General features: G+C 39.9%; 2 protein-coding genes and 1 long non-coding RNA gene across 3 annotated transcripts; 2 read left to right on the plus strand and 1 right to left on the minus strand.

The window, feature by feature from the left end:
* Window positions 1-31,060: 31,060 nt before the first annotated feature.
* On the minus strand, window positions 31,061-60,454 carry LOC134223154 (protein dispatched-like). Its single transcript, XM_062702297.1, has 9 exons — window positions 59,711-60,454; window positions 58,944-59,587; window positions 58,452-58,864; window positions 58,299-58,390; window positions 35,241-35,518; window positions 34,662-34,932; window positions 34,371-34,603; window positions 34,156-34,310; window positions 31,061-33,146 (listed from the first exon to the last, which is right to left on the minus strand). The coding sequence occupies exons 2-9, from the start codon at window positions 59,557-59,559 to the stop codon at window positions 31,683-31,685; spliced, it is 3,522 nt and encodes a 1,173-aa protein (XP_062558281.1). The 5' UTR covers window positions 59,560-59,587; window positions 59,711-60,454; the 3' UTR covers window positions 31,061-31,682.
* Window positions 35,381-58,419, plus strand: LOC134223194 (uncharacterized). The gene is made up of 2 exons (XM_062702338.1): window positions 35,381-36,021; window positions 58,203-58,419. Exons 1-2 carry the CDS (start codon window positions 35,545-35,547, stop codon window positions 58,275-58,277), a joined length of 552 nt encoding a protein of 183 aa, XP_062558322.1. The 5' UTR covers window positions 35,381-35,544; the 3' UTR covers window positions 58,278-58,419.
* On the plus strand, window positions 43,942-44,563 carry LOC134208203 (uncharacterized). The gene is made up of 3 exons (XR_009978544.1): window positions 43,942-44,090; window positions 44,169-44,236; window positions 44,325-44,563. It is a non-coding gene; the product is annotated as an uncharacterized LOC134208203 (long non-coding RNA).
* Window positions 60,455-61,541: the final 1,087 nt, after the last annotated feature.

The raw sequence follows: 61,541 nt of genomic DNA on the forward strand, positions 1-61,541 counted from the left end.
CAATCGGCGAATTGTTCGTTCACCGAATACACCATTCCTTCAGAAACTAAACTTGTAACAGGAAATTTGGTTGTGTTAAAACAAGTCAAATCGATGGAAGTAAACTCTTCTTGTGGTATATCTAGCCGAAATTAAACAGTATCATACCTCGTAGAATTTCATAATTGCTCAGTTTATCTAAATGGATCTAAATTCGAGAATATCGAAATGGTTGAAGCAGAATCTCCTATTATACTACCCCTTGACGGCCTTTCCATAACAGAAAGTAGCTTCGAGCCAGTTCTACGTCTCGAAGAAGTCAACATTAAAAACAAAAACAGGAAACTTTTGGAGGATTTTACCGCAACTCACCAGTTGAAGACATACTCATCCTTCACAATGTCTATCATAAGCCTCATATTCGCAATTAGCATAATAGCTTTCACAGCCTGGCGAAAGTTTTCCCGTAAACTTCGTTCATGCATCCAAGGATCCAGGAAACCGGCCAAGTCAAATCATTCGACGAATCGAGACGATTCTCTTCAAAAGGAGGGAGTAGTTATTGACCACAATCTAGATTCAACCATAGATCTAAAGCCATCGAACATCTAAGTGAAGACGATTACCATAAGCCATAATTATCCTTCATCATCAGCGGATTGCATCCCAACTTCCAGAAGCACGGCACTTAGCAACAAGTTACACAGCCGAATCTGCTGATAGCGCAACATGTGGCAACGATAGCGCAACATGTGGTATGCTGTAGGGACTTTGATTCATTTCAATTTAGCAACAATAAATCATTCCGTTCCGATCGTTCGAGGTAGTTAGTTCTTTCATTGAAATTCCCTTGTCTTTTTTTTAAAACCCTTTTTGAAAGGTAAAAGTAATAATTTACTCATTCTGGAAGGCCATTCGAAAACGGGCGCAGCCGGATCGGATAATGAAATTGATGTGTTTCAAATCCATAAAAGGACATCGGGGGAGTCGCAGAAACAGCCCTTAGTAGCATCAGCCATTTAAAATGCAAGAACATCCCGGGAATCCACGGAATACGAAGGAACATCGACAGCAGGATCGCAAGTAGCAAGTTGCTCGACAACATCTGCAGATGGCAATCGACGGAGTTCGAGAGCGGCTGGAATAAAACTAAAAAAACTTTTTTTATTACCCTTATCACTAGAAGTGATATAAAGAACATAGCTAGCAAATGCTGTTGGAGAAAGTAAAGTTTTTATTGGTGACAAAATATTTTTTAAATAAAATGATTCATTTTGACGTAGCTTGCAATATCTAATATTCATTTATCCCAAAAAATGTGAGTCACACTTGAATACCAGATCATCCATTTACGTTTCAATAACCCTACGAACAAATATGTGATAACAATTCGTAGCAGACCACTCCAGCAGTCAATTACCCCGCAGAGACAAATCCCACGTAAATAAAACGCATGAATCAGTTCGAAGGCATCAAACACTATATGCAATAATGGCCATTTGCCTAGCTCAAATTGCAATGCAACCCAAGCGCACTTTCGTACTGTTACCAGGGCACATCAAATTTGCCTTCTCCTGTCATTTTTTCCTACCACTTTCGAACTGACTTCAAGTGCTTCCCGTAGGTGAACTGTAGCTTGAGAATCGATCAATGAAAGTATTCTAATTTCAACCTTCAAACTGAGCGCGTCGTACTGGTAAGAAAGAACGACTGTGTTGAGATGTAAAGATCATCATTCCGTATGGCGACCGTGACAAAGAGTTGATAATACCAACCAAAGTGGAAATACTAACCAAAGTGAAAGGTTAAGATGAAAGTTCCACTCAAGGATGGGAAAAACGAGCTCGAAATCTGTGCAAAATTCAGGAGTCGGAAGCTGAAGAATCGTAATTTATTTGCCATTAATCACCATCGAACCAATTATGGAAAATTTGGCCCATTAAATCGTATGATGGCTCTCACGACAAACTAAAACGAATACTTAAATCTGTACGGTATAATAGATTATATATTAAAATGTACATATGTAGTCTACGAACGATTGACGAAATAAATAAATAAATAAATGCATCGTGAACACCAGAATCAACTCTCAGTGTGTCTTAATTGTGATGTAAATTCCCAAAGGATATACGAGTATCATAAATGGCGACCGTGACAGAAAGGAAAGAAACGATGCATATGACCGATGGTGAGGTGAATGAAATTGGAGCTACGAGTACGACGGAACGAGATTGAGGGTGCGCGTAAAGAATCAGCATTGGACACCACAGCCTAAGCCAATGGATGGAGAATGTATATTATTTGGGTAATGTACTACTATTGAATGAATGCTCAAATCTGATTTATATGTTTTAGAATGCTCAAATCAGATTTATATTATAAAGATCTCAAATTCGAATTCATATGTTTTAATCCAATTACTTTACAATGATTTAAGATTATTATAATTTTTTTTCAATGAACGAATATGAGAATTGAAATTATTGCATAAATACGTGAAAAAATCGATCATTACTTCTTAAAAGAAAGTACTAGAAAAAAAACGAGAAAAGACAGTGCGATGATTAGATGAAGCCTTAGAGTTAAAATTTTGATCAGAATTGTGGTTGATGCACCCCCTAACTACAACTGTTTGAAGCAGTAAGTAGGAATCGAACTCGAACGACAATTGTTATGCTTATTAAGCATAACAACTGAAGTTGGAGCGATAAACTATGAACTGCATACGCAGCGGAAAAGTGTGTATCGCGCCGCACGATAAGCTTAAGAAATGACGGAATTAAGAGAACTGTTTTAACCACCAACGCGACCGCGTCGACTGTTAATTAACGGGAACGCTCCCCGTCTATCAACCTATAATAGAATATTGACCAGATCTCTGTGAAAAAATGCTTCTTGTCAGATCTCCGTGGCGTGCACACGCACCAACGGAGAGCTACTGTCATCGCATTTCACTCCGGCCATTTGGGGCTACAAATTTTAGCGATCCCAGCAGGTTATTTTTTGGGTCCTGACGCTGTTTACAAAAGATGAGTTGAATTCAAGTGGTTAATGTGCTAATGTGTCAAAATATTGGACAAGACAAGACAAGGTTGGTTTGTATTGCAACAAAGCGCGTCTGAAAGACCGCTGGAAAATGGATTGTGGTTTGAAAAATCGCAAAGTGCGTCTGAAAGACCGCTGGAAAATGGATTGTGGTTATCGTGAGGTTTATTTCGGAATTCACTGACTGAGTAGTCATAGCAGAATTACTAGTTGGATCAGATATCCGAAATACACGAAGCTATTAGTCGGAGTTATTGGCTAATAGTAATAGTTAACATAAGTCTAAAATTTAAGTATGATATTTCTGCGAAACTTTGAGAAACATGTGTAAAAGAAAATATTGTGGTTAGCAATCCTGAGTAGAATTACAGCAATCATAAGACCGCAAAAGTTAAAGTGTTTAATCTAACTGAAGAGAATATCACAGCCAGTACGCGTTTCAAGAACAAACAATTTTCCATTCAGTAGTTACGAACACATATGACAGTGAATGAAATATAAGTAGTCCAATCTCAACGCTACGTGTCAGCAGCGAACACGATATAAATCGACTTTAGACCTAAACAAAAAAGAGAAGTGAATAAATTTGGACTAACACTGCAAATTGTTCCTGTCAATTGAAAGGAAGAACCAGTGCTAATGAAAAATTGAATAAACAAGTGACTCAAGTATGCAGTTCCACTGTTGGAGAGGTCTATATATTAACAAGAAGACTGGAACCAATTGGCACTGTTAGCAGCACTTCAGCGGAACAAAGAGGGTTTGAGTGTGTATAATCAAAGAAGAAACATGTTTGTTTACACCAAATGACAGCTATCTCTTTGTTTACGCCATATCAGTACTTTCTCGGAAGCCATATAGATTGCCAAAACGCAGAATATTATCAGAATAAACATAAACATCCGATTGATCCCTCTTATCAGCTCCGTAAATCGTAATATAATCTTAATCATAATCGTCATTAAAGAAGGAGTAGGCTTCAATAAAATAGTTTTTTAGTTAACCCTAAGTTAGATTTTTTTAAATGGCGCCCAAATAGGTACCTTTGTTTGCAAGTATGGAATGTTCAAAGTGGAGACAACTAGTTAGATTACAACGTTCAAGCATAGTAACGTCTAGTGTTAAGTAAACAGTAATGAAACGTTAAAGTTATTCTCTCGTGATGCACTATTTGAACAATTCAAAACCAACGCTATACCGCGAACAAGCAGCTATGTGGAGTATCCCCGAGTACGGAACGACCGAGGCGGACTCAAACCAATAAGGACAACGTCACCACACCGGGACCGTTTGGAAGACACACCAGGTTCCAAACGAGCTATATGTACTGCACCCAACAGAGGAAGTAACAGGATTTCACATCAATGAACACGCTATCCGGAATCTTCAACATCCTCCCGATAAAGGTTCTGGAGTTGAGATACCAAATACCACAATGGAACGGCATACCAGTACGATGTTCGTGATCTATATGTAAGTACTAATCGAGAAAATTACAGGTGAAAAATAAAAATCAACCAAAGCAAACAAAATTAGTTATAAATGACTAATCTAAAAATACAAAGAAAATCAGAATATATCAAACACATAAAAAGAGATAAAATAAAAGTGATAAGAAAATCAGAATATGTAAAACACATAAAAAGAAATAAGAAAAAAGAGATCCCAGTGAATTGAACATTTGGATTCGCGACGCAGAAAGTCTATTAAAACTTTATGCACCACTTCAGAATAGTTAGATAGAAACAGAAATAAGTTCCATGTAATTTGTGGAACAATCAGAAGGGACTTTCGTGGTGAAGCAAATAATACACTAGTTGCATGAAACGAGAGCATCAACTAACAGCTAATAAAGAAGACCATCGCTACCCATTATGAAGAAAAGAGATTATGAACTTTCCAGTGGTATGACCTTTCAGAAGGGAAGATCATCCATTAAAAGATTTCTACGATGAAATCAACAAAAATCCTTCAAATCGGGTATCTACGGATGAGTTATTCGCACATCCTGAAGCCGCCAAATCTATTTGTTCCCTATACAACAGAAAGCCAATCGACGCATTTGTACAAATTTAAAAAACCGGTATATTTTATCTTATAATCGCTGTATCAATCCTCTTCCACGCAGCAAGCAGAGGGCCATAATGAGTGAGTTACAAGAAACAATACAAGTAGTAAACGGGATCATATCATATAACGGTTATAGGCAGTGTGCCATAAGAAATAATGGCATCAAGCTAGAAAGTGATACTGGGGCATTCACAGGGCGCCACTATGGCTTGATAGAGTATGTATGTGACAATACAACAGACCAATTAATTAGTAAGTTATCATGTAAGAACTGTGGCATTTACTGCCATGAAAATGATCTCATGCCAACAGCCAGTACTCCCAACTATTCTCGGCGGGCACAGTGCACCACACTAGAGGAAGTATCTACGCTTACAGCCCCATTAGAAAAACAGCACCCAAAGCCCATGCTTCATGGTGATAATATCTTTTCACAGCTTGGCCTGGAACTGCATCCCATAGTAGTTATTGCACTCGTTGGGCTGGCCATACTGACGCCGGCAATGGCATGTGACAACACTTCGTACATATCTTCAACTGGACAGGTCTGTGAGCTGAATCGGTGTTATGAGACTAAGATGCATGAGATAACGCTGGCTTATGGCTCTAAACTTTGCTTCAAGGATATTAGTGGTGAAAATATGTAGATCACAATAACAGCAGCTTTTAACGTCTTGATGTCAAACTTTGTCTACTTCACCTCTAAATACCAAATCAGTACAGCTGAACATTCCGTGTGTAAGGGGTCAGTATATGAAGAGTGTTGGAATGGAGCATGTAAACAGACACTGACACCTTGGGATGTGACCACTGGTGCTGGCATCAAACCTCTTGACCACCACATTTTACAGGTGTAAAATGTAACTCAAATATTGCTAGAATTGTAAATCACTAATGTATCATGTAGAAGTGAGACCCTTACCCCTGAGAATGTCTCAAATAAAGTTAAGTTCGATGTTTTACTCCTGATTCTTTAATTAGAATTCAACTCCCTGCTTGGCACAAAAATGTCTTTCCGTAAAGGAGAAACAAGTAGTACCAAAAAGGACCTTTTGGTTTGGTTCCTTGGACAACCCGGTTCCATGGATCGAAAAAGTCTCTCCCTAACAGGAGAAACAAGTAGTTTCGAGGAATCACAAAGCCGGAGTGCATCTGCGAATAACGTCTCCTCACTCGGAGAAATAAGTAGCTCTTACACCCGAAACTCCAGTGACGACTGCGTCGACTTCGTCACATTTTGGTGGCTCCAGAGAGGACCTCGGAGGGCGATTCATCGTCAGGAATGGAGTGCTTCCAGTTAGTCGGAATCTAACTGTGAAAACCGCGGTGGGTCAGTCAGGGCCAGAAGTCGTTTAACAGTGTACTGATCGCCAAACGAATCAGTAGTGAACCGCGGTAGGCCAGTGAGCCAAGTGTAGGCCTTTGTGCCAAGTGTGGGTTTCTTACCAAAGAAAGGTGTGCTGATCGCCGAAAGAATCCCTAACAGCACACATGTTCCATATAGGCTACTGCAACTTATATGTGACCAGATTCAGTCACAATCAAGTTGCTGCAACCATTTTTAACTAACTTGTGCTGCTCGGGATCAGTAGTGAACCGCGGTAGGCCAGTGGGCCAAGTGTGGGCCTTGGTGCCAATTGAAGTGAAAGACGTTAAGTCAATTGTGGGCCCTTGCGCCACGTGCCTTTGAAAAGGCAGATTCAATCAAGAAAGGATAGGCGTTAGGCCTATTGTGGACTGATAGGCTTCATACCAATTGTGGGCCTCTGTGCCATTTGAAGTGAAAGACGATAAGTCAATTGTGGGCCTTTGTGCCAAGAAGCACGTCTGCTAAAGATCGTCAAGTGAGTCTTGTAAGAAAAACTCCAGCACACCAAAGATGGATGCTGGTACCGTTGTCAGCAGAAGTTCTGAGTGAGACAAGAACATACACCATTACATTGTGGCCCGAGACAACCGAAGAAAGGACACATCAGCAGAACATCACCAAGTATAAACCCCTTCGCTGTGCTAGAAGGTGAACAACAGTACAGCAGTTGGAACGAAGTCACAGGAGGAGTACGCCTTCGGGATCCATCGGGAACCGCATCCGTGACGATACCTCAGGTGTCTTATCGTAACCTTTTTAAAAACGGTCTTTCATTGAGAAAGCCCTTAATTGGCGCAGTTGGTAAGATTTTCTTTGCGCTTAGTTTCGGTAGTGTTTGCCATCGGCGAGTGAATTTCGCGGATTCGTGGACAAGTGTCTCGAAAATTCGGGAACCGAATCCCAAAAGTAGAACTGTTTCGCGAGAGACCAAGTGTGTTTTCCGCCTTATTGGCAACTGTGAACGAACATCATAATTTTGTGGTAACAACTGTATAACAAACGGAGCGGATCTGAAACTATCTTCCCCATCGGTCACCGGACAAGAAATCGAGTGAAGATCGATTCAAAGGTGAGTGATCAATTTTCTCTCCTAAAAATCTATTCTATCTTCTACTACCTACATTACCTCCGTAACCATAGTGCTTAATATTATAAATTTTATAGTGAAGTGAATCTATAGTGACAGTTTATCGAAATCATACAGTAACAAAATGCCAGAAACTAGGCATCAACGACTGAATCAAATTAGTGAAGAAAGTGAAGATTTCGAAACGGGTGCAACCGCTGGTCCATCCCGCAACGAACAAATTGTACACTTAGAGCAAGAGATGGCACGCATCTCTGCTCAATTAAACAGGCTATGTGTGAACACACCAGCATCAAATAATGTTAGAGTGCTTTCGGTCGAAGAGGAAGTGCATAAGCCTCCAAGTACCAGCCTCACTAAGAGACCTTGTGCCGTTCGAGGGGAACCCCCTTAAATTGCATCAGTTCATTAAATCCGTTGATCGCATCATGCCGATAATGGAAAAAGTGGGTAACACCCCAACATTCGAAGTGTGGCTTCAAGCCATTCGTTCTAAAATTATTGGCGAAGCCGATACTATGTTGGAACTATATGGAACCGAGCTAGATTGGGATGAAATTCAAAACAATTTAATTTCACATTATAGCGATAAACGTGACGAAGTCTCGCTCACCCGAGACCTGTTCAAGTTATATCAAACAGGAAACGTGCAAGACTTTTACGAAAAAGTTACGCACCTAATATCACTTCTCATTAATCATCTGATGATTAACGAGAGGGATGCATATGTTAAAAGAGCAAAGCAACAATATTATCAAGAAATAGGACTAAAGGTATTTGTCGCCGGACTACGCGCACCTCTTAGACCTATTATTAGGGCACAGCAGCCCAAAACCTTGAAAGATGCGACATTGACCAGGATCTTGCAGGAAGAAGGAAATTAAATCGAGTGTTCGGCAATATTAGCGCCGAAATACAAGTTCGGAGAGAAGTGGTACACCATCGATGGGAAAGGGTGCTGTAACAAAATCAAGTTGAAGTACTAGAATATACAAGAAACCAAATTCAATGTAAACTATAAAACGATTTGATCAATAAAGAAGAGTATCCAGTCTCAACCAGTCTTGGCCAGTCTTATGTCGGGTGTGACTTAACTCACGTCAAGGAAAAATACTGTGATTAGTAATTATCACAAGTCCCTAAGAGTAGTGAATCCAACACCAAAAGCGATCTTGGCAAAGGGGTGAAACCCCGAGAGTGTAAATGGCGACCGACGATAAAAAAAAAACATGCAGAGTCAAAGAGTGAGATATCAAGTGAAAGTGCATTGAACAAATATTAGTGAGCCACCAAACTCCAATTAATTCAATCAGAAAAATGGGCAATGAAAATAAAAAACTAAAACCACCGGTGGCGAACGAAGATGTGTTGCATATCGTAAATGCAAATGTGGAACAAACCGCGGACGCAACAACAAACGTGTCAGAAACCTACAACCAAATCCCTTACTTTTCAAACATGCAGTCAGTAACGAAACCTTTTCCTTATTTCCATAACCTTCTTAAAGTGCTTCCATATACGCGCATTAAATAACACGCATATGCAAGACCCAAACAGTTTACCAAACAATGCTAGCGCGTCGTTATTTCATTATTGTTTTAAACCATCAGCCTTCTTCCTATTTTCTGTTATGTTCAAACTTACTTCTTAAGTTCCAAATGAAAATAAAGTCATTCCTATTCACAACCCTAGATCGAGTAGTCGCTCCGTTAATCGTTAATTAATCGTTAATATCCGAGTCCGAGAGTCCGAGATGCCTCATGGCGACCGTGACGAGGTATAAGTTTTAAAAAAAGTGCCCCGCGTTCAAAAGCAGTGACAAAGTGCAATTTTATTCAACTATGGGGAACGAATCGTCAACCCCGAAGCCAGTGACTCACGAGCAGATCGTGAGCATCATAAATGCCAGCAACGCAAAGGAAAGTGTGCATAGTGAAAAAACCGCGACTTCGATAGAGTTTATTGCGTACATGCTGCTAACGGTGATATGTGTAGCCACCTTGTTCGTGGTGTATCGACTCATCACCAAGTACGAGCGCATGAGAAACAAAACGATCTTGAATCGGGCAATAAGCCTGAACAATGTGACATCGGCCACAACTGTGTGACAGTGCTAGTACATTGAACGTTTGAAGTGTGAAACTTCTGAACTTTGAAATCAAAGAAGAACAATAAACTAGTGAAAATGAACACGTCGAACAGTCTGAAAAGTTGATCAAAATGAGTGAAAAAATGAAGTTATGGCTCACTGTAGCAATTTTGCTTTCAGCATTGGTAGAGGGATACGTGCTGTGGCTATCCCTGAAAGAAGTGTTCAGTGACATTCAACTACTACGTTGAAAAGCCATTCATCAGAACAAATGAACCAGACAATAATAGTGCAAAGTGTGTGCGAAACTAACATCGATCAGAGCATAATGCAGTGCAAAGTACGTGGAATCGTAGATCGTGATCGATTGTAGAAACGACTAACTTCAATTGTGCGTGATGTCAACCGTAGCTGCCGTACACCCAACACCAGAACCAGCGCATGCAGCAAAAAACACAGTGACTATGGATTCAGCGAATAATAAACGATAAGTAGAAAAAAAAAACAAATTTATTACAAATGTAATGCCAAGGCAAGTTATTAAGGCAAGTTAAAAAGTAGGGAACCTCCAGAAGATAGAACAACATTTTAGAAAGTCAATAAACCAAAATATTTCAAGTAACACTTTGGAAACCCATTTCAATAAGGCCGTTAGTTTATTTGTCGAAATAGAAGAACTTTTGTTGAAATATCAAGACGAAATTCCAGATAAAGATTTTTTTACTTTTATCAAACAAGCTAGAAACGCCCTAGAATATATTAAAGAATGTGTCCGAGTTTGGAGAGGTACCAAATTTTGTAATTCAAATCAAGTAAAAATGGCCACCGAAAGTCCATTTGATGCCACGCTAGCTGCATCGGTTTTAATGCCATTCGACGGCGACGCCGAAAAGTTGGCAGCATTCATTGACGGTGTCAAATTTTTGAAAAATATTTCATCTCAATCACAACACAACACATTAAAACTATTCCTTTTGACGAGAATTTCAGGTAAAGCACGAGATGCATTACCTCAAGATATCGAAAATCTTAACATCGATGCGATGATTAATCTCATCAAATCTGCCTGTGAGAGCAAAATCACAGCTGAACAAATTTTGGCTAAAATCAAATCAGTCAAACGTGGACTGCCGAAAACACAATATTGCCAAGAGGTGGAAATCCTCTGCAATAAGCTTACAAATGTTTACGTGAGGGAGAACATTCCTCACGTAACTGCTAAAAAACTAGCCACCAAAGCAGGATTGGATACCTTGATTAACAGTGCTTCCAATGAGACTGAGAAAATAATTTTACAAGCAGGATCATTTTCAACAATTGAAGAGGCGATCCAGAAAGTGAATGAGCTACCGGATACTGTCGAGTCTAATAGTAACATGAATCGCATTTTTCATGTCCATGGAAACAAAAAAATCATGCAGAATCGACAAGGTCAGAACCGAGGGAACACAAATTTTTCTCCTCGTGGTTCCTATCAAAGTAATCAGCGTTATGGATCATACCCAATACGGTTGTATACTATTTCGCCGAAAAACATTCCGCGGAATTTTTTTTCGCGGTACGACATTCCGCGGAATGTATCAACTCTCCGAAACACATTTCGAGGAATGCACCTTTTTTCCGAAAGACATTTCGCGGAATGTATCTTTTCACCGAAAATCATTCCGCGGAATGCCATTTGGCCGAATTCAGTTAGAATAATTATCATTCAAATATTTACCGATTTCTGCTTTAATTGCATGCAATCCGGGCATTTTTTTTATTTAATGCAAACCTGACCCGTTCCCGAGAATTCCCTGATATAAGGCGAAAGGAGTTGATAATGCCTTCTTTAAAAGAACGCGTCTGCCCGGTATAAGGCGAAGGGAGAGGTAACGCATTCTTTAAATGGATGCATCTACCCGGTATAAGGCGAAAGGAGTTGATAATGCCTTCTTTGAAAGAATGCGTCTGTCCGGTATAAGGCGAAGGGAGGGGTAATGCCTTCTTTATATGGATGTATCTGACCGGTATAAGGCGAAGGGAGGGGTAACGCCTTCTTTAAATGGATGCATCTGCCTGATATAAGGCGAAAGGAGTTGATATTGCCTTCTTTAAAAGAACGCGTCTGCCCGGTATAAGGCGAAGGGAAAAGTAACGCATATTTTAAATGGATGCATCTGCCCGGTATAAGGCGAAAGGAATTGATAATGCCTTCTTCAAAAGAATGCGTCTGTCCGGTATAAGGCGAAGGGAGGGGTAATGCCTTCTTTAAATGGATGTATCTGCCCGGTATAAGGCGAAGGGAGGGGTAACGCCTTCTTTAAATGGATGCATCTGCCCGATATAAGGCGAAAGGAGTTGATAATGCCCTCTTTAAAAGAACGCGTCTGCCCGGTATAAGGCGAAGGGAGAGGTAACGCATTCTTTAAATGGATGCATCTACCCGGTATAAGGCGAAAGGAGTTGATAATGCCTTCTTTGAAAGAACGCGTCTGCCCGGTATAAGGCGAAGGGAGGGGTAATGCCTTCTTTAAATGAATGCATCTGCCCGGTATAAGGCGAAAGGAGTTGATAATGTCCTCTTTAAAAGAATGCGTCTGCCCGGTATAAGGCGAAGGGTGAGGTAACGCCTTATTTAAATGGATGCATCTGCCTGGTGTAAGGCGAAAGGAGTTGATAATGCCTTCTTCAAATGAATGCGTCTGCCCGGTATAAGGCGAATAGATTTGATAATGCCTTCTTTAAATGGATGTATCTGCCCGGTATGAGGGGCAATTGAAATTTTGAAAACTACTTCTACATATTCTGGGAGTCCTTCCTTAGCGGGAAGATGCAAGGCTGCCAAGCAAGACTGTGCTGAAGAAGACTGGGTTCAACTTCTGAGCTGGTCTAGGAAACTCATCAAAATAAAAAATTTCGACTTTTTAGGTACAAAAGTTTCAAAGTGTTAATATCGTGTTAAACTAATGTAAACAAAATGGTAACATGGCTTAGAAATCTCGCAGATAATAATTCTGGAAATGCTGAATGGACAAAGGCTATTATTAATAATATTCCACGAAATAGTGCATTCCGCGAAATGGTACATTCCGCCAAAAGTCATTCGGCGAAAAGGTACAAACCGCCAAATGTCGTACCGCGAAAAGTTACAAACCGCCAAATGTTATTCCGCGAAATGTTCAACCGCGAAAAGGAATTCCGCGAAATAGTTTTCGGTGAAATGTTATACAATCACCCAATACGTTTTAACAACCATCATAGTAGATCATTTCCAAATAACGGTAACTACCGTAACTACAAAACAAACAATCGTGGGCATGCTCGTGGTTATCCACGACAATTCAACAGAATATACTATGCTGACAGTCAATCAAGCTCACCAATGCAAAACGTTTTTCCCAATCCGCCACCTGGCGTGCAAAATCAAGGTCAGCATTTCGCAAACGTAAATACAGTTCATCCACCGAATATGTTCCAATCGAACAAACCTTTTTTAGGATCAGTAGAACAGTATACACAATTAATGTAGCTGCCTCTAATTTTATTAGTGTACCAATAAGCGTATCAAATAAAATCTGTTCGTTCCTGGTAGACTCAGGAGCAGACATTTCACTTTTGAAGACACGATGTCTTTCGCGTCCAGTTTCAATTAATCAAAATAATACTTGTGTTTTATGTGGAATAACACCCAGCGAAACCGCATGCAAAGGAACTACTAATTGCCTTTCTTATATACAAAATACGGCTGTGAATAGCCTGTTTCACTTGATTGAAGACGATTTCCCGATACTCACTGATGGTATACTGGGAAGAGATTTTCTCACTACATATCGTTGTGAAATTAACTACGATACGTGGATTTTAACCGCATATGTAAATAACATTCGACTTGAAATCCCAATTCACAATAATTTAAATGGATTAACATGGATTCCAGCTAGATCTGAGGTATTTAGGGCAATACATAATTTGAATGCAAATGAAGACGTTATAATTAATTCAGCTGAACTTGCACCAGGCGTTTTTTGTGCCAACGCCATTGTAAATTATGCTAAAATTATTAACACAAATGAATATCCTGTACAAATTTCAAATTTTAATGTTAAAACTTCTAATCTTAATGATTTTTACATAGCTAAAATTGATAGTAATAATATAGACAGAATCAAAAAGTTGAATGCAGAACTAAATTTGAATGACATACCTGCATCTGCCAAACAATCTTTACAACAGTTATGTAATGAGTATAATGATATATTCCGTTTAAAAGATGATTTATTAACGTGTAACAATTTTTATCAACAAAAAATTAATTTATCAGATAAAACGCCAGTATATATTGTGGGGAATAAAGTGAGTCTGAAAAATGCATTTGCATTTGTTGGTTACATTGATGGATAAAGTGGAACGTATTTCTTAATTCATGACAAAAATAATGAAATAAACTAAAATATTTTAAAATGACATTAATAGAAAAAATGATAACGAATTTGAAATTCAATCGTAGTTGGCATTAGAAATGCCAGCATACTAAGAAGCTAATGAGAAGAAATTTGAAATTCAATCTCAGTAGGCTGACAGGAATTCTAGATGATTCGAACGGTGAAAATAAACGATGATTCAGTGTTATGTTTTTGAGGCGTGGACATGCGAATTGTGAACATGAAGCATGTGAACATGCTTGTTTTCGTTGGTAAAAGGCAAATCGGAAGACGGATTTGCTTGGCTACGACAATGACGTAGTCGTTGCTCCCTACAAGGTAAGAAAGGTCAGCAGTAGAAGAAAAGCTGAATGAGGCAAAAAAATATGGTAAGCCTCCGACGTGAAAAATATGGCAAAAAAAATGATAAGCTATGATTGGTGAAGGGTAAAAAAAGGTAAACCCTAGACGAGATATGGCAAAAAATAGTGGTAAGCCTCAGTCTGAAAAAATGGCAGAAAATAATGGTAAGCCTAAGTTGGAAAAAAGAACGGCAAAAAAAAAGATTGAATTTGGATTGAATTTGGATTGGATTTGGATTTGATTTGGATTGAATTTGGATTGAATTTGGATTGGATTTGGATTGGATTTGGATTGGAATTGGATTTGGATTGGATTTGGATTGGATTTGGATTGGATTTGGATTGAATTGGATTGGATTGGATTTGGATTGGATTTGGATTGGATTTGGATTGGATTTGGATTGGATTTGGATTGGATTTGGATTGGATTCGGATTGGATTGAATTTAAATCAGATTTGGATTGGATTTAATTGGATTTGGATTGGATTTGGATTGGATTTGGATTGGATTTGGATTGGATTTGGATTGGATTTGGATTGGAATTGGATTTGGATTGGATTTGGATTGGATTTGGATTGGATTTGGATTGGAATTGGATTTGGATTGGATTTGGATTGGATTTGGATTGGATTTGGATTGGATTTGGATTGGATTTGGATTGGATTTGGATTTGGATTGGATTTGGATTGGATTTGTTTTAGATTTGGTTGGATTTGGATTGGATTTGGATTGGATTTGAATTAGATTTGGATTGGATTTGGATTGGATTTGGATTGGATTTGGATTGGATTTGGATTGGATTTGGATTGGATTTGGATTGGATTTGGATTGGATTTGGATTGGTTTGGATTGGTTTGGATTGGTTTGGATTGGTTTGGATTGGTTTGGATTGGTTTGGATTGGATTTGGATTGGATTTGGATTGGATTTGGATTGGATTTGGATTGGATTTGGATTGGATTTGGATTGGATTTGGATTGGATTTGGATTGGATTTGGATTGGATTTGGATTGGATTTGGATTGGATTTGGGTTGGATTTGGATTGGATGTGGATACGACATATATTAAAAACTATCGGAATGCACAATGCCACAGGGAAGAAATGTGTCGTCAAGTAGATGATTTAATTGCAAATGATATAATTGAACCTTCTGTATCCAGTTACAACTCACCACTATTACTTGTTCCCAAGAAGTCGACTACTACCGAGAAGAAATGGAGATTGGTAGTTGATTTCCGGCAGTTAAATAAAAAACTGCTTGCCGATAAATTTCCTCTTCCAAGGATCTCTCGATATTCTCTGATATTCTCGATCAGCTTGGTAGAGCTAAATATTTTTCGACACTAGATCTCATGTCGGGTTTTCACCAGATTGAGATCGAGAAAAATTCCAGAGAGTTTACTGCGTTCTCTTTGCAGGAACGTGGACATTTTCAATACAAGAGATTACCGTTTGGTCTAAATATAAGCCCGAACAGCTTCCAGCGAATGATGTCTATTGCACTCAGTGGCTTGAGTCCCGAGTGTGCATTTTTATACATCGACGATGTAATCGTCGTAGGTTGTTCAGTTGAACATCACTTGAAAAATTTAAGAAAAGTTTTTGAATGTTTCAGACGAAGAAACCTGAAACTAAATCCTTCTAAGTGCAATTTCTTTAAAACAGAAGTTACATTTCTAGGTCATAAGATCACTGATAAAGGGATCTTGCCTGATAATTCAAGATTTGATATAATAAAAAAATACCCACAACCACAAAATGCAGACCAAGTCAGAAGCTTCGTTGCCATGTGTAATTATTATAGGAGATTTATTCCTAATTTTGCAAACATTTGTTGTTCGTTGAACAAGTTACTAAGAAAAAAATACACCTTTTATTTGGTCAAAGGAATGTCAGTCTGCATTTGAAACACTTAAATCTATGTTACTTTCACCGAGAATATTGCAATATCCAAATTATCAAAAAATATTTATTTTAACTACAGACGCATCAGATTTCGCTTGCGGTGCAGTTTTGTCCCAAATACATGGAACCAATGATCTACCTGTTTCTTTCGCCAGTCGCGCGTTTACAAAAGGCGAAGCAAATAAGCACATCATTGAGAAAGAATTAGCTGCCATTCATTGGGCTATTATGCATTACCAACCGTATTTATTAGGTCGTAAATTTTTAGTGCGTACTGACCACCGACCGTTAGTTTACCTCTTTGGAATGAAGAACCCTTCTTCAAAGTTGACTCGAATGAGAATCGATCTCGAAGAATTCGACTTTGAAGTAGAGTTTGTACCAGGTAAAACTAACGTCGTGGCCGACGCATTGTCTAGAATTAACATTACATCAGATAAATTAAAGTCAATGCATATTTTTCAAGTACAGACCAGGTCAATGCTACGCAAACCCTGTCTAGTCAAAAATAACACACATAGCAGATTGCCGGAGCCTGATCAACTCCACGTATATGAAGCAATTTGCAACGCACAAATGCATAAACTTAGAAAATTGCAATTTTCATTATATCAACACAAAAATGAACCAACTATGGCAATTAATATTCTTGAGAAAAATTACAAAACGAGACTAACTCTAGCGTTAGGCCTTATAATCAACAATGCCAACTTGCCAAATATATTTCAACTAATCGAAAAGGGTACCCTACAATTCATGAAACAAAATAGAATCGAAAATAAGAGCATTGCTATTTCGACTAGCGATACCATATTTAACTTCGTAAGTATCAATGATTTCAAGACAGTAGGAAATCAAGTTTTGAAAAATATTAAAATTATTATTTACCATCCTCCTAGAAAAATAAACAATTCAAAGGAAATTCAAGCTATATTACAATATTACCATAATACACCAATCGGAGGACATGTTGGGATCAACCGATTGTACAAAAAATTGAAAAACCTATATAGGGGGAAAGACGGCTTTGGCAGGTTTTGTTCTATTATTGGCAGGGGGGTTTTTGTCGACCAAATTTTATGAAATTTGGCCACAATATTTTTTGATATGCAAAGAATATTTAGGCCAAATTTGAGCCTAGTCAGTCATAAAAAACCCCCCTGCCAATAATAGAACAAAACCTGCCAAAGCCGTCATTCCCCCTACTTGGTCAAATATGAAATACTCAGTTACTAAATATGTTAAATCTTGCGAAATTTGTAAAAGGAACAAACATTTTTCGTCAGTACAAAGTAAAATGGTAAAAACTTCAACTCCATGCAAAACATTTGACATAGTTGCAATAGATACGATTGGACCGTTTACGATGAGTAACAAAGGAAACAGATACGCAGTTACTATACAATTATCATCCACAAACTTTGAGAGCGTTGGAAAGAAATCACAGATGTTTAAACGAATATCTGAGAATTTTTGTCAACGACCTTAAAGATAATTGGGATGAATGGTTATCATATTACTGTTTTAGTTATAATACTACTCCCAATTCGGAACACAACTATACCCCTTTTGAAATAGTTTTCGGAAAATCAGTTAATACATTTGATCAGATAGATTTAAACCAAATTACTCCAATTTATAATCACAACTCATACTTAAATGAAATTCGATATAAATTACAGCTTATACACAATGAAGTAATCAGGAAAATAGAAAACGTCAAATATTCTAGAACCGAAGAAGCAAATAAAGATATAACACACACAAAATTATACATAGGAGATAAAGTTTACTTAAAATTGGAAAATAGAAAAAAATTAGATATTGTACAAGATGGCCCTTACATAATCATAGATCTAGACGAATCGAATGCTACTATCAAACATCATACAACTGCAAATATTTTAAAAGTGCATCGAACAAGATTAATTAAATACAAATCTCAATGAAAAAAAAAATTGTAAAAAAAAACAGAATGTTAAAACGACCGCCTAATTTTTTATATTTTTGTCATTACTTTTGAATGGTTACACCATTCTTTTTAAGGAGGGAGGTGTCGTAGTGCAGTTCTCCCAAAAACCTTGTTTCAATATTTCTTGACCCGCATTCTTACCGTCATAAATTAAACACTTACTCAGAGTGACACAGAAACCTACAACCAAATACCTTACTTTTCAAACATGCAGTCAGTAACGAAACCTTTTCCTTATTTCCATAACCTTTTTAAAGTGCTTCCATATGCGCGCAATAAATAACACGCATATGCAAGACCAAAACAGTTTACCAAACAATGCTAGCGCGTCGTTCTTTCATTATTGTTTTAAACCATCAGCCTTCTTCCTATTTTCTGTTATGTTCAAACTTACTTCTTAAGTTCCAAATGAAAATAAAGTCATTCCTATTCTCAACTCTAGATCGAGTAGTCGCTCCGTTAATCGTTAATTAATCGTTAATATCCGAAGTCCGAGATGCCTCAAGTGCAAAAAAAAAAAATGAAATGATCATCTAAACGAGTGCAACGATTCAAGTGCAAATTATTTATTGCGGCTGGAGCGGAGAAAACGAAAAACAAATCAACACGGAGCACCCGGTCGAACGGCAACCAGCAGAATCGGACCATCACAGACATCAAAGCAATTAATCATACAGCAGTTGGTGAGTAGTTTAGTTATATTTTCTTTTTAGTTATAATTCAAAATAATGGATGATTGGAAAGAATTCATGAAATTCCTCAATGATATTGAACATAAGAGAGTAAATAATCCTGCATTTATCCCAATGAGTGAGCATAAAGATCCTCAAAACTGGGAAGAGGTAATTCAACGTGTGAAGAAATTACCTGGTGATGACCCTATTTCGTGGTTACCTCTAAAAGATGAACCATTAGAAACAAAGAAAGATAAGTGAATCATTTAGAATTTAGAATCATTTAGAATAACCAAATGCAAGCTTATGAACAATTACATAAATTACATATTTATTTGGATAAAAGCAGTAAACACTGAAGTAACAACTGACTTACTGCGTCAAAAAGAAAAACTTAGTAATACATTGAAAGCAGAAATTGAAAATTATTTACAAGAAGAATATAATAATATAGGAGATACTGAATTCCAAACTATCGCTAAAAACACTAGATTTTGGCACTTAGAGATCAAACGCATAGTAAACCATAAATTAGAGATATTAAATTTGCACACAAAGGTACACAAAAGTACTCATTCGGTAAGTGACATAACCAAAACCAAAACTGCGTATGAGCACACTTCGAAAAGTATAAAATCTAATCAAAAATTGCCTAAAAGATCAAATAAACGAACAATGGCGACTACTCCATTTGATATGAAACAGGCAACAGCCATCGTACCTATGTACGATGGGGCAGCCGATGAGTTAGATGCATTCATAGATGCCATCAACTTGCTTGGTGTTAAAAATAGTTTTAACAATTTCATTTCAAATTTCATTGCACGAGTTAATCCAAGTGTTCATATCATCAGAGCCATATGCCAGTCACAGGACAGATTAGAAATCTATGTTTTCAAACCATAAATGTAGGAAACATTAGCATATATTAGTAATTCCATTTATTAGTAATTTTCCATTCATTATCTTTTGCTTGCAAGATTGCCTCTTGCATTAGAACTTTTATCCTTTACGATAACAGATGGCGCCATTCATAAGTATTTGCACGATAGGTGTCGCGACAATTAGAAATTGCATTCCATGTTGGATGCAATTTGAGACTCTTCTAATTAGAATTGCAGGTACTTTAGCTATGGGCTTTTAGAGGTCAGCACCTAAATTATAAGAGTGCCATCTGTATTTGAATTTCTCGCAATAAGAATTTAGAATACCGATTAGAATTGGTTGAAGGTACACTAATTAATATGTATAGGTCGATTTCCCAAAGATTATGAATATAAAGAGGTCCTTTGGAAAATATAGTTCAGTTTTCACTTCCTAACCGACAAGACGTTTGTCATTCTTTGAGTGAACGATCCCAGTTGCCTTCGAAGAACTTGATTAAATATACAGAAAAGCATAGAACCAAATTGCTGGTAACTAGCACTGGAATCCATTCAATCTTGGTCGGAAATTGCAACTCATCCGAAAAATACTAAAAAAAAGTGATCAGTGCTAATATTGGTGGCTCCAGAGAGGACGAGGATTGAACTCACGCGGAATGCAGAAACACCGAGGATCATGTCTTCCATAAAGTTTATTGTAAACAAAAAGGGACATTGTCGGCTATGCACTGAACCAGATTCAAAGGATGATATGGTTTCATGAGACGAGTGCATAGCATGGTTCCATATCCAATGTGCTGGTCTAACGGAAAGACCAGGCAAGAATGATGATTGGATATGTGGAAAATGCAGTGAGCGTGCTGCATTAGCCAAACAAGTAGCGGACTTAAGCGAGGCTCTTTCTAAGTCAATAATTGGAAAACCTCCAAACTCCAAGAAAGAAAAACCGTCAATGTCTACAGCGAACACCTCCCAAGCATCGGGAATGATACAAGATAGTATCATAGTGCATCTGAAGCGACAGGCACTACTACAGCTACCGACGTTCTCCGGAGCTGTACGGGACTGGCCAAAATTCAAGCAAATTTATGACCAGACTACCAGAGAAGGCCAATTCAGCAATCTGGAGAACTTAACAAGGCTTCATTCAGTTCTCAAAGGACCAGCTGCCAAGAGTGTGCAACAACTGATGCTGGACCCTACGAACGTTCCGAAGGTCATGGAACGATTAGAGCAGAACTTCGGAAACCCGGAAATGATATACAGAGACTTAGTCTCTAGTATTCATAAAATCAGGAAAGATTCAAACAATTCAGTGCACTCGAAAACCTGGTGAACAGCATGAGAGCACTGAACATGGTGGCATTGCTCCAAGATCACCGTCTAATTTAAGATATCATCGATAAGTTGCCGCATAGTATGCAGCAAATATTATATATTAACAATATAGTCCACTCTTGCTAAAAACAGGCGAACACGACCCAAGCGCTATAACGGATGGCGGTCGAACTATTTTATCATAGCAACGCGTGACGGCGCATCGTTGCCTTCATATCGACGCGTTTAGGCGCACCGTTGCTTCCATATCAACGCGTAGAAGGACATCGTTGCTTCCAAAACAATGAAAACAAAACGAAATGCTAAATGTCATATCTTTACGATTTACTGAAGTACATCAAAGTTCTACCATGAAACCGAACCGATCCTTTATCCGGGACTTTTCCTCGGGTAGCATGTGATAGAATCGTTGCAAGGCATTCAAAACAGTCCAATTGCCCCTAAGGACCTGGCATCTGTACCAATATTAGTCAACTTTATTTCATGAACGAAAATGAAATAAAATAAATTTTCGATTTTTTCTGTGAATTTGAATATTGAAGTAATATTTTTGTACATGCTGGTTACTCTTGACTCTTTCTTCAGAGGCAGATTGTTCACACTGATAGGCCGCATAGAATTTCCTTACAGCACCGATCGTCGGCCCGGTGAGACAAGTACCATAATGCACCAGGCATACAGCATCGCAGTGGTAGGGATAGGAAGGGCACATGTAGGCACCGATGCATTAGGCATCCGGTCATAAAGTTGCTCGAGAACTTGGTTTCTAAGAAAACAGAACTGAATGATTATAACGAACGACGATGGACATGGGAACCTTAGAAAGTATCCTTTCTCTTTCACTCTTTAGAATTAAGTTACAGTTGTATTCCCAAAAACCCCTATATAAGACGAATTTTGAAATACAACTTTTGAGTATTGTTTTAACCACGGAACGGATCGGACCCTTTTCTTTTCGAGAACACTCCTTTGGTAAGTTAACATTTCGAGGTTTCCCACTGCCAAGTACTGGACTGTACAGCTTAGCCGTCTGGAAACTTAGAAAAGTTTAACTAATAAACACTTGGCGAAATCTTCACTTGCCAATGCTTCCCACCGTCAGGTACTGGACTGTACAGCCTGCCGGTCTGGAAACAGAACACAAGTGTTGAGTTCTCGTAAGAGCCAAGTCATCTCAAACGTCAATTTCCCACCACCAGGTACTGGACTGTACAGCCTGGTCGTCTGGAAATTTGACTAAGTGCATGACTTAGCTTGAAGATCCTAAACTAGTTTGTGATTCCCACTATCAGGTACTGGACTGTACAGCCTGCCAGTCTGGAATCAGAAAACTAGTGTCAGATCTCGACGAAGCCAAAAGTTACAACCGAAGTTGGAATTCCCACCGCCAGGTACTGGACTGTACAGCCTGGCCGTCTGGAATTCCGCTCAAGTGTGTAGCTTGATAAGCAAACAGCGTCTTGAGCCGTCAACTCGACGGAACAAGACTCTGTTAGAAGAAGCGAAGGGCGCTGCTTAGACTTTCCACTGTCAGGTACTGGACTGTACAGCCTGACCGCCTGAAAGTCGACAGCACACCACCCGTAAGCTTACGTTTGTGATTTGGCCGTCCGAACCGCTATCTGAACTTCGCGCAGCTACGCGGATTTGGACCCCAAATTAACATGGTGGCTCCAGAGAGGAAGTTACAAAAACCGCGTTCGGGTCGTCGAAACTTCACGCGATCGTACTCGCAGGGCGTAACCGTCGCCTAAAGAACGGTTAACGGTCGAACTAAGTGACAAGTGAATAGTAAAAAAACAGCACGTCTTCTGTGAAGAAACTCCAAATTGCTAGGACTTGAAAATATCCGAAGTTTGAGGATATATCAGGAAAGCTCTATTTTTACAGGAATCGCAGGGACCCCTACGTGTTGCTGAAGAAATAGTGTGTGAATAGAATCGCAAGCTCTAAGTGATAATGTAAAATCTTGAAAGAGAAATTGACGAGCTTGTCGATTGCTTCAACGAACTAGAAGTTCAAGTACAACGAGCTAGGCAGGGAAGAAGTTTCCAGAGGTGGAGGAAAGCACAACTCCCCAAGAATAAAGTGTGTGAAACGAAGGAAATTGAAGTGGTTCTTTGGCCGAACACACCAAAAGAGAGAGTTGTAACTCAAAAAATTACAAAATACGCTCACAGCACATACCCGAAGAAACCGTGAGCAAACGGTCAATAGTGCTATAGTGCTTGGGAACAGACAATTTTCTCTTCTTAGACAGTATTAGTGAAGTGAAAAGAAGTGTAAGCCAACTGGAATACTTTATTACTTGCGGCAGTTTGGAGGAAACATCTAGAAGTTGAAGGCCGTCAGCAATTTGGTGAGTAAAAAAAAAATTTTTTCACTTTTGTCATACTTGCTATTTATTTTTCGACCGTGATCAAATGTTATAAGTACGATCTCGCAGAGACGTACTGTAACAAGGTGTATGAATAAATCTTCTGAGGAACGAGAATTCCCGGAAGAAGATTCATCAGTGTGAATTCTCGGAGGAGATTCACCAGTCCAGGAGGACAAGTTCTCGCCTAACAGAGGTGAGAGTGATCAGAGGATCACAAGGGAATCTTCGGATAAGATTCAACAGTCCATTGGGACGCAAGGTGATCGAAAGGATCACAGTGTGAATTCTCGCACTGTGCCTCGGCGGTTGAAACTATTGAACACAAATTTTTCGACTGCCCAAGAGTGCGTGAAGCACACAGACAGTTTCAACAAAAACTATCACTGGCGTATGCAGCAAAGACAGGACAAAATTATAACGAATTAATTAGACCATCACTTGAAGGAATACCTTCCAGAACAAAACTAATAATATTGAAACATTTAGTTACCTATATTATCTTCATTGATAGTTGTAATGACAGGATAGATGTAGAAGAACTGAATTTTGCTTTTGAAGTCGCTGTTTAATTAATAATATGAACAATTTTTACTAAACCAACTCGACAAATAAGCGGAATTTTACAAAAAAAAATGTTGCAATAACATTACCGTCAAACTTCTTGCTCATTTCTTTTGGTAACCATCGTCACCAGCACATACGGAAATTGAATGCGATTGGCCGACTATGTATTGGAACTATGTATGTAGACCGAATTAAGTACCTCCCCCTAGAATAAGCTGTGTAGAGTTAAGCTTCTTAGGATAATCGTTACCAAATAAACATTCATTACATTTCACCACGTGAACCTGTATGCCTCTTATCACAGCCAGTGTCGAAGATATTATAAGACTTTAGACAATTCAATAAGAAGATAGTTATAGCGGATAAATTTCCACTACCTAGCATAGACGATATTCTCGATAACCTAGGTAGAGCAAAATATTTCAGCACCTTAGACTCAATCTCTGGCTTTTATCAAGTTGAACTCGATGAACATTCAAAAAATTACACTGCCTTCTCCACAAGATCAGGGCATTTTGAATGCAACAGGTTACCGTTTGGTTTGAACATTTCACCAAACAGCTTCCAGATAATGATGACAATTGCCCTCAGTGGATTGCCACCCGAGTGTCCATTCCTTTATATTGATGATATAATTGTAGTTGGATGCTCGATTAATCATCACCTAGCTAACATCGAAAAGGTTTTCGAAAGACTGAGACAATTCAAATTGAAACTGAATCCTTCTAAATGTAGTTTTTTGCTGTGCTGATGTTACTTCTTTAGAACATCACATTTCTGAACACGGAATACAACCAGACAAAAGGAAACACTCTTCAATTCTAAATTATCCCGAGCCAAAATCAGCAGATGATGTAAGAAAATTTGTAGCGTTCTGTAATTATTAGAGCCGCTTCATCCCTAATTTCGCTGAAATTGCAGCCCCTTTAAACTCAAGATACGCAAAAACTTAAAATTAGATTGGACAGAAAATTGTAAACAAGCATTCAAAACTCTCAAAAGTAAGCTAAAAACCAAATTTTGATATTTCCTGATTTTAACAAAACAACGTTTATACTAAGCACAGATGCACCTAAAATAGCATGCGGTGCTGTCTTGTCCCAAAGAAACGGTTATATAGATTTACCAGTTGCTTACGCAAGTCGTAAATTTACGAAATGCGTTTCATAACTCCCGCGATCGTCATTTAGAACGGACGTAATTAATTACCCGCTTCTCAATCTAAGTAGTGCACCGCGAAGGCAGCGATAAATCGAATTGAACCAACGCTCAAATTACAAACCACGTATCGGCCCATACACCGCGAATGACTCCTGACGAGTGAACAGTGAAAATCGTATAGCTGACAAAAGTGTGACAATGGGGACGCGCAGCGGGTATAGGTATGTGATATTGAAGAAAATAAATGGATCAATAACCGAGCACAGCATATTTCTCGTGACAAAGTCAATCGTGACATACTGCTGTTATGAATATATTTGGCTAAACAGAAAAGACGGTTCGTTGACCGTAATTCTGAATGAGAAAAATGCAAGGAAATTAGTTGAAAACATGAAGGAATTGGCAGATGGAACACCGATCACCGTCAGCTGGGATACCAAACGGAATACGTCCCGCGCTGTCGTTGTCTGTCGGGAGCTCGCAATCGATACTGAAGACGATATAAAAACAAACCTAAGCACACAAGTGGGCTTATTCTACGAGTGGAGTGACGTGAGATTGCTCGAATGACGTGAGAAGAGTCGTAAGCCCCATTTGAATAACATGGTCACCTCACGTGAGAATTGCTAAAATCGACTTACCTCACGTCACTCGACTCGTAGAATAAACCCAAAGGTGTGACTGAAGTTAAACATATCAGCAGAATAAGCGACGATAAAAAAACGAAATTCAACACCGGAGTCGTGATCCTCACGTTCTCCCAGCCTTCACCGCCAGAAAAAATGAAAATTGGATACCGCGTTTGCAGAACCGAAAAGTACTACCCCCGACCAACGCAATGCTACCGGTGTTACGAGTACCAGCACATTAGTAAATTTTGCAAAAAAGAAGAACGCTGCCGAACTTGCGGCGAAAAGGCACACCTGGAAGGTGATGAATGCTCGAAAGAAATAAAGTGCATAAACTGCGACGATAATCATATCTCGACCAGCAAGGCATGTCCAATTTTCAGGCAAGAGCAGCAAATAATAAAAATAAAAACGGACAAAACAAAAGTTACAGGCGATCTCCAAACCATTGTCGAAAATGCAAGAAAACAGTGGGAAAAGGAGCTGGAGGAGAAAATGAGTTTTATCTCGGAAAAAATGAAAGTTATTTCGGAACGAATGGAAGCGCTCAACGAAAAAGAAGCAAATATTAAAAACTGGTATAACTAGGTACCTCAAAGATAAAGAAAAGAATTTAAAGATCACTGAAGAGAAAATACAAAAAGATATCGAAGAAATGAAAACGTACCGTGGCAAGCAAACAAACGAGCTGCAGAAAAAGGATGAAATAATAGAAAAACTAACAAAAAAACATTGAGCCGCAGACCCAGAAAACGATCACAACTAAAGACAAACATGGAAAAAAAATAAATGAACAAACCGATCGAATCATCTCCCGACAGAGAAACCAGAGAAGGCACACCAAGAAGGAAAAGCAACCGAATAAACAACAAAAACAACAACAAACAAAGAAAAACGGATTCCTCAGACATGGAAACAGAGGAATTAAACGACGATAACTGATAATAGCAACAATAAAATCAAATCTGAATATGACCACGCTTATACAATGGAACTGTAACGGTATACGGAGCAAACACGCAGAACTTCAACTACTAATAAGTGAACATCAGCCTCTTTTGCTGGCCATACAAGAAACCAGGACAAACCCCAAGACAGTTTTTAATATAAAAGGATACAACTCGATATTTGAGTATCGACCATCTGGTCAAGGAGGGGTAGCTATGCTTATAAAGAAGGGAATCCCTTTCACCCCAGTACAAATACAAACAGACCTGGAAATCATCGCTATAGAGGTAAATACACCCTTCAAAATGACAATCGCATCAATATACATTCCGCCAAATATAACATTGGATATCACAAAAGGCCGAATCACGAATGGCCGAATTACAAAAGGCCGAAAGCAAAAAAGGCCGAATGCACAAAAGGCCGAAACCACAAAAGGCCGAAACCACATAAGGCCGAATCACAAAAGGCCGAATGAACTCGGCAGACCAACAAAGTGGACCGGAGCAAGCGCGCGCTCGCTCCGATCCACTTTGTTGGTCTGCCGAGTTCATTCGGACTTTTTTTATTCAAATACTTAATATAATTTAGATTATTCGGATTATTTTCTGATTTCTTACCAACAGTCAGTTTCTCTTAAATTAGGAGAAAATTAAATACAATTGAGAACACCGCGTTACAGTGAGTTATACAGCTTTTAGTTAAAAACGTAATAATTGGAAAAGTTGATTTTGTTTAGCTTCTGATGTCGCAATTAGATCGTGAGTAGTGTGCATTATTGGCACAACCATGCGTCATGAAGCGCACAACTCCTTCATTTATGCAAATTGGAGATTCGATTCTGTAAGCTATGATCCGGTGAATTTTAACTCGGGCCCTTGCATTAGATTTGGGAATTTGACTTTTCTCAATACTACTGATGATCATTAGTTTACTGAATCAGTACTTTAAAGTGCTAATATTTATATGTATACAGTGTTCAGTTATGTTAATCCTTTCATTACTGCAATGAAGATTGATTTATTATGCAATATATAAGGATTAAAATTGACTCTGTAAACACCGTCACACAACTTCTTTCAATTGAAAGATTGAACTTCGACGTTCAACTGACGTTAATACCTCAACTGAATAAGATTGATTAAATCGCCGCTAGTAGTTGCAAAACACGTGGACAAGTTTTTCTTTATGGGGCAGCATAATAAAAGTAAACGTTGATTTTTGAGTATTCCAAGTTCTCTTTGTTGGAAGATTGAAACTTTTGTAATGATTCGGCCTTTTGCGTTATTCGGCCTTTTGAGATTCGGCCTTTTGTATCATTCGGCCTTTCGTGGTTCGGCCTTATGGGGTTTCGGCCTTTTGTGGTATGCTAGAACATTTTCGGCCTTTTGTGATTCGGCCTTCTATGGTTCGGCCTTTTGTGATTCGGCCTTTTGTACTGATCCCCCACGCTCAATGGGATTTGAAACACCAAGATTCCAGAGGTAAAGAAATTATCAAAATAATAGAAGACCATGGATTATTAACGCTAAATGATTACCAAACACCCTTCAACCAAACCAAACACTTCACCAAAGAATCATCAGACAGCACATACCTACTCACCTTCATTACTAAAAAGAATGCTGAAGAACAGTAGCCAATCAATTTCCAGAGATAGAAGACATATGCACCCAAGCCATAAATGAGAAAAAAAAACGCAGAACTTCTTTTCCTGGACATAGAAAAGGCATACGACAGAACCTGGCGCTATCTGATGCTAAAAAATCTGTCAAAAGCTGGCATAGGGGGGGACATGGCTACCTTTTGCCAAAAATTTCTCGAAGAAAGACGTTTCAAAGTGTTTTATCAAGGGCATTTCTCCTCTGAACAAATTCAACAAAACGGAGTACCACAAGGATCAGTACTTGCTGTCACATTCTTCCTAGTTGCTATCAATATCATAAACGATTGGATATCCAAAAACACCATTATCAAACTATATGCAGACGACATCACCATCGCTGTAATCACAAGATGCGCCAGATGGACCCGCTTTAAGATACCAAAAATCCTAGACCGAATTAAAGACTGGTGCACTGAAACTTGATTCACCATCTCTACTCAAAAGTCGTCAATTATGCACATTGGAAAACGGAAAAAAAACTTCTAAAACAGCCTCCTGCCATACTTGATAAAGAACCAATTAAACTAACAAAAAATACAAAACTGTTAGGAATATGGCTAGATCACAAACTCAACTTAAAACATCATATTCAAACGAAACGAGATGAATGTAAATGAATATTAGCCCTGATGAAAAGTATAAGCAGCACAAATTTCGGAGCAGATTGAAGATCATTACTTCGGATACTAAACACCATGCTTGTTCCCAGACTTATATACGGAGGCCCTATAATAAGCCGAGCTAAAGATACCGATCTCAACAGACTGTGCCCCATATACCATAAAGGAATTCGAATAGCCACTGGGGCAATTCACTACAGCCCAATTGAACGTCTGTTAGCAGAAAGTGGACAACTACCATTGGATCTTAGAATATCTGAAGCACTTATCTTATATTGTACAAAACAAATGTGCCGCAAAGCTATCTCCCCAACCTGTACACTGCACTAGCAGAGCGATCAAACGAAAAATCAGAGACCCTGAACATCCCATAGGTAAACGTTACCATAGGGCAATCAAATTACAACACTATCAAACAAATAAACGGAGTCAACATAACCACACTCAATACTCTAACACCCACCGAAAAAAGAATCCGTTTTCTCGAAGCATGCAAACTGAAATACCCCCTTCACAAACACATATACACCGATGGATCAAAAACCAGACAAGGAACGGGAAGCGGAATATACTCGAGTGACCATGAAATTAGCATCAATCTTCCTAAACATTTATCCATCTTCAGCGCGGAAGCATACGCAATAAATAAAGCAATTGACCTCAACCCCACTGAAGTGACGGTCATATTCAGCGATTCTCAGTGTCCTTGCGGCAGTTAAAGGGCACAACTCTAACCACCCATGGATAGAAGATATCAAAAACAAAGTAAAACAAAACCCTGGCCGCATTCATGATCCCTACAGGTACCAGCTCATATCAACATAACTGGCAACGAAAAAGCCGACAAACTAGCGAAACTTGCCACAGCAGCACAGACATCCATTAATATTGAAACACCATACGATGATTACAAAAAGCTAGTTAAACTCCATACAAGACTAACATGGGAGAATGTCTGGCACAATAACCGCGGACACTTGAGAGAAATAAAATATGATACAAGCGAAAGGTCAACATCCTTCTCGATGAATAGAGAAGAAAGCAAAGCTGTTACCCGACTTAGAATCGGTCACACTAGAATTACACATGGACATTACGCCCGCAAGGAAGCCGCACCCACCTGCTCAGCATGTGGCTCCCCAATTACAGTGAAGCACATCATTCTGGAATGCACCAAATTCACCAAACACCGTATCAAAGGAAATATCGCCAAGTCACTCTACCTGGCCCTAGAGAACGATATCAATGAACTTAGTAAAACAACATCATACCTCACGAAAACGAATTTGATCCACGAAATTTAACGCATCAGCAAAAATACTTACACGATGAATAAGCCAACCACCGAGCTACGCAGCATAAGGGAATCAAGACAACCAAGCTGACGGGAACCCGGACCAAAGGCTAACACGAACGATAAATCCACAGTGACTAGATATAATAATGTATTGTAATTTTATGCTCCGGTGACTTAAATGACAACAAGTTAAAAAGGTCACCTAAATAAATCAAATACAACAACAGCAACAACAAAAGGCGAAAGTAATAAGTCTACCATTGAGCAGGAGCTTACTGCCATACTTACACACCATATCATGGTAGAAAATTCGTCGTCAGAACTGACCATCGCCCACTTGAACACCTATTTTCTATGACTCCCTCTTCGAGACTAACTCGAATGAGAGTAGACTTAGAAGAATAATTCGTCTTCGAGGTTGAATACGTGAAAGGAAAGGAAAATGTCGAGCCCGACACACTATCGCGTATCATCATCGATTCGGAAGAACTCAAAAATCTACAAATATTATCAGTCCAAACAAGATCTATGGCTCAACTGTCACAACCAATTTCAAATAGTAATCAGACCACTAACGAGATTGATCACCTCAAAGCTTATGATTCTATAAATAATATTGACGCATTTAATATGCCAAAACTTATCTTTACAAACCATCAAAATGACTTGTATGCGACCATTTACAATAGAAATGGGATAAGAATCATTGCTCAAGCGCAATTTCCCATTGCATCAAAATCAAGAAATCTTAAGTGAAAGTAATACTGTGAAAAAGGTATAGTCCGGTTCAGATGTTAGCGATAATGGCACTCGTCATTTGGCGTTTGGAGTGCTAGAAAGTGTGTAATAACCATCGCAGATAATCAGAAAGAGTGGGAAACGCATAGATAAAACTGAACACAGTCTAAGCAAAATTTTCAATCACATGATATAGTTATGTGAACAATTTTAGGCGAGAACCATTATTGATGGAACTTAGTGCATGTTCGAGTAAATATTTTTAAAACTCTCTTTTGCACTAATTTGAATGCGTTCAAACAATACAAATCTGACACCTATCTAGTTCTCGACCAAATTTACACAGCCTATCCACAATCTAACAGTCTTTTATTGAAACTAGTTCAATGGTTATTTGCTAAAAAAAATATTATTGAACCTTCTGACTGTTCGAATTTGTCATCGTGAAACCGTCTAAAACACGTTTTCCCAAGCTAACCTCAAAAACTTACCCGTCATTACCCATTCTTGAAATACACGTCGTCGGGCAGAACCACCGTAATGGCACTGGCCGTCGACGGACTGTGCTCTCGTGGTAGCGAGTACTTTTTCTTGAACGCCCGATCGAAATTGATTGGACGTGAAATGTCCAGATTGATTGGCTTGATAATGGAATTCGAAGTAAGCGAATCAAGCTCGTGCGTTTCCGATCCCGCCAGTTCTCCCGCCGCCGAACTCGAGTTCGACAGCAACTGCTCGGAAACCGTGTTCTGATGCAAATGATTCGCCCTGCCTGAACCGTCCATCTGCGCTTTCCCGTTATCCCGCAGTGCACCCCGCAATTTCGGATACCGAAACTGCCCGAAACCAAACTGCGGCCCGATTAGCCTGAGCAAGCTCATCATGAAGAACGTCGCGTAGATCCAACTGATGGACATCACTATTACGAGAAATACCCCGATCTGAATGTAAGCCAGCACATTGGACGGCAGCATCAGAGCTCCCGCAATGCCGGTAGTGATGGCTGCCATCGCCGTTGGGCCAATCATCCTAGCTAACGAGTACTGCGTCGACGATTTCCGATCGGTATCGGAGGACATGCGATAATTAACCCCATAGTGTAAACTAAAATCTACCGCTAATCCTATTGCCGTACTGACGGCTACACTTTCCAGTACATTCAACTTCCAACCCAGCAGCACTAGAACGGCCACCGTCGTCAGAATCGTGAACGTAACTGTCACAATCGCGTACAAACTAATTAACACATTCAATGTTACTAACAGCAAAACCAACAACGCTACACCCATGGCCATACAAATGGCCACCATCGTCCCCGTCGACAACGTGTCCTGCAGGTCGAAAAACTCCAGCTCACTTATAAACCATGCACTCCGCATCCCAGCTGGCGCATTCTCCAGCATTTTTCCTAGCCACTCTTCCACCGCCTGTACAAAAATGTCAATTTCCGAATACGACATCGTAAATACCTGATTGCTCTCGTACTCGATCACGACGGCCTTCACTTGCGGCAGCACGGTCGCGTTGACGAAGGACTGCCGCGCAAACTTCGGCCCCGCCACTCCCGGAATGAAAAACTCCCGCGGCGTCTCGTACAAGCTCGATATCGACTCCGGTAGGCACTGGTCGAACACTTCCGGGGCGAACGGAAACGGCGATGCCTCACAGCACGGTGTCCTGTCGATGTCGCCGAACGAATCATTGCACCGCCGGGACATCCAGTTGATGAAGTTCTCGATGAAACAGTTCGGCAGCAGCAGCCCGTAGCTCATCTGATAGAAGGTCTGGTTCTTGAGGCTTTTGCAGAACCCCAGCAGCCACTGTTGCGACTCGGGGGCACTCATGTTGAAGCTTTCGTCGAAGTACAATGAGCCGCGTACTTCCGGATCGAGGAAATTGCCGCGATCGACTGGCTGCACGCCCCACACAAACCGCAACGGCAGCTTGAAGGTGTCCGTTGTCTGTGGAAGAATGATACCAATGGTAGAGGACCAGTTCGAAACATTTAGAGACGTTCCGCTCGGTAGCTTTACAACCCCGGAAATAACTCGATGTCAGGCCATTTAGCCGAATGCCGTTTAGTCTTTTGACCGAGTGGGTCTTTTGACCAAATAGTTGAAAAAAAAATCCTCAGATCGTGAATAGTAAAAAGTTATAAATGAGAAGCGAGTAATAATCATAGCGAAACATGAAGTAAGGAGTAAGAAATTAGACATGTTTCACTTAGAAATAAGAAGTGAGAAGTTTGAAGTGATTAATGAGAAATAGGAAGTAAAAATGAAAAGTGAGTAGTAAGAAGCGAGATGTGAAAAATCATAAGTGAATAGTGAGAATTTAGAGGTGGGAAGTGAGATGTGAGAAGTAAGAATCTAGAAGTAAGAGAAGTTACAACTGGAAAATTAGACATAAGGAGTGAGAAGTATGTTAGAAGTATGTATCAATTCTCCTAGCTCTCTTCTCACTTTTTCTTTCATCTCACTTCTAACTTCTCAAGTCTTGCTTCTTACTTCCTTATCGTCATTTCTCGTTTGTCATTTCTCATCTCTCAATTTTCACTTTTCAGATATCACTTATCAATTCTGTCAACTCACTTCTCGCATCTGACTGCTTATTTTTTCACTTCTGACTTCTCAGTTTTCACTTCTTACATTGAATATCTCACTTCTCATCACTCATTTCTCACTGCTCACATCTCACTACTCACTTCTTTTTCCAGTACTCACTTTCCACTTCTCACTTCAAACATCTAATTTTCTTACTCTCTTCTCACTTTTCACTTCACACACTTAATAAGAAAACGGCATCTATTCGGCATTCAACTATTCTACAAACGACATTCGTCCAAATTAACCTTAACTGAAAAGTCAGATCATTCTAAGCTGGGAGACAAATCCACACAAAATTTCAACAACTTTGCGTGAGTTTTGGCCATTTGATTAAGCCACGGATAAAAGTAAAAAAAAAACTTACACTGTAGACTTTCTCGAACCAGAAGAGATCCTTGTATTCGCTGTCATACCGTTCGAAAGGATGACTGCTGATAAACAACTTGAAATCTGGAGAATCCGGCAGTCGCAACTTCGGCCAATGGAGTACAGTCACACCGCTAAGTACACCAATAACACCTGAAAAATAAAAATAACCACTGTAGATTGTTCTTGAGCTAAATCTTCTAACACACTTACCCAGCAAAACAATCCACAACAGTGGAACACTAATAACTAATGATATAATGCCATCCTCAATTTTTCTACCTAATTGACTAATTGCTCTGAACGGATACGTGAGCTTCTCTACGATACGTTCCACTGGTTTCCAAAGAGATATGCATGATATCCGCTCCGCAATGGATACCGAGGCCGGTAGCCACGTCACCATGAGAAAATAATTTGCTATCACAGCAGTGCCGGAGAAAATCCTGCAAAAAAAATCGACACTGTTATCTGATTCGACCCGTTCAGAGTGGCCTCTCTTACCCGAAACACCTTACAGCAGTTATTGAGCTGACGAATGAAGCGTAGAAAGCGGCTGCCGTGGTCAACGTTGTGACTAGCATGGACAGGGACGCATGCCTCATCGTACTGCCCATGATACCGACCAGTGTATCCGATCGGGCCGCATTTGCTTCCGACGCATAGGCCGATGATGATGGTCCCAGCGCGACCACTGCGCCGGTTGCTTTCACCCGATCCACGAGGACACACTGCCATATTTTGAGGAAAATAAAAGCGTCATCGGCACCGATACCTAAATGGGGAGAAAAACGTGGGTTTATTTGTTAATACCAGTCATGATAGTTGTGATACATCTCTTGGTGAAATAAACCCTTTGCTATGATAAATAATTGCGATTCTTAAATGGTCGGTGTTCTACCAAACCGCACCAAGCAGCTTTTTTTATTGATTTGTAATTAAAAAAATCTGCCAAACGAGAACTTGAACAGATAAATAGGAAATTTTTAGTTCGCGCTTAGTGCGATTTGGCTGAACCATGGCCAGATATGGAGTGTAATCCAACCGACTTCATGAAAACCGACACATAAATTGAAAACTTACCAACAACCACGACCACAGCCAGCATGTTCATGAACGGAAAGAACGATAGCTCAAAGATCAGCGTATAGATGAAGTAGGCGATCCCGAGCGAGAAAATCACAGCAACCACCGTCATAAGTGTGACAAACAGCGACTTTGTGTAGATCCACATCGAAACCACTACGAAAATCCCGCCGAGTCCTACCAGCCAACCGTCCCGCAGGAGACATTCATCGAAAAGGGCATTCTTCAAGCCCATATCCATAGCCACGACTGCAACCAGTGGGTTCTCCAAGTTCCTGCAACGAAAAAGCAAAGAATCCAAATGAATCGATTGACCCGGTTTGAAACTCCACTATACACAAGAGTTCCGGAGCATCCTGGCGTTTGGCAGCCCCATCTATACCGCCCACGCCCGATAAAAACTGCCATGGAATCCAGCGATCCGCATCTACTGGACGGATATGCTTTTCGAAACCTCTACATTGATAGTGCAGCAGTGGAACTTCCCGCACATAATCATCCTGATGCAGAACGATATGAGGATTTCATAGCTCGCATCGCCGATATGAAACAGGGAGCGTACAGTTGCATACATCGAGAGCACTTTGAAGGAAAACAGCTGGGTGGAGAGTTTCTGAAACAGGATTGGTGGGACCAAAGTAATACAACCTACCGCCGTTACCATTGCGGTTCAAATAGAAACCTAGATTCCTTGGATATTCAAAGGAGAAAAATTCGTGCCGGTAAACGTCGAGTTTCAATTCCGCCCGGATGGACATTTGAGAAAACTTCTTCCGCGGTAAGTTGCCAATCGGAAAATATTAAATTACTAGACTGATGCGGTGGTTATACTCCGATGAATTTCTTTGAAACAGCTATAATCCTTTGAAACTAGCTTAGTTGGAGCCACCGGTTCTGATTTCTGATATTTTGGGACTATTCTGATTGCTGAGATAATTTCGTTATCTTGCTGGAGAATGTTGTTTGGACATTATGGTCTAGTGGTACAGCAATGTCGATAAGGGTTACCCGCTTTGTTCTGTTGTAGTAGACCACCAATATCGGGCCAATTGGCACGAATGAGAATATTCGTTATGATGTCGCGATCCCAATACAGCATTACGTAACTATTTTTCAGAACCGGGACAGGCACATATTTGTAGTGGGCGATAAACTGGTCAACCAAGTTGTGTTTTAAAGCTTGATGGCTGTTGGCGCACAATGTTGGCGACTTAGTTATGGCGACCGAGGTAGGCTCACTCAGCTAGGACTGAAAACCTGGACACGATATGCTCGATCGTCTTTCCAACTGATTTGCACTTCCCACAGCTGTCCTCCAAGTTTCCGTGCATTGACGATAGTTCTTGACCTCTACTCGGATATGTTATTTTAATGCGATGGGTGGGCTTACGCCATTAGCACTGAGAAGGCAACCAAAGACATATCCTGTCGGGGTGGTATCACATGTTGACTATTTTTGTTTGGTGCCGCGTCACATATCTGGCATTGACGCACTCAACGCTGGGTCTGCAGCGCGAACAAGTTATTCGACTTTTCGACGCATTCGTAAAGGTCGTCGACCTGTAATCAGCGCAGAATATCGTAGCTGAACACGACAACAAGTACGAGACTGAGATAGAAGCAAAAGTGTACGAAGTTGCGAATCAATCCTACGCCCATGAAGCAAAGGAAAGTGTAATCAATACTCTTGCACATGAATTGAATTCAAAAGAGAATGAAAAAGTCTCTCATCTCTCATGGAGCATTTAGTACTGAGTGTAAAGTTTATAAAGGGTTATTTGATCGTAAAAAGAGCAGCTTACGTTTCAATGAATAGCAACCAAGTTCCAGTAGAAATGTGAATAATTTAGATATTTTGTATTTGAATATTGCTGGTTTGTCTACAAACTACGTTGCACTACGTAAGATTGTAGAAGATAAACGTCCACTTTTAGTATTTCTATCTGAAACTCATATTGTTAACTTAGAAGCATTTGATCAATATAGTATTCCGGGATATAGTGTTGCTGCTTGTCTATCACATTCGAGACACACCGGCGGAGTTGCTATTTATGTCAAAGAATCAGTTCAGTTCAAGCTTCAATTGAACGAAGTTTGCGATGGCAATTGGTTCTTAGGCATCGCAGTTGTACGTGGCATGAAGTTGGGTAATTACGGTATTTTATATCACTCTCCCAGTGCTAATGACCAGCATTTTTTGGAGATTTTTGAAAACTGGTTAGAGTCGTTTATGGATCCTAGTAAATTAAATGTTATTGCTGGCGATTTTAATATCAATTGGTGTGACGATTTAAATTCGAATCATTTGAAGCGATTAGTTGACTTTTTTAATTTAAAACAAAAAGTAAATGAGTATACGCGTATTTCTCGGCACAGTAGAACTTTGATTGATCATGTTTACTCTAACTTTGATTCTGTCACTAGTGTTACGAATTGTGATTTAAAAGTAACCGATCATGAAACACTAGTCATTAGCATTACAGATGACAGTAGTAATAATAACGATTTGGTAAAACTTAAGTGCTGGAGAAAATATTCGAAACAAGCAATTACGAGCCTTATCGAAACAAACGTGGATTTTCGAGAAAATACTGGTAATTTAGATCAAAGAGCAGCTGTTATCACGCGCGTCTTAAAATCCTGTACCTATCAATTAGTTGAACAGAACTTAGTAACTTTGAATAATTCAAACAGCTGGTACAATCTAGATCTTTTACGTCTTAAACGTAAAAGAGATAAGTTGTACAAAAAATGTCGTAAAAGTAATAATGAAAATCATTGGAATAGGTACCAGGTTGCGCGGAATAAATATTCGCAATGTTTAAAGCATACTCGATGCGAATATATTCAGAGGAAAATTTATCAGCATCAAAACAACAGCAAAGAGTTATGGAAAATATTAAAATCTTTGTTAAAACCTAGTTCTTGTAAACCGCGATCCATAACTTTTAATGGCACATTAGAAGAGTCAGAAGAAGTAATTGCGTCTAAATTTAATGATTATTTTGTCGACAGTGTTTCAACCATTAACCGATCTATCGAGTTAGTGGATGAACGTGACGAAATAAAACAACCAGTCAACAGTAACTTGAGATTCGAAAGTTTTCACCCCATAACATTTCAAGAACTTGAAACGATTTGTTTTAATTTAGGAAAAACGGCTGGTATTGATAATGTTAATGCTAAAATTATACAAGATTGCTTTCATGTCATCGGACACAACCTGCTGGACCTGATAAATGAATCATTGCAAACTGGGCACGTGCCGCAAGTTTGGAAGGAATCGTTAGTGATTCCAATTCAAAAAGTTGCTGGAACGATTAAAGCCGAAGAGTTTCGTCCCATCAACATGTTGCACACAGTAGAGAAAATTTTAGAACTTGTTGTGAAAGGCCAGCTACTTATGTATTTAAATAGTAATAGCTTGTTAATACCGGAACAATCGGGATATCGGGAGGGTCACTCCTGCGAAACCGCTTTGAACTTGGTATTAGCTAAATGGAAAGAAAGCATAGAGCGTAAAAATACGATTGTTACTGTGTTCCTGGATCTGAAACGCGCTCTTGATATAATTTCTAGGCCCTTATTGTGGAAAACTATAGAGCGGTTTAGAATTTCGGGATCTGCATACAATTGGTTTAAAAGCTATTTGTCTGACAGAACTCAACGGACTGCTTTTAATGATTCTGTATCTAATCCCGTGGAGAACACCCTCAGGTGCCACAAGGAAGTGTATTAGGGCCCTTTTGTTTATTATGTATATAAATGACATGCGACGGGTTTTACGTTTTTGTGATATAAACTTATTCGCAGATGATACTGTGTTATTCATTGCAGCTAGAGACTTAGAAGATGCGATTGAACGCTTGAATGAAGACTTGCATTCTTTAAGTAGATGGTTGAAGTACAAACAGTTGAAATTGAATATTAGTAAAACAAAGTATATGATTATTTCGCGAAATCGTTCAATAGATAATGTCTCTGTGAAAATTGATGACGAGACACTTGATCGCGTACGGGAAATTAAATATCTTGGCGTGATTATTGATGATAAATTGAAATTTGACCAACACATTGACAATTTCATCAAGAAAATAGCCAAGAAGTATGGAATCCTCTGTCGACTGAAAAACGATGCGAAAATATTTTTTAACTTATGTTTTTGTATATTAAAGGGTTATTTATATATATGTATGTAAGCAAACGTATCATGAAAAAACATTTATATCTAGTGAATGTATTAATGAAATAAATTGTTACTATGTTATATAGTCTCTCAACTATGTAACTACGTAACTATAATTTTGATGTTTTCGCATTTTTTTATACATATATGATATGTATTGTGTGTTGAGAAAATCGTTGATGATAATTAAATTCTCCTCAATCACAGTAATCTGGCAGATGAGTAAGAAGAAAAACATCAATTACAAAATACCGATATTACGAAAAGTAATTCATCTATGTTCAACTATTTACTTGAGACTGGGAACACGACCAATAGTTCTATTTGGGCAGCACATCTATTCCCATTTTTAACGTTTTGTGAAGACCGTATTACAGAGGAAGTGTCCGATTTTCAGAACATGCGTAATTATCTATAGATTTCTAGTGCCAAAAATCAATAAATTTGTTTTAGATCTGCCTGAGTAAAACAGGATGGAAACAGCATCCCAAGCAGATCTTGTCTTTCTATATCTACACTAGCATCCAGAAAACTTTTTTGAAAACCCCAATTTGTATCTAAGCATTTCTGGAAATTCAGTCAAACCACATTCTAGCAGCACCTTTGTTTCAAGTCCAGCTATTCCATTTCTAAAAGGTACTCGATTGTCGCAAGTACATTGGTCTGAGAACTTTCTCTTAAGAAGCTAGTCGGCGTCTGATAATTAGACTCCGACCACTGCATTCAAATTCCTGTAATTGAATTCTTTCTGAGCGCCAGTACCGCCCATGAAAGCTCAATTGAAACGTATGTCATTATGCTTATTACAGTTAATCTTAGTGTAATGCATTCACGATTCTCATTTTTATTGAATCCGTTAGAACTTTCAGTAATTTTCCGATATGATTCCATTCAGTATGGGATATGGGAAAAACGAGAGACTTGATTACACAGCCGCATTTATGAAACGGTTGTTCCTTTCACCTCGTCTGTAGTGAATAATTCTTAATAATCTGTAATGAATTAATAATTTGCTCTTGTAAATGTAACAAATTAGCTGATGCCTCACTAATGTGCAGTAACGAGTAGGTAAAACTAAACAAAACAAACTTCCGAAAATCGATGATTACATCGAAGTATGCTTATGGTTTTGTGAGGGATCATCACTGAAAAAATAATTTTCGATCAGTAGTCTAAAGAAGTGCAAACTACGCAATAGCGTACCGTGAGATACTTTTTGCATGATAAAGCATTGATTCGGAGGCCTATACCCCATGATAAATTTCTTTTACAAGGCTCCAAACGCGGGTAGCACTGGTTCTGATGATGCATTTCAACTTGTTCCACACAGCCGTGCGATTCCCAACACAAAATGATCGAAAACAAAGCAAAAATCATCACTTCTCTGTGGGGGCTGCCTATCCGATTCTGTTTTTTTAGAACTTGTATACAAGTTTGATTAATTTGTTATCATGGCTTGTTATGATTCGGAACATTTTTGCCTTTCTTTTATCGTTGTTCGTTATCTACACACTTAGCTCATTTTACAGTATTCGGTAAATTTTACCGAAATCTCAACCGCTGAACTGTTCGGTAAATTAATTTACAGATTTTTTGTAATTTTTTCCATTGCTCAACTGTCAAAATCACCGAAAATCAGTAAAATAATTTACCGAACAGTTCAGCGGTTGAGATTTCGGTAAAATTTTACCGAAGTCGGCGATTTATTTTAAGTGTGTATTGAGAAGGATTTCTGCAATCGCTGCTTGCATCAAAACCTGGTGCGCTAATCAAGTATAAACCCTTTTTTGCGAAGCTATTCGCTGCGAAACCGAAGGAAACAAGTACACAGTTCAATCAAAGTTAATTGCCTATTTCCGGGGATTAAACCACCCGACTTGGACATTAATTTACAATGTTGTGAAAACTCATATGTGAATACGTACCACTATGTACGTTATGTGGAAGATATTGATTTGAAAAATGTATTGGAGGTAACCACTTTCCCTTCGATGGGACTCGAATCCATGACCCTACAGTACGCTAGACTGGTGCTTTAACCAACTAAACTATTTTGCTAAGCATTTTCCAAATCAATATCTTCCACATAACGTACATATTCACATATGAGTTTTCACAACATTGTAAAGTAAACAGTTACCAACTCCAAATACAAGGAAAACGAATCCAACTGTCTCACTGACTCAGCGACGGATGTGCACAAGTTAACGAAAACGAATCTAACCGGACACAGCAGCAGCATCATGCCTCCACCGACTTTTACGCAGACGACGGAGAGCCAAATGACTACACGTCAAGCTATCGACGGCAACAAAACCGACAACTCATCGACCTCGATGAGCAGCCAACCCCGAGGTGGTCGTCCACCGAGAAAGAAGCTACGACAAAATTACGGAGGCGAAACGAGCGAGGAGGTTGATGCTCTACTGTAATAGATCTCAACGGTTACAACATAGCCCAAATTAATACGATCACGAACCCAACAAAACTAAATGCCCCTCCGTACCATCCTTCATATGTTGGAGATTGATATTGTCCTTCTACAGGAGGTAGACAATGAGTAGCTCGTCCTACTTGGCTACAACATTGTCTGCAATGTGGATCACACTAGACGGGGAATAGCTATTGGCAGTCTAATGTTGCATGAAGAAGAAGAAACAGAAAAGATGATATTCGAAAAAAATTGCACGAGGAAGCATACGTAGAAAATTTTGAAACTCTTTTTAGAAATTCTAGAAGCCATTTAATTAAAAACGGTTAGCAGTGCGGGGTCGGAAATTTCTTATATTGTATAATAACCACATCATTTCGATTAATATTTTTATTTAGTGATATTGCACTTTATACACAGTATAAGATATTTCCGACCCCGCACTGATAACCGTTTTTAATTAAATTGCTTCTAGAATTTTTAAAAAGAGTTTCAAAATTTTTTTCGAATATCATCTTTATGCTTCTTCTTCTTCATGCAACGTTTGTTTGCCGATAGCGCTGAAGTCTCGATGGTCGTCTTATCGCACTCAAGGTGCAACACAACAATATGCAATGTCTACGCACCATCCGGCACGGCACTCCGAGCCGAGAGAAAACCGTTTTACAACAAACGCTAGCCTACTATTTACGTCATCCCACAGAACACACGCTACTAGCGGGCGTCTTCAACTGTGTCTGGCGGCAGCGCAACGCAAAGGATTGCAATACCAGCCCCGTGCTTCTCGCAATCGTCCAACAACTGCAACTTCTAGATGTTTAGGAAAAAGTGTGGCCGAACATGCCTGGTTGTACGTACATGACGCACAACGCTTCATCTTGACTAGATATAATGTATGTTAACCAGAGCCTAATAAGCAACGTACAATCAGCCTACACACATGTCTGCTCGTTATCTGACCACAAGGCTATGACAGCGCGAATTTTTTTCCGCACCTTGGTAGTGAACCTGGTCGTGGATTCTGGTCCCTCCGTCCCCATTTGTTGACTGCAGAGAATCTATGGGAATTTCAAGTGGACTCGTCAGTGACGAAACTTTCCATCTTGGATGCATTGGTGGTTGTCGTATGCCAACAACTTCGTCAAGTATACAACAACTACCAAAGTAATCCTGCGATTCAATCAGGAATCCACCAAGTGAGGGCGCAAATGAAACTTTCGTCGCTGGGGCACCGATTTCGACTTGTCAACTAGGCGAAAGGCGTAAAAAGAGAACTGTTATCACGCAGCTCCAAGATCGAATATATTTTGCATTACGGCTTTCGATTAGATCTCGAAAACGACCTCCTCGAGGATGCTCTTATTCTCTCTGTTTAACAGAACATACTAGATGAGCTAGTACTGCACTGTTCGAAATCTTGTACTGCGACTGGATGAAGTCGAACGAAATACATATTGCCGCAGTTTTATCGAAATGAGTGCAAAAACATACAAAACGAGTGATTCCGCGCCGCATTCGATCTTGTGGATAGATCGTACCTCGCTCGCAACATGTGCGCGCTCGGCTTCAGTCGCAATCTCACCCGGTTGCTCTCCAAAATAGGAGACCTGTCATCGTCGCGCCTTCTTGTTAACGGGCACCTTTCCGAAGCTTGTAACCTTACACAAGGCCGTCACTGTATCGCGGGAGCATTAATGCAGCTCACAGTCTCCATACAAAATAAAAGTATATATTCCTTTACCATGTTCAAAAACACTACACTCACAACAGCACAACAGAACAGATCTTGGGACCGATTCCAATTGTTGGTCAATCAGATATCTAAAGAGAGAAATGTTACCGAGTAGCCGTTGGCCTTCATCACGAACGGACTATATGAGTAGAGACGAGGGAGAGCACATTTGACCGAGAGTACCTAGTAAATAGCAGAGCTACAGCCATAATCAGGCACCAGGAACCCTGCATGAACGGATTCCATCGTAAAGCATCATCTCTCCCTTTTATTTATCACCACCCGATCGTGCAGTAAGCAATTGCTATGCACATTGCCAGATCTCGATCAAATTGAAGGGATCAGTAGCCGGTTAATCGTTAAGCAGGCAAGACCTGGGCAATTTAAAAAACGAGTTAAAGTTAATGTGCCTGACTGGCAATTTTTAGTGAGACATTTGATTCGGGAAGCAATGGTGGATGTGTTTGGCTAAAGTGATGAGGCAGCCAACTAAAAAAGGTAGTGCTATGAGGCCAAACATCGTTTTTGTTGATATGCTGATGAAGTTAGGGTTTAACGAGTAATTATCTCCCATAGCCTTGTCCTAAATCCTGGAATCAGCAAAGTGGTTGTGATGGAGTAAACAGGTGATGATTTTGAGATCGGTAAGCTGAAAGTGAAAACCATCTAAAAAGTATCCCAACCAGTGATAAGCTGTGCTATAAGTGCCCCTCATTTGTCTTCTCTGCTCAGGCCTTTCATTCCAATACCAAATCCTTGGTGATGGATACTATTGGGAGTACCAGTGATTAGGTGGCCCAGACTGAGGATGGTAGATTCTGCTTCGGAGTGGCCAGTATTCTACTGGCAGGCACAACATTTGTCCGGACAAACCACCAAATTCTGCATGTCGTCGTGGGATACCCTGATACACTGACGCTCACCCCACAATAGGATTAAGTATTAAACCATAGCCGTAAGTAATAAACTAATCCCCTTGATGTAAAATTTATGCTTTAGATTTTGCTATGCGATGACTCGTTAATATTCTTCGATGGGTTACCTTATACTTGTACCCGGTAGGTTGAAGATTGGTCCCTGTGGGTACCGATGCCTCTGCTTTTCTTCTACCAAATTTTGTCTCCCGTCTCATGTGGTCCTCCCCCCCAAAAGGGGGTTGTGACAAGCTTTCCCGTTCGAGAGATCCGTTCGCCAAGGGGACCCAATCTCTATGCATCTTTTCGTCCTCTACCTATAACCTTTAATCAAACGGCTAAAGGAGATAGCCGGGGCCTGTAGCATAATCGAAAATTAGGCTATCCATGAGGACATTCAGCGATGGGACTGACAATCGAAATCAAAACAAAGTGTGTATGCAGTTGAACGGAACTCACTTCTGGTGTAAACCGCGCTTAACAATTTCTTTTGAATTGTTCTGTCAGTCCGGTCAGAATCTGTCAAAAAATCAAGGTAAACAAAAATCGTCAGCTATTCGCAGCTGTCTTATGGATTGCCTTATTAACTTATAATATTAGTAGAGTAGCTTGTAACTTCCCTCCCCTCGAATATGTGATCTGATCTTGCCGCGATGAATGGGCTTACGCCATTAGCCATTGGCGCAGCTACAGGGGGGCTAGGGGGGGCGGGGGGGTCTATAGCCCCACCTAGAACCAAATTAGCCCCCCCCCTAGAATTGTGGTCACTTTCCATTACTATTGCTGATATCTAGCTCTCTGGTCACAAAAAAATCCTCCAATCCTAGAAAAAGGTAAAATAAATTATCGAAACCGTCGGATGAAGAATTGAACTCGTTTTTGCCACGTTACAAAACTTAAACAGCCAAAAACTACCACTTTTTTAGTATTTTTTACTAACCCGAACGTGTGATCTTTAGCTTTCTGACATGGTCCCAAAAGATGCATGGCCTTTCTAAAAGGATTATCAAGGCATCCCAAGAGATTTCAAGGAGAGGCAACTCAAATTTAAATATGGAAAACTTGTAATTCTTTCAGATGAATTTATTGCTAAGTTCCTTCAAAACATATCAAAGTTTTCGAGAGTCCTAAGACATCTCTAGATTTTTTAAGTCAGCGCTGAACCTCGATGAACATTATTTGTAATGTTCAAGTCGTCAATGGATATGTTGAAATAGCTGAAGGCCAGTTTGCGAACAGTTTATATGATTTTGGTCGATTTTTTTTGTGTTTATAAAATTAGAAAAAAGAAACAGTTAGCCCTCCCTAGAATTTCTCGTCAGTTACGCCAATGCCATTAGCACTGATATGGCAACCAAAGACATATCCTGTCGTGGTGGTATCACATGTTGACTATTTTTGTTTGGTGCCGCGTTACATATCTGACATTGACGCACTAATGGCATTTGCATGTGATCCAACGGACATCGTGTCTTGGAGCTTTGAATGGTAGCAAAGATTTTAAAGTACAAGATAGTCCACTCTTCAATTTTCCATATATGCCACTGGCGAACAACTTTTTACTGGGGGAAGCGCCAACTTATGGCGAAAAGTCGGACTATTACAGTGAAAAAAATCAAGTCATCCCTGACATTTTAATGTTATTGAAATGTCATTGAATAAAGCACGCTACGGTGTTCTTAGCGGTTGTCTTTTTCAATTCCCTATTTTCACTCTTATCTTGTCCGAATAAATATTAACACATCTGAGGTATGAGCTAATTAATATTACCTTTATATTAGTTCTTGCTACACTACAATTTAGCTAAATTCTATGATCGATACAATGCCATGTAAAAAAGAAAAATTAAGAAGGAGACGTAGTTACAAAAATATTAGTCTTAAGCAGACAATGAACTTTGCGCTGCATAGCATGTTTATATGTGTATGCAGAAAACCCGATGAGCAGTTTATAATTCCTTTGTTTCCTCTATAGATTTATTAGTCAATTGTCATCATAGTGTTTGGATTGATAATTTCGGTTTAAATAATGACGGTCTCATTTGCGTTTGTGGCTCAAGATGACAAGATGTACACATAAAAAATGATTATTAAAGAGAATAAAACACTAAAATCCCGATTTTTATTCCGAACACTTGTGCTCGAACATTACAAATCCAAAATTTTCAATACTTATTAACAGGGTAGATGAAGATCTCAGTTCAATTCAAGATCCTATCAAATTAATGACGTGGTTCAAGTAGGTATTAGCCGTTTAAAAGCAATGTTCTGAAATTCAGTGAGACTTAATATATGCATTAAAAATATGCTTTGGTTTTGGAGGAAGGAATTAAGACGAGGGATGCTAATGTAGCTCCTCTGGCTGATGGGATTCGTATTTTTTGCTGAAGCACTAAATTAAAAGAGCGATCCGCGACCGCTGCCTTATTTATCGCTAAAGCACTATCTACAAATGAAAGAGTTTGGCAGCAGAAACAATGTTGAGAAGGAGTGAATTGAACAGATTATTCAAAAATTTAACACCGAATCCAGCCTGCATGACGTTTATCTACTGAAACCTACTTCGATTTGTTCATATTGTTATGGAAGCGACGATGCACCTTTACGCAATTCAACGATTTAAACAAAATAACGCGTTGCATTGATGAAATAGTTCGACCGCCATCCGTTGGAGCGCTGAGGCTGCGTTCGCCTATTTTTGGGTAGAGTGGACTATATTGTTAATATATTATATTTGATGGTAGTACAGTCAGACAGAGACCTTTTTCATCAGTGATAATGATGTGAGTTATCTTCTTTTCGGCAATACTTTTCTGATGCGTTCCCTGTGACAATGAGTCGTAGCCACGCTTATATTTAGCTAGCTAGGCATTTATGATAAACAATGTATTCAAGACATGCGTAGGGAATTGACTACTGGATTCACAGAGTAGAAGTTTTTTAACCCTTTATAAGGCAGTGGCAGCTATAGGGGAACTGTACCAGTTTTGGCCATGTTCCTAATTTGGCCAATTTTGCGAATAACTTCAAAAATGAAGCAATTTGGAAGGGTTTTATCAATTCCAACAAGAGATATATCCTCACGATTCAACGCTGTTTTTAAATGATCGATTATTTTGGAAAAATATGTATTTTGCAGGGTTGGCCAAAATAGGCACTAAGTTGGCCAAAACCGGTGCACTTCCCCTATTGCCACCAACGAATTATATGTTTTTCTATTTATTAACAAGAGCTCTACTTATAATTTCCCATGTAGTGGCTTTATTTGCTTCCTAGTAACACCCCAGATGAATTTGAGCCATAAAAAAATGAAATGTCAATTTGAGAACAGTTTTTTTACGAACAGATCGTAAGTTTCGAGTGGAAGAAGGATTTTCAGTTATAATTCGTTAAAAAAAAACGACAAAGATATATTTTTTCCCGTTGGTATTATTTATTTTGAATCTCCTGTGTTAGATTATTACGTGATTAGCGTGAAAAAAGCTTTGCTTTTCTGTAAATTTGGTTTCTGGATTTTTGACGAAATTGTGTTTGTGCCTTATGAACAAAAGCGCAATTTTTTTCACTTATAATGCGTTTTCCGACTAGGACTCTTCACCAAAAAATGTAACGTGCCTTGATTTGACTGGTTTTACGTAAAACCTAATTTTTAAAAATCTTTTATTTATTTTTGTTGTTGCCGTTTTTCCCGCTTGCCGGACAATGTTTCTGAACTGTTTAGTGTATAACAAACATACATTTGAGTTTAATACCATGTCAACATTGTGTCCTATTTTTGTTTTTGGTAATTTATTGTTTAGATTCGTCTGCCTTATAAAGGGTTAACCCTTACCCTTGCCTTATAAAGTGTTAAACGCCTACGTCTACTGGCGCACGCCTTGGAGCTGTTGGACATCATCCTCAATAATGCCACCACAGCAGTCGAAGCCTTCTTGCACGCATATTCGACATGGCTACCGAAGGTAAGCTTGTCGTCTATGATGACCCCAAGAATCTTCAGCCTCCGCTTTGAAGTGATCGCGACGTCTCCCACTTGAACAATTGCATGTTGTGCCGACTTACGGTTATTGACGATAACCACCTCCGTCTTATGTTGAGCGAGCTCAAGGCCTCTCATCTAGTCCGCCACAGTGCTGATCGCGTGTTCTGCGGTTAGTTCTACTTCGGGGATTGACTCCGAGTAGACCTCTAGGTAGACGTAGACGATCTTTATACCAGGAGGGAACTTTAGTTTCAGAACCCCGTCATACATCAGGTTCGTAGTACCGGGCCCAGGATTGACCCTTGCGGGACTCCTGCGGTAATGAGAACCCTTTTCTGACCAGCATCGGTCTCGTATAGCAGCACACGGTTCTGGAAGTAGCTTTCCAAGATCCGGTACAATCCCACCGGCAGGCTAAGCCGGCGTAACGAGAGCGCGATGGCATCCCATCTTGCGCTATTGAATGCGTTCTTCACGTCCAGTGTCACCAACGCACAGTATCGAACTCCTCGCCAGTGTTGTCCTACAACCTACACTCAGTGCAAAAAATTCTGCTCTTTGATTTTACTCCATCCAAATGTTATTATAGTCTTTAGTGCAACTAATACGAGGATATTTGAATTTTCTAAATGTCATGTCAAACTATTGAAAAAATACACGCCAGAGCGCGCGCGCTGAAAATACACCCCAGTGAAAACACTCCAGTGTATTTCCAGCGCGCGCGCTCCTGTGCCTCTGGTGTGCATTTTTTCAATAGTTTGACGGGACATTCAGAAAATTCAAATATCCTCGTATTAGTTGCACTTACTTAGTAAAGACTATAATATTGTTTGGATGGAGTAAAATCAAAGAGCAGAATTTTTTGCACTGAGTGTAGGACAACACTGCTCCTCGCCTTTTCCGTTGGATCGCTCTCTGCAGTCTTTAGCACTGAGTTGATAGCGTCCACCGTGGACTTACCCTTCCGAAAACCAAACTAGTTGCTCGACAGGCCATCCGTACCCTCTGCATACGGAGTGAGCCTGTTGAGGATGATCCTCTCGAGCAGTTTACCCGTCGTGTCGATCAGGCAAATTAGTATGTACGCCGATGGGTCGCCCGGAGGCTTCCCGGCCTTCGGCAGCAGTACCAACTTCTGCCTTTTCCATCCGTCAGGGAAACGACACTCATCTAGGCATCTCTGCATAGCTAGCCTGACCATGTTCGTATTCGCTATGACCAAAGCGACCGTGTCTCGTCAAAGCGCACAAGCCCAAGTCCTGATGTCAGGTGGGACACAAAACAGACCTGACACGGCGGCCCTCCGACGAGACAGGAGGTTTGCGCAGGCCCAATAAGCCGCCTGGAAAGCCAATAAATACGAACAATATAAGAGATAATAAGACTCGATATAATCGGCAAACACCTAGGCGACGAATAAAGGATCACGATTGAAAGCTTGGAATATGGAACTGCAAGTCACTAGGTTTCGCAGGTTGCGACAGGATGATCTACGATGAATTACATCCCCGCAACTTCGACGTCGTGGCGCTGCAGGAGATTTGCTGGACAGAACAGAAAGTGTGGAAAAGCGGGCATCGAGCGGCTTTCTACCAAAGCTGTGGCACCACCAACGAGCTGGGAACCGGCTTTATAGTGCTGGGTAAGATGCGCCAACGTGTGATTGGGTGGCAACCAATTAACGCAGGAATGTGCAAGCTAAGGATAAAAGGCCGTTTCTTCAACTATAGAATCATCAACGTGCACTATCCACACTAAGGGAGACCCGACGACGAAAAAGAAACGTTCTACGCACAGCTGGAGCACACATACGATGGATGCTCACTGAAGGAGTCAAAATCGTCATCGGCAACATAAACGCACAGGTAGGAAGGGAGGAAATGTATAGACCGGTCATCAGACCGGATAGTCTGCACGGCCAGAGATGCATAAACTTCGCAGCCTCCCGCGGAATGGTAGTCCGAAGCACCTTCTTTCTCCGCAAAAATATCCACATGGAGATCACCTAACCAAGAAACGGAAACCAAATCGACCACTACCTCGTTGCAGTATGCCTGCGCTCGAAACTCTCGACGGTGTACAACACGCGTCGGAGTCGTCCGCTGCGGCTTAACGTTGGGTGGCTACAAGACGGTAGACTAGCCCAAGACTACGGGCAGCAGCTGGAAGTAGCACTCCCAACGGAAGAGCAGCTAGGCGCAGCGTCTCTTGAAGATGGCTGGAGAGATATTCGATCCGCCATTGGAAGCACCGGAACCGCTGCACTAGGCACGGTGCCCCCGGATCAGAGAAACGACTGGTATGACGGCGAATGTGAGCAGTTAGTTAACTGCCCTTCTACGCATAGTTGTCCCATGTTAGTTTTCGTGGATTTTGACTTTTCCTCATAGAGCAGTCTATTTTCACGTATACTTTTAGAAAACTCCAACAGATTTCGAACTTGGTTCGGAAAATCATTGAAAACGACATCAAGTCTATTTGTCCCATTGCTTAATTTCTACGCATAATTGTCTCGCGGTGATTAAATTCATCATTATGGCGGATTCTGTTATTTTATGGAGCAACACATATTGAAATAGCATTTTCTGTTTAGATCTTCCAATCTTAGCCTGTTCCACTGGTTTAATGGGGGAAATTTGTACAATACTCATTCTAAGCGACATAATCACTTCAACCACGTGGATGGTTCACTTCCATGGATAAAGCATGTGGAGACATATGTCAATCGCAGTAGTCATTCACGAAATCATGCACTGAACGGGGCTGATATGCGTAGAAACCACAAACAAGTGCTTTATTTCTCGGCATAACTGTCCCGCCAAACTATTTTCATGATCGTTGTCGCAAATTCTATTTGTGGGTAAAAAAAAAAATGATTTCAATGGAATTAAGTTTTCTGAATGGTTCTGTGATGTAATATTCTTATATTTCGTTCAGGTTATACATCACCAATGAAAATTAGGGTTCAATTTCAAATTCCAATTTCTAATTTGTCGTTTGTTGAATTCGGTACAAGCATGCGTAGAACGGCAGTTAAGGAGAAGAATACAGCATGGGCGAGACTGCTGCAACACCGCACGAGGGCGATACAAACGGGCGAGGAACAGACAAAACTTAATTTTCGAAGGAAAAAGCGCCAGCAGGAAGATCGAGACCGTGAAGAGACGGAGCAACTGTACCGCGCTAATAACGCACGAAAGTTCTATGAGAAGTTAAACCGTTCACGTGAGGGCCACGTGCCACAGCCCGATATGTGTAAGGACATAAACGGGAACCTTATGAACGAGCGTGAAGTGATGCAAAGGTGGCGGCAGCACTAAGAAGAGCACCTGAATGGCGATGTGGCAGACAACGGTGGCGGCATGGTAATGAACCTAGGAGCACGCGCGCAGGACATAGGACTTCCGGCTCCGAATCTCCAGGAAATCCAGGAAATTCGGCCGGCTGAAAACCAACAAAGCTCTTGCCCCTGGAGTCGACCACCTACCAGGAGAGCTGTTCAAATACGGTAGTAAGGCACTGGCTAGGTTAGGGGGGATAAAGTTCTGCCGCAGCAATGGATGGAAGGTGTCGTGTGTCTCATCTACAAAACCCAGATTAATCCATCTAGCGTTGGTGATGCCTTTCTCGCATTTAGTTAAGACACCAACCTTATATGGGGTTTATGTGGTCCGATGTACCATTTTCTTCATAACTTTTAAACGCAATGACCGATCGTTATGAAATTCAATAGTGATCAACAAGGCTTTGTCCCCTGTTGAATGAATCTTGTTGCGAGAAAATCGGTTGAGGATTACTGTACGAAAAGTTGTCTAATGTTTGTGCACACACATACACACATACATACACACGGACAGACAGACATGTGCTCAACTCGTCGAGCTGAGTCGATTGGTATATAATACTATGGGTCTCAGAGGCTTCTATAAAAAGTTCGGTTTTGGAGTGAAATGATATCCTTTCGGTACAACTTAGTTGTACGAGAAAGTCAAAAAGGGCGATAAGCTGGATTGTAGCAACTACATTGCTGAACGCCGCCTACAAGATACTCTCCTAAACTTTATGCTGCCGATTAACGCCAATTGCAAGAGAGTTCGTGGGGCAGTTCCAGGCGGGATTTATGGGTGAACGCTCTACCACAGATTAAGTGTTCGCCGTACGTCAGGTATTGCAGAAATTCCGCGAATACAACGTGCCCACACATCATCTATTTATCGACTTCAAAGCCACATATGATACAATCGATCGGTATCAGCTATGGCAGCTAATGCACGAAAACGGATTTCCAGATAAAGTGATACGGTTGATCAAAGCGACGATGGATCGGGTGATGTGCGTAGTTCGAGTTTCAGGGGCATTCTCGAGTCCCTTCGAAACACGCAGAGGGTTACGGCAAGGTGATGGTCTTTCGTGTCTGCTATTCAACATCGTTCTGGAGGAAGTAATACGAAGGGCAGGGATTGACATGCGTGGTACGACTTTTACGAAGTCCGTCCAGTTATTTGGTTTCACCGACGACATAGATATTATGGCACGTAACTTTGAGAGGATGGAGGAAGCCTACATCAGACTGAAAAGTGAAGCTGATTGGACTAGTCAACATGTCAAAGACGAAGTACATGATAGGAAGAGGTTCCAGAGAGGACAACGTAAGCCACCCACCACGAGTTTGTATTGATGGTGACGAAATCGAGGTGGTTGAAGAATTCATGTACTTGGGCTCACTGTTGACCGCCGATAACGATACCAGCAGAGAAATTCGGAGACGCATCATTGCAGGAAATCGTACGTACTTTGGACTCCGCAAAACGCTCCAAACGAATAGAGTTCGCCGCCGTACCAAACGGACTATCTACAAACCCCTTATTAGACCGGTAGTCCTCTACGGACACGAGACCTGGACGATGCTCGTGGAGGACCAACGCGCACTGGAAGTCTTCGAAAGGAAAGTGCTGCGTACCATCTATGGTGGGGTGCAGATGGTGGGCCGAACACGTAGCCAGAATGTCGGACAGTAATCCGGTGGAAATGGTTCTCGACAACGATCCGACGGGAAGAAGAAGGCGAGGGGCATAGCGGGCAAGGTGGATCGATCAGGTCTAGGACGATTTACGGACCCTCCACAGACTGCGTGATTGGCGACGTGCAACCGTGGACCGAGCTGAATGGAGAAGACTTTTATGTATTACACAGGCCTCTCCGGCCTTATTCTAGTAATAAATAAATCGACGCTGTTTTTTCCTGCAAATTCCTCAACAACTAGGGCCGCTGTCAGCTAACAACCACTTGGAACTGGTGGCGCTCCGCTTCTATAGAACGGAAGTGGGAAATACCGCCAGAAGTCAATGATCTTCCTAGAATCAGCAAAAGAAGTCAATGTTTACGTTTGCGACTTTCGCCCTTATGAAACAACAATGTCAAAATAACGTAATAATATCAGATAGGAGGCAGAGTTCTAGACTGTTTTTTTACTGTTTTTTAGCATAACCTCGAGGATGATTGGGACAGCTTTGACGTTAGCAAAATTTATAATTCTTCTTCTCCAATGGATCTACATTTCAACTGGAACTTGGCCTGCTTTTCAATTTAGTATTCTATTAGCATTTCCTCAGTTATTAATTAAAAGCTTTTCTATGCCAGCCATTGCATAAGTAGAGATGTCGTAAAATCTCTATTAATCGATTACTCTCGATTCTTGTCGATTATTAAATCGATTAATCGCTTTGAAGTAATCGATTCAAAATGAATCGATTATCACGATTAATCGATTAATTTGCGACATCTCTGTGCATGAGTATGTATCTTGTGCTGCAAGTACAATGGATACACTATGCCCACTTGACGGCTGTTCGGCCACATTGAGAGTTGACGTAAAGTCAATGTCAACTTCTCTCCACGAACAGCCTAGATAGCCGTGTGGTGTCGGCAGCTGGTTATCTGGCTAAGAATAACATTACGGATTGCCTGTTCCAGTGGTAAAAGTCCACCATACAGGTGACCCCTAATTCTCGGTGTGATGCGGCTTTATGCTTACCGTGCCTACGAATGAATGGGTAGGGGGGTCTAATAAGAACCTAACCGCAAACGGAGCCTGTGAAGCACCAGGGCCCCCTTCACAGTATTTTAGCCCTCGCTGCGCTAACCGGAGCTATGGCGTAGTTGACTTTTTTACTTCTCCGAGATAACCGGCTACTCTTATTCAACCTCATCGTGAGGGTAAATAAGAGTGGGGTTATGAATGTGTTTTAATTAGTTTTCAACAAATTGTTACCTATATGGATTCGCATTATGCGTTTTTTCACAGTGTACTCTGTGTCTCGTCCTTGACGTTTGGCTGCGGCTACTCTTGTTCAATCTCAACGTGAGGTTAAATAAGAGTGGGGTTCTGAATATGTGTTTTACTTAGTTTTCAACAAATTGTCACCTATATGGATTCGCATTATGCGTTTTTTCACAGTGTACTCTGTGTCTCGTCCTTGACGTTTGGCTGCGGCTACTCTTGTTCAATCTCAACGTGAGGTTAAATAAGAGTGGGGTTCTGAATATGTGTTTTACTTAGTTTTCAACAAATTGTCACCTATATGGATTCGCATTATGCGTTTTTCACAGTGTACTCTGTGTCTCGTCTTTGACGTTCGGCTTTGGCTACTCTTGTTCAATCTCAACGTGAGTGTGGGGTTATGAATATGTGTTTTACTTAGTTTTTCAACAAACTTCCAACTATATGGATTCGCATTATGCATTTTTTTTACAATGTACTTTGTGTTTGTTACCTATATGGATTCATATTATGCGTTTTTCAAAGTGTAATCTGTGTTTCGTCCTTGACTTTCGGCTCTCCTACTCTTGTTCAATCTCAACTCGAGGTTAAATAAGAGTGGGGTTATGAATATGTATTTTACTTAGTTTTCAACAAATTGTCACCTACATGGATTCGCATTATGCGTTTTTCACAGTGTACTCTGTGTCTCGTCCTTGACGTTCGGCTTCGGCTACTCTTGTTCAATCTCAACGTGAGGTTAAATAAGAGTGGGGTTATGGATATGTGTTTTACTTAGTTTTCAACAAATTGTCACCTATATGGATTCGCATTATGCGTTTTTTACAATGTACTTTATGTATGTTACCTATAAGGATTCGCATTATGCGTTTTTCACAGTATACTCTGTGTCTCGTCCTTGACGTTCGGGTTCGGCTACTCTTGTTCAATCTCAACGTGAGGTTCAATAAGAATGGGGTTATGAATATGTGTTTTTCTAAGTTTTCAACAAATTGCCACCTATATGGATTCGCATTATGCGATTTTTACAATGTACTTTGTGATTGTCACCTATATGGATTCGCATTATACGTTTTTCACAGTGCACTCTGTGTTTCGTCTTTGACGTTCGTCCATTGTCACATCCTCTATGTTTTTGTGACACCTCTCTTTAGTCCCTAGCTTAATGCGTGTGAGTCTACATAATTGGCTTTCCTATAGATGGTTCCATTCTCCTTTCCAACTTTCCTCTTCCTTTTCCCTTTTCACTTCCTTTTCCGTCAGGTAAATGATGAGAAAGGCCAGTGAAGGCGATGGCACAAATCTCCCAAATTGAGGGGAACGTGCCTCCTGAGCCGACGTTCTGATACCTGATACCTGATGCCCAGGGTGTCGAGAATGTTTCCAACCCAAAAACATCCTAGACCGGACCGAGAATCGAACTCGCCATCTTCGGATTGGCAATCCTACGCCTTTGCTCGCAAGGCTACTAGAGACCCCAAAATTTATTGTTTGTGAATCAAATAACATCAAAGATCCTGATCATTTTAGCGGTTTTAGATAGGATATCATATCTTATATCTTATGGCGATCGTTCTTGATTGCAGTTCATTGGTCTTCTCCCAATTTTCGTGTCTTTAACCGTCGTCCAAATCTCTCCTCCTGGCGATGAATCCTCCGACTATTTTAATCTATTTAGGGGTGATCGGGGCAATATGAGCCACCTAAGGAAATCGTTCCGAAAAGCGCTGAAAAGCTCAAAAAACATCGTTCAAATGTAGTTGACTTATACTAGAGAATGTTCCCTTTCATATAACGTCGATGAATGACGAAAAATGCGTTTGGAAATTTTTGGAATGCACTTTTGAAAATGTATTGATTTCAATGTGTGTTCCCGACTATACGGGGCAATATGAGCCACCATTTGGGGCAGTATGGGCCACCCATCCAAAACGTTTATTTAGGCGAAAAAAGTATCGCAATATGGAAGAATATGATATTCCTACAACAGTTGTGAGTATTCCATACCAAATAAAATTAAAAAACCGCACAACAGCGGACTGAACCGATTTTCCACTCTTCACCGTTTGAACAGCCACATTTCAATTGGCCAATGGTCATTTTTTCTGTTTCAATCGCAGTAATGCGCTGTTGTAATTTTTCCGTAATGAATCTTACATATATGATAATATTCTTGTATTTGACTACTGAAATTTGAACTTGTTCGTATTTTAAGGCCTGATATCTTGCTCTGTGCAGGTATGCCCATATTGCCCCATAGAGACTGGTTTTGGAAAAAAAAGTTTTATGATAAATTCAGATTTGTATCAATACAAACATGTGTGAACAATATTCAATTTTAATATATCTTTTGATTGTGGTGTATTTTTGACCTGTATTTTAATCAGTTTTGTGTCAAAACCTTATTTATAAACTTTAAATCTTATAATAATTTTGCCTATGCAGCGAAAATTTACATTTTCAAGTGTATTTTCATGTTTGAATTGAATTTTAATGCGGTTTTCACGTTGATGCATATGTGTAGCATCCTCTTAAAGATCATATAACTTTTACATGCTAAAACTTGTCAATAAGCTCAAAATGAGGGTGGCTCATATTGCCCCGTATGTTCATATTGCCCCTACTGCCCCTATAATGTTTGGCTGATGCAGACACGACCGAATAATAAGCTGTCACGGAAACCCACATGACCTTGTGAACTTGTCGATAAGGGAAGATGTTTGAATGCGCTTAATCAAATGCGAACAGCTTAATCAAATATGAAAATGGGTCATACGAATCGTATTTGTTCTTATGTTTCGGTTGTAAAAAAAAAGAATAAATCAAGCATAATTTTTCATAACGACGTATGTAACAATTATGAGGATTCGAGAAATCCTTTGCAGAAAGTTGGCAAAACTTTTTCTAAAACTGTTTTAAAACTAAATCTTTTTTCAATACTTTTTTCCGCTGGCATGCATCATTACATGACCCGTAATAAGCGTGCTTCACAGCAAAGCTCAGTTCATTCAAATTCACTGTGAAAAACGATAAAATTATACATACACCGGTATGCTACACGTACGTCGGTGTACATTGGTCGGTTTTCCATAGTGCACGATTGACGCAACTGCGGTTTTGTTTTGTTTTGCTTTTTTTGTTACATAGGTCGCTCTTAGTTCCCATATGTTAAAGCGACGTATGTAACAGTGAGACTTCAAAAATAGAAATTTTTACATACGTCGATTCGCAAAAAGATTGAATTAAAGAATTTTAAGATCTGAAATCAGTAAAATCGATGCGTATTATATAAAGCCGCGTGTGATTGTCACGTTGTATCAAAAACCCCGTTTTGTTTACTTTTGTTACATACGTCGTTATGAAAAATTATGCTTGAAATGTAAACTCACTTTAATGAGAAAATCTTTTTTTTTTGTATCGTTTTCCTTCTTTTAGGCAGCGCATCGTTCATGGGAAGAACTGGCGGGCTTGAAGCAAACAGCTGACACAAGTGACCACGACAAACAATGACGAAAAATCAATCGTACTTACTCTTGTCGAAGACTGTGATAGAGGTCCATTGCCTTCGTGCTCCTGGCTATTGGAAAGAAAATCATCGTTGCGTTGAGAAACTCGGAAGATTCCTATAGGAAGATATACTCTTATTATGGCATTTTACATTTTTATTTGCAAAAAAAAACTTACATTCAGCTTAATAAAATCCACGTCCGTCAAATAATGCAATATATTGTAAACAGCATTGTGCTGTTTGCATTCGTTCGGAACCACGCAGGCAGATCGAATGCAATCGTTGCTCAGCTTCATGTTGTGATAGTACTGGAAGCAATCAAACAGCAATGTTTTAACCATGGCAATGTCCTCCTCGTTTAGATCGAAGCAGGAGGTTTTGTTCGATAGGAACGTCACGTAGTTCGCCACGGACCACGGCCGGCAGCAATTGTCCGTGGTGAGTTCTTTCTGACAGAGGTCCGAGTAGTGGTCGGTGCTGACGATACGCTGCTCGAGGTCACACATCGCCAGGAATGCGTTCAATTCGAACAGACTGTCGCTCAGATTGTGCTTCACGCGCTGCACCACAAAGTGTGCAAATTCTTTGTCTGTTAAAAATAAAATATGAATATTTTTGTTGATAAATTATTCTAGACGACTATTAAAATTAATTTATATAATACTTACTTGGTGATTCACAGAAGAAACCATCCGCCGGAATATGCATTTCTATGGGATCCGGTGGCGGATTCAGATTTCTTAACGTATCCCACTTGGCACGCTTCTTCTCCATCGTTTTGTTACCAGTCTCCTCCGTGTAAAAAGACATATTCCGTCCGTATTCCCAGTTGTCGTGTCTGCTGATGAATGTTTCATTGTCATACTCTTCGAAGCTTATTACCTCACCGTTCAAGGATTTGTTGTTCAACTTAAGTTCTTTCAATAATTTGACTTTGTTCAACTTATTCCGCTTTTTCGATTTGCCGTTGCTCTTTTTGCGATCCTTCCTACGTTTATGCGGGCGGAAACCGGTTTCGTATTCCGTGGCCGCTTGTCGATCGTATAGCTCCTTGGGATTGGCAATCAACCGACCGGAAGCGCTGGTTTCCTCCAACAAATTGCGCCACGCGGTCCACCGGCTGCCGATCGGCGTGCCCCTGGCTTCAAAGCCCAACGTCGGATCGTCAAAGTCTGGCAGTTTTCTCGCCACCAGCGCCACCACTATGCAGGCAATCGAGCAGATGCCGACCGAGAGCACCACAAAATGCGGGCGACGGGCTAGCAGCTTGTAGTACCACTGCATGTCAGGTAAATACTTTTTTTCTCTCTCTCTCTGGGAATGAAAGAAAAATAAAAAATAAAATTTGCATGTTTCGAATAGTGGTAAAAAACACAAAAACCTCGCATAGAATATTTTATACATTTTTTAGGATACAAACTAAAACAAAACTTACCTGGTTATTTTAGATTTGTTTTCCTATGTATAATATATTTAATAGCCGGGAAAATTACATTACATATTACAGTTGGGCTATTTTAAATATTTCATTATTTTTAACTTTTTCAGATTTACAGCGAAATAGCAACACTTTTGATGTTTACTGTTCGCATATCTTTTTTCTTCTGCTCTTCTTTCCCAAGAGGTTTATTGTTTACATTTTTCCGCTCCACTTCTCATACACTCCCACAGATGTGTGTGTAAAGTACATTCGTGTGGGTAGGTTTTATTTGCGGGAGGAAAAATTATTTGCTTCGGCAATCATTTTCATGTTTCTGCGAACTGTTTCACTAATTTTTTATCTTATCCAGTTTGATTATTAATTGGCATAATTTCACGATGTTTCGTCCTTTCAGGGACACTAATCGAAACTTTAATAATCATGCGAGATCATTTCCGGGTGCTGTACTTGACCTCCCTCAAAGCTGTGGCAAAGGATGTGCAGGAATGTGCCTTCGATTTTCCAGCAGCATATTTCACGCATTTTTCACAGTTAATCACACGGCTGACCAGCTGCACTGATGCAGAATAAAACCGGAACCACTTATATACACTAGGACGATTGATTTTAAACCGAAACTTGCGTTCTTTACCGGGTTTCCGTCAAATTCTGCTGATTCTGCACTCCAAACGGTAAACCATTCAAGCCGAATGAAGGATGAAAATTCTTGAGCTGCGTGAGAACGACGAGCACTGGCGAACGACAGACATAAAGAAGCTGAAAACAAGAAAAAGTGACACGGGTCAACGTTTATTGAAAACGATAAGGTAATTTAACTTCTCATAATATAGGCCTTTTTATGAGACAACTTCATATTAGGGTCTGTTCAATTATTACGTATTGCGAGAAGATTGAAAAATTCGAACCGGGGTCCGACGGTCGACTGTCGGAAAGCTGTTCCGCAAACGTCAAATCACTTGTTGCACGGTAAAAATTTTTGATTTATTTTTTCGGTGTGAATGTTGATTATTAAATTCAACGAGAATATGCAACTTTATACGAATGTTACATGCCGCTATATTTTTTAAACAAGTTTTATGGTACTTTAAAGGCATTTTGTCATATATTTAGGTGATTTTGAAACATTTTAGATTTCTCGAATATTCTTGATATCAAGAAATATCAAGACTTTTCGTACAACCCGGATAAAAATGTACTATTGATTCAATAGTGTTAATCTGGGAGGGAGAAACAGATTCAAAAAATGTGTGTGTCAAGCCGAGCCGAAATCTAGCTGTCATGACATGTCAGTGCGAGCCGAGAACAAAACTCTCGACAAGAAAATTTTCTAAGGCAATATAACAACAATAACACACAAAACAAAATTTGGTCTTTTTAAGTGGCGCCTACGTTGATTGTTTATTCTTGTAGAAAATTTGCTTGTTGCCTGACGACAGTATTTGTTTATTTGATGTGTACACTGCCAAAAACATTTGTATAAGATATATGTGTCGCCGTTATAGATTTTTGCAATAGCTCCACCCTAATATAATCGATATAGAACAACACATAAATTAAATAATTGCTAATTTGAGACCACACATAAAGTTTATTTGGATATATATTTTATTAGTAGTTCGTGTGGAGATTGTTTATGTGTGCGCTGATATACATCATAAGTTAAATCTATGGATTTTTGCCAATAAATATGTGTGGATTTTTAGTAGTGTAGTATCGAGAGCTCCCTCCCAGGTGTTAACAATTAAATTACCATACAATGTACGGTATACAATAGGATACTTCTTCTTCTTCTTCTTATTGGCATTACATCCCCACACTGGGACAG

This window comes from Armigeres subalbatus, chromosome 1, assembly GCF_024139115.2.
Source record: "Armigeres subalbatus isolate Guangzhou_Male chromosome 1, GZ_Asu_2, whole genome shotgun sequence".
Lineage (NCBI taxonomy): Eukaryota > Metazoa > Arthropoda > Insecta > Diptera > Culicidae > Armigeres > Armigeres subalbatus.

Coding starts and splice junctions, on each gene's coding strand:
- LOC134223194 (XM_062702338.1), top strand. CDS start 35,545: ATGAATCGATTGACCCGGTTTGAAACTCCACTATACACAAGAGTTCCG. Junction 36,022..58,202: donor TTGAGAAAACTTCTTCCGCG/GTAAGTTGCCAA, acceptor TCCTTCTTTTAG/GCAGCGCATCGTTCATGGGA.
- LOC134223154 (XM_062702297.1), bottom strand. CDS start 59,559: ATGCAGTGGTACTACAAGCTGCTAGCCCGTCGCCCGCATTTTGTGGTG. Junction 34,933..35,240: donor GGCTGTGGTCGTGGTTGTTG/GTAAGTTTTCAA, acceptor CTCCCCATTTAG/GTATCGGTGCCGATGACGCT. Junction 34,311..34,370: donor GTTGTGGATTGTTTTGCTGG/GTAAGTGTGTTA, acceptor TTTATTTTTCAG/GTGTTATTGGTGTACTTAGC.